Source organism: Salvelinus sp. IW2-2015, linkage group LG31, assembly GCF_002910315.2.
Source record: "Salvelinus sp. IW2-2015 linkage group LG31, ASM291031v2, whole genome shotgun sequence".
Lineage (NCBI taxonomy): Eukaryota > Metazoa > Chordata > Actinopteri > Salmoniformes > Salmonidae > Salvelinus > Salvelinus sp. IW2-2015.
Genome location: NC_036870.1, coordinates 23093424 through 23165512, shown reverse-complemented (window position 1 = coordinate 23165512; position 72089 = coordinate 23093424).

Here is a 72089-nt window from a genome sequence, read left to right as displayed (position 1 = left end):
AGATTAAGACAATGAGCGAGCTAAAACGGACGTAACGTTAGTCAATATAACTATTTGTTTAGCACACGTCCTGGTTCTTCATGGATAGCTCCTCTGTCTCGGTGGCCATCTTCCAGAGATAGTATTTTCCCCTGTTCTGCCGGTTCCATACTCTCTCTTATAGGGGAAGGAGAATATCTCAAAGAAGTCAGAAATAGCATTAGAAATATTCACTTACCTTTGATGATCTTCATCAGAATGCACTCCCAGGAATCCCAGTTCCACAATAAATGTTTGTTTTGTTCGATGTAGTCCATCATTTATGTCCAAATACCTTCATTTTGTTTGCGCGTTCAGTCCAGTAATCCACATTCATGACGTGCAGGTCAGACGAAAAGTCAAACAATTCCATTACAGTTTGTAGAAACATGTCAAACGATGTATAGAATCAATCTTTAGGATGTTTTTAACATAAATCTTCAATAATGTTTCAACCGGAGAATTCCTTTGTCTTCAGAAATGCGATGGAAAGCAGGTCGCTCTCACGTGAGCACGCTTGTTCAGCTCGTGCCAGACACCTGACTCAAAGAGCTCTCCTTGCCTAATTCTTCACAGTAGAAGCATCAAACATGGTTCTAAAGACTATTGACATCTAGTGGAAGCCTTAAGTAGTGCAACATGACCAATATCCCACTGTATATTGGATAGGCAAACCTACAAACCTCAGATTTCCCACATCCTGGTTGGATTTCTTCTCAGGTTTTTGCCTGCCATATGAGTTCTTTTATACTCACAGGCATCATTCAAACAGTTTTTGAAACTTCAGAGTGTTATCTATCCATATCTACTAATAATATGCATATCTTAGCCTCTGAGCCTGAGTAGCAGGCAGTTTACTCTGGGCACCTTTTCATCCAAGCTACTCAATACTGCCACCCAGCCAAAATAAGTTAATCCAGTGGCCTATCGACTTCGTCTTCCCCGGTCCATGAGGGTTCATTCTACCTTCCACATCTCCAGACTCAAGCCTGTGGTGTTCAGTCCTCTGGTTCCGGCCACTCGACCTCCACCTCCACCACTCATGATAGCGGGACAGCCAGCCTACACAGTGCGACACATCCTCTCCAGTCGCCAGTTCCGACGTTAGACTCAGTATCTTGTGGACTGGGAAGGTTACGGTCCTGAGGAGCTATCTCTCGTTCTGGCTCGGGACATTCTGGACCCCGGACTCATTCGGAATATCCGTCGCCATTCAGCTACCCCTTGTGGAATGTCAGGAGCCGTTCCTTGGGGGGGTGGGGGGGGGGTCTTGTAACAGTTATTTGATTGTTATTTCTTTAGGTTACCGCTGGAGGGCACCCTTTCCTTGTTTTGTAGTTTCCAGGTTACCCTGATTATGACTTATAGGATTCACCTGTGTTTAATTACCTTCTCTGTTCACCTGGTTGGCTTGTTATTTAGTTTCCTCAGTTCGCCTGTATCTTTGCTTAGGTCTCATGTTTTATTAGTGTGCTCTTGTGCAGTTGCCTTGTTTCTGTTAAGACTCTAAGTAAAAGTTCTGGATTTACCCTTACATCTGCTAGCTGTGTTTCTCTGCGCCTGGGTTCAAATTCGTACTAGCATTATTTTGGAGCTGCCTTACTCAAGAAAACAAAAAAGAGACCATGTTTGTATGCGGCTTTATTAACTCAATTATACATATTTTTTTACATTGTTTGCAAACTTATATGTTACACGTATTAATGCAAAAAAGACATGCAAAACCGGCAAGCCCAAAAAAACGCCTGTCCTGAGTGACGGGTCGCCACTGCTCTTTAATGATTAGTAAATATGCATATAACTCCAGTATATCATTCATCACTGGAGGCAGGCTCAGCAGTATGACAAGACAGTAATGACTCATTAGGCTGTATTAGATCTTTCCTTGATGTGATTTAGGCAGAGTGCTGCTGAATGAGGCCTGATAAAACGCAGAGTCAGAATAGTCCTTATCAGTGCTTCTATTTAATAAGTGAGGCACACACAGAGACCCAGAAACAGAAGCATGCTCATACAATCCCATGCACACACACACACACACACGCATGTATGCACACTTAAATTCAAAGTTTGGAACAGCTAGATGGAGAGAGAGACAGACAGAGAGAGAGAGATCATCTCCAACAGTCTCTAAATCATTCTCTCCACAGACCTATGATGTGTAGGACGATATGGCTGACCCTGTCAAACAACACATTTCACTGCACCAGTGATGTATTTATATATATATATATATATATATATATATATATATATATAGTACCAGTGAAAAGTTTGGATATACCTAGTTATTCAAGGGTTATTCTTTATTATTGTTATTTTCTAAATTCTACATCAAGTGTTCAGAGGAGACTGCATGAATCAGGCCTTCATGGTCGAATTACTGCAAGAAACCACTACTAACAGACACCAATAAAAAGAAGAGACATGAGCAATGGACATTAGAGCGGTGGAAATCTGTCCTTTAGTCTGATGAGTCCAAATTTGCGATTTTTGGTTCCAACCGCCGTGTTTTGTGAGATGCAGAGTAGGTGAACAGATGATCTCTGCTTGTGTGATTCCCACTGTGAAGCATGGAGGAGGTGTGATGGAGTGGGGGTGCTTTGTCAGGGATTTATTTAGAATGCAAGGCACACTTAACCAGCATGGCTACCACAACACTCTGCAGCAATACTCCATCACATCTGGTTTGCGCTTAGTGGGATTATCATTTGTTTTTCAACAGGACAATGACCCAACATACCTCCAGGCTGTGTAAGGTCTATTTGACCAAGAAGGAGTGATGGAGTGCTGCATCAGATGACCTGGCCTCCACAATCACCCGACCTCAACCCAATGGAGATGTTTGGGGATGAGTTGGACCGAAGAGTGAGGGAAAAGCAGCCAACAAGTGCTCAGCATATGTGGGAACTCCTTCAAGACTGTTGTAAAAGCATTCCGGTGACGCTGGTAGAGAGAATGCCAAGAGTGTGCAAAGGGTGGCTACTTTGAAGACTCTCAAATATGAAATATATTTTGATTTGTTTATCACTTTTTTGGTTCCAACATGATTCCATATGTGTTATTTCATAGTTTCAACATTTTCACAGTTATTCTACAATGTACAAATTAGTAAACTTAAAGAAAAACATTGAATAAATAGTTGTGTCCAAACTGTTGACCGTTACTAAAGTCGGAGGTTTACATACACTTAGGTTGGAGTCATTAAACTCATTTTTCAACCACTCAACACATTTCTTGTTAACAAACTATAGTTTTGGCAAGGCGGTTAGGAAATCTACTTTGTGCATGACACAAGACATTTTTCCAACAATTGTTTACAGACAGATTATTTCACTTATAAATCACTGTATCGCAATTCCAGTGGGTCAGAGGGTCAGAGGTTTACGTGTGCCTTTAAACAGTTTGGAAAATCCAGGAAAATGATGTCATGGCTTTAGAAGCTTCTGATAGGCTAATTGACATAATTTGTGTCAATTGGAGGTGTATATGTGGATGTATTTCAAGGCTTACCTTCAAATACAGTGCTTCTTTGCTTGACATTATGGGAAAATCAAAAGAAATAACCCAAGACCTGAGAAAAAAATTGTAGACCTCCACAAGTCTGGTTCATCCTTGGGGGCAATTTCTATACGCCTGAAGGTACCTTGATCATCTGTACAATCAATACGCAAGTAGAAACACCATGGGACCCCGCAACCGTCATACCGCTCAGGAAGGAGACGCGTTCTGTCTCCTAGATATGAACGTACTTTGGTGCAAGAAGTGCAAATCAATCCCAAAACAACAGCAAAGGACCTTGTGAAGATGCTGGAGGAAAAAGGTATGAAAGTATCTACATCCACAGTAAAACAAGTCCTATAACGACATAACCTGAAAGGCCGCTCAGCATGGAAGAAGCCAGTGCTACAAAACCGCAATAAAAAAGCCAGACTGCGGTTTGCAACTGCACATGGGGACTAAGATTGTACTTTTGGAGAAATGTCCTCTGGTCTGATTAAACAAAAATAGAACTGTTCAGCCATAATGATCATCATTATGTTTGGAGGAAAAAGGGGGACGCTTGCAAGCTGAAGAACACCATCCCAACCGTGAAGCACAGGGTGGCAGCATCATGCTGTGGGGGTGCTTTGCTGCAGGAGGGCCTGGCGCACTTCACAAAATAAAGGGCATCATGAGGAAGGAAAAGTATGTGGATATATTGAACCAATATCTCAAGACACCAGTCAGGAAGTTAAAGCTTGGTCTTAAATGAGTCTTCCCAACATACTTCCAAAGTTGTGGCAAAGCACAACAAAGTCAAGTTATTGGAGTGGCCATCACAAAGCCCTGACCTCAATCCCATAGAACATTTGTGGGCAGAACTAAAAAAGCATGTGTGAGCAAGGAGGCCTACAAACCTGACTCAGTTACACCAGCTCTGTCAGGAGGAATGGGCCAAAATTCACCCAACTTATTGTAGGAAGCTTGTGGAAGGCTACTCGAAACATTTGACCCAAGTTAAACAGTTTAAAGGCAATGCTACCAAATACTAATTGAGTGTATGCAAACGTCTTACCCACTGGGAATGTGATGAAAGAAATAAAAGCTGCAATAAATAATTTTCTCTACTATTATTCTGACATTTCACATTATTAAAATAAAGTGGTGATCCTATCTGACCTAAGACAGGGAATTCTTACTAGGATTAAATGTCAGGAGTTGTGAAAAACTCAGTTAAATGTATTTGGCTAAGGTGTATGTAAACTTCCGACTTCAACTGTATGTACAGTACTTTTTTTATTCAGTTTCCGTCCTTCCCTAGGGGAACTGCTGGGATTGGTGTATGTTTTGCCATTCACACTGAACCAGTTTTCCATGTAAATAAACTAATCTTACTGTAGTGTAATGGGTAACCATTACAGTTAGTTCCTGTTGGGAGGATCACCGCCATCAAAAGTAATAGCGGCATTAAACATTCATGACATTGAGAAGAATAAGAGAAAGAAGAAATTTAAGAAACAGAGAAAAGAAGGGGGGACATGAATTTAACTCCTGTTGAGAAATATGTGAGATAACATTCTGAGTTTTAGTAAAAGTGATGATTCTTTTTTGAAAGGTGTCTCTCTCTCTCTCTCTCTCTCTGTCACTGCAAGGTGTTTCAAAGACAACCTTTCATTGCCTCTGTTCGGGAAAAATAATACAAAAAACTCCTGAATTGGCAATCTTTACTTCGCGAAGTCTGCAGTGAAACCTATTTCTCTTTGTGTTTAATCCTTTTTTCTCTATTCTCCTTTTTTCTTTCTATCATTTTTTTTCTCTGGCTCGGATTCAAAAGAAAGCTGTCTGAGAATCTACTGTATGAACAGTCAGCAATATCCATTGTTATCTGGCTTCATGAGGAGTTTAAAGTTAGAGGTCATGCATTGGCTCCCCTGTCTACGCACATACGATGCGCGGAGGGGGGAAGAAGGGTTCAGAGGTCAATGTAGTCATGTCATTCAGAGGAAAACAAACGTTTTTTGCTGTGTTATTCTGCAGGTAGATGAGGAGAGTAAATGGGGTTTCTCACTCGTTTCTCAGTTTGAATACTTTTCATTATGGAAAAGCCTCCTTGGGCCTCGTATCTTCAAGTTCATTCTTTACTCCTCAACTTCCTTTTGTTCTCCTGCCTTATTCACAAATGGTCCAGTGGGAACATCAGGAATAGATTGGTGAATGAAAAATAAATATTGCTTTGTTCCATGTGCGGTTTAACGGTTAATTTAGCAGCTTCAACATAGTTGCTGGTCGTGTCTGAAATCTACTACTTACTAAAACTACATAATGTGTAGTAATCAAACGACATACTATTTAGAATGTACTGTTTAGTATTAACGAATGCAGCAAGCAACCAATATCAACATACTAGGCTCACCCATCCTGAGAATACCTCTTCTAATGCTCAGCAGCGTTGATTCCCTCCATTCATTCAATTTGGTAAAGACTGTCCTCTTATATGATCATCAAGTTCCAACTTTCAACTTTTATTMGATGTCTGTACGGGATACGCATGGTATACATCGTCTAACAAAATGCTTACTTGCAGGTTCCTTCTTGACAATGCAACAACAGTAATAAATAATACAAAATAAGAATACTGATAAATAACAATCAGCTGATTATCAGATGCTGTCAAACACACGTGAGTCTGGAAAGATCATTCTCTTCTTCAAAAGTGTGCAGCCAATTCTTGAAAAGTCAGAATGAGTATACATTCCTGGCATATAAAGCATACTCAATTTAGTGTATAATGGGTTCAACAGTATATGTTTAACAGAAAAGTCCAGCGTCCGATTTACCCCTTTATCTCTCCAATTGGTAGTTACAGTCTTGTCCCATCGCTGCAACTCCCGTACGGACTTGGGAGAGGCGAAGGTTGAGAGCCGTGTGTCCTCCGAAACACAACCCAGCCAAGCCACACTGCCCGATCAACCCGGAAGCCAGCTGCACCCCTAACAACGCTTGGCCAATTGTGCACCACCCCATCGGTCTCCCGGTCACAGCCGGCTGAGACAAAGCCTGGACTCAAACCAGGATCTCTAGTGGCACAGCTAGCACTGCGATGCAGCGCATTAGACCACTGCGCCACGCGGGAGGCCCACTGACAACATTTAAATCCCAGGTGGATTCCTATAGTATTCTATAGCACCATTCACAGACAACATTTCAATACCAGGTAGATTCTTACAGTACTTCTATTGCACCATTCACTGACAACATTTCAATCCCAGGTAGATTCCTATAGTACCTCTATAGCAACACTCACTGACAACATTTAATTTCCAGGTAGATTCCTACAATACTTCTATAGCAGCTTTCACTGACAACCTTTCAATCCCAGGTGGATCTTTGTCAGCAATTTCTATAAATTCTCCCAGCAAAGCAGCTGTTTCATGGGCATAGATAATTGATGTCCTTCTCTACTTGAGGTTCAGAGAGGCTGACTGACAGACATATTAGGCAGCAGCATAAAAGTGAAAAGTTCATAGATGGTGGGAGACATGAGCAAGTTTTTTCCTGTTGAGGCTGGCCTGTATACGCTGTGTGAATTGAGTCACCACATTTAAACATGAATCCCTGAAAACTGTCACAACGGTGATCGAAAAAGCCACATTTTACTAAACTGCATGCAGAGACAGAGACCGACTGAGTCGTAGGCAGAAAAGGAGCACTTTAAGGTACTACAAAACATAGCAACCTGCTCAAAGAGAGCAATTTACCTTTGGTATACTGTAATACAATTACAGAATAGGTAATGCAATCGCTCTGGCTAGCTGGGTGGGTGGGTAATGGCAGGGAATGACAGTGGTTAATGTGAAGAGAGTGATGGGCATTACACACACATACAAACACACTGACACATGAATGCACACTGCAGGATTGCATGCATGAAAACACACACACATGGTTGAATAGGTTACTTTCTGAATGTAATCTGTTACAGTTACTACATACCTCTCCAAAATTGTAATCAGTAATGTAACTTTTGGATTACCCAAACTCAGGAACGTAATCTGATTACTTTTGGATTACTCTCTCTTCAGGGAGCATTAGAAGAAGGCGTAGACAATCCATCAAACGCATTTGGTGTGTCTTCATAGTGGTCTCTGACTTGTGGTCAGACTCGCTCAGGTGGAACAAACTTAAACTTTCAGATCATCTTGTATTGTTGTTAAAGATTCACCTAGCGACCTAGCTTTGTATAGACCTTGAGATTCAGGTACTGACCATTTCAGAGATGAACTGTCACTGTAGATGCTGTGCACGCCTGAGGGTTGACTATCATTGTGTGATAAGGGTTCGATAGGTTCACAACTCAGGTCATAGAATGATGGGAAAAATGCAGATTTTTTTTATTTAATCCATTTTAGAATAAGACTGTAACGTAACAAAATGTGGAAAATAAATGATAATGGCGCCGGAGGAGATGGCTGCCGTTTAACGGACTCCTAACCAATTGTGATAATTTGTGTGTTTTTTCGAGTTATTTGTAACTTATTTTGCACATAATGTTTCTGCCACTGTCTCTTATGACTGAAAAGAGCTTCTGGATATCAAAACAGCGATTACTCACCTTGAACAGGACAAACTTTTTTTTAATGAGTCGTAGGCAAAGGATTTACTCCAGATACCCGACCTATCCCAAATCCCTGTAATTCACATAAATAGAAGACGCAGATACAGGGTACGCAGGTCCGGGTGCCTTGTAAGAATTAGTTGGCAAGTGGGTAATCCGCCTCTACCTTCCATCCTATTGGCCGACGTGCAATATTTGGAGAATTAACTGGATGAGCTCCGTTCAAGACTATCCTACCAATGGGACATTAAAAACTGTTTATCTTATGTTTTCCTGAGTCGTGGCCGAATGACGACATGGATAATATACTGTTGGCTGGTTTTTCCGTGCATCGGCAAGACAGAACAGCTGCCTCCGGTAAGACAAGGTGTGGCGGTCTGTGTCTWTTTGTAAATAACAGCTGGTGTGCAAAATCAAATTTTAAGAAAGTCTCGAGGTTTTGATTGCTTGAGGTAGAATATCTCATGATAAACTGTAGACCACACTATTTACCAAGAGTTTTTTCATCTATACTGTTCGTAGTTGTCTATTTACCACCACAAACCGATGCTGGCACTATGACCACACTCAACGAGCTGTAAAAAGCCAAAAGCAAATAAGAAAATGCTCATCCAGAGGTGGTGCTCCTACTGGACAGGGACTTTAATGCAGGTAAACTTAAATCCGTTTGACCTCATTTCTACCAGCATGTTCCACGTGCAACAAGAGGGCAAAAAAACTCTATACCACCTGTACTCCACACACAGACACACGTACAAAGCTATCTCTTGCCCTCCATCTGACAACTCTGGCCATAATTCTATCATCCTTATTCCTGCTTACAAGCAAAAACTAAAGCAGGAAGTACCAGTGACTCGCTAAATACAGAAGTGGTCAGAGGACGCAAATGCTAAGCTACAGGACTGTTTGAGACAAGCAACACTGAAGCATGCATGAGAGCACCAGCTTTTCCAGACAACTGTGTGATCACTCTAGCCGTAGACACATTCCAATTTGCATACCGCCCCAACAGATCCACAGATGATGCAATCTCTGTTGCACTCAACACAGCCCTTTCCCACCTGGACAAAAGGAACACCTAAGTGATAAGGCTGTTCATTGACGACAGCTCAGGGTTCAACACCATAGTGCCCTCAAACTCATCACTAAGCTAAGAACGCGGGGACTAAACACCTCCCTCTGAAACTGAATCCTGGACTTCCTGATGGGCAACCCCAGGTGGTAAGGGTAGGCAACAACACATCAGCCACACTGATTCTTAATACCAGGGCCTCTCAGTGGTGTGTGCGTTGTTCCCTCCTGTACTCCCTGTTCACCCATGTCTGCGTGGCCAAGCACGAATCCAATCCCGTCATTAAGTTTGCCGAAAACACATTGGTGGTAGGCCTGATCACCGACAACGATGAGGCAGCCTATAGGGAGGTGATCAGAGACGTGGCAGTGTGGTGGCAGGACAACAACCTCTCTCTCAACCTGATCAAGACAAAGGAGATGATCGTATCCTACAGGAAAAGGAGGGCTTAGCAGGCCCCCATTCTCATCAACTGGGCTGTAGTGTAGCAGGTTGACAACCTCAAGTTCCTTGGTCTCCACATCACCAGCAAACTATCATGGTCCAAACACACCAAGACAGTTGTCAAGAGGGCATGACAATGCCTATTCCCCCTCAGGGGACTGAAAATATTTGGCCTCCAACCGCAAGGCACTACAGAGGGTAGTGTGTACTGCCCAGTACATCACTGGGGCCAAGCTTCCTGCCATCCAGTGCTTCTATACCAGGAGGTGTCAGAGGAAAGCCTTAAAAATTGCCAAAGACTCCTGCAGCCCTAGTCATAGACTGTTGCCTTTGTTACCCCACGGCAAGCGGTACCGGATCGCTTGCCATGCGGTCCATAAGGTCTAGGTCCAAAAGGTTTCTGAACAGCTTCTACCCCCAAGCATTAAGACTGCTGAACAGCTAATCAAATGGGTGCCCGGACTATTTGCATTGACCCCACCCCACATTTTTTTATGCTGCTGCTACTCGCTGTTTATTATCTATTATCTATGCATAGTCACTTTACCCCTACCTACATGTACATATTACCTCAATTACCTCGACTAACCTGTACCTCTGCACATTGACTCGGTACTGGTACCCCCTGCATATAGCCTCGTTACTGTTATTTTGTTGTTGCTATTTTATTTTTTACTTCAGTTTATTAAGTAAATATTTTTTCTAAACTCTTATTTTTCTTAAATGTGCATGGTTGGTTAAGTTAAGGGCTTATAAGTAAGCATTTCACGGTAAGGTCTCCACCTGCTGTATTCGGCGCATGTGACAAATAATTGTTTTATTTATTTGATTTGATTTGAAAAGTCAAGGGATCTGAATACTTTCCGAATGCACTGTAGTCTATGCTGTTTTTTGYCGTTGACACTGGTCAAGGGCTATAGGTTATCAATAAACGTCACAAGGATGTCTGAACGTTCAATTTGCCTGATTGGGCCCAAGAAAACTGTGTGCGTTTTTGAAGAGATAGCCCCAAAAAATGTAAGCACCAAGGTTTCTGGCTGTATGCTTTACATTTGTGGACAAATGACCAAGGTTATCCACAATCTGAGCTCTAGCAAGGTGGGGGCCAAATACAACAACCTCTGATTTTTATCATCGAGCTGGAGAAAATTCTGACATCCAACTTTTGATGTCAGCAAGACCCTTGTGAAGGGTAGCTATGCTGATAGTTTTGTATCATTCCTGACTTGTACTTTGGTTGGAGACCAGCACACATACATTACCCTTTGTGTATGTCATGGAATATTCAAATTAGGAACATGGTAGTCATTTTAGGATCACTCTCATACCTGGTACATTACTTCACAATGTCTAACCTTCAGGATTTACAGGTCATGGACAAATCTTTTTCAGTGACAAAGAGGGTTTTAATGCCATTCAAGTCCTACGTAAAAAGGGTATGCTGTTATTTGAATATCTATGAAATCTCCCTTCCACACCACGCCCACCCACCCTGCTGTCCTCTCTCTGCTCTCTCGTCTCTCCTCTCTCTTCTCTCTCTCTCTCCTCTCAATTTTCTGACAGGGTGTGTTTGTATGATTACAGGTAGATCATCATTTTCTCACCCCCTCTAAGTTGATAACCACATTCCCTACAGTGGACCTAGCCCTGAACTATTATCAATTACTCACACCCAGTTTGTCAGCACAATTAATGAAACACTGTGTGGTGTGTGTGTGTGTGTGTGTGTGTGTGTGTGTGTGTGGTGTGTGTGTGTGTGTGTGGTGTGTGTTGTGTGTGTGTGTGTGTGTGTGTGTGTGTGTGTGTGTGTGTGTGTGTGTGTCGTGTGTGTTGTGTGGTGTGTGCTGTGTGTGTGTGTGTGTGTGTGTATGCATTCCATTGCGTGCGTGCCGTGGGTAGTGTACTGACCCATCTCCTCAAAAATACCTCCCAGATCCTTGTATTCCTTCATCGAAAGACCACTATGCGGCAATCAAACACACATACGCACATACGCACACACACAGAGGGAAGGATCTGAGGCATGTGAATGAAAAAGGATGGGGATTAAGTTAATGTCCTGTGGCATTTGCAACGCGTAAATGTAATATTCCTAGCTTTGACCTTTCTCTTTTCTCGAGAAGAAATATGAAAGTGGCCCATCATTCCCACCCTACACAACATAGGGAGATGAAACACACACACACACACACGCGCATACACACTCACACACGCACGCACACACTCACACACTCAGAGAATACCATGTAAATGAATTTGTGTGACCTAGCCATGTCCAAAGCAGAATTACAGAGAGTGCCTTCATTACTTACACCGCAGTAGGGGCACGTAGCCTCGAGGATAGATACCAGAGCAAACAAGGTGAAAAAATATGTTGCTGTGCCCTTGAGCAAGGCACTTTACCCATTATTGCTCCAAGGGAGCTGCACAATGGACCGTGCTCCCTGCGTGTGTCTCGGGGGTGCTGTACAATGGGCCGTGCTCCCTGCGGGTGTCTCAGGGGAGCTGTACATTGGACCGTGCTCCCTGCGGGTGTCTCAGAGGAGCTGTACAATGGACCGTGCTCCCTGCGGGTGTCTCAGGGGTGCTGTACATGGTGGTGGCAGCATCATGCTGTAGGGATGTTTTTCAGCGGCAGGGACCGGGAGACTAGTCAGGAAGAAGGGAAAGATGAACCGAGAAAAATACAGAAAGATCCTTGATGAAAACCTGCTCCAGAGCGCTCAGGACCTCAGACTGGGACGAAGGTTCACCTTCCAACAGGACAATGACCCCAAGCACACAGCAAAGACAACACAGGAGTGGCTTCAGGACAAGTATCTGAATGTCTTTGAGTGTCCCAGCCAGAGCCAGGACTTGAACCCAATCTAACATCTCTGGAGAGACCTGAAAATAGTTATGCATCCAACCTGACAGAGCTTGAGAGGATCTACGGAGTAGAATGGGAGAAACTACTCAAATACAGGTGTACCAAGCTTTTAGCGTCATACCCAAGAAGACTTGAGGCTGTCAAATGATACATGTGTTTTTCAATATACTGTAGGTTTCAACATAGATTGTGTGTGTTTGTGTGTATTTTATATGTCCTTAATCCTTTGTCAACTTAAGTGACCATCCGTCCACCCCTTTCCCACTCATCACAGTGACCGTCCATCCACCCCTCTCCCACTCATCGCAGTGCCAGCGTGATTACCTTCTATCTACCTATACATCAAAGGCCGGACTACCGCATTTGGGGCCACCGTGCACCTACCTCTGTATTTTATAGATGGAAACAGCTAACTTCCTGCATTTAAACACATTTTGCCATTGGGCAGAGAGAAAAATGTGCAGTTTTATAATGCTATTCTACACATATTGCCATGGGGTAGAGAAAAACAAGTGCAGTTTTAAAATGCTGTTCTACACATTTTGCAATGGCGCAGAGAGAAAAATGTGCAGTTTTATAATGCTATTCTACACATTGTGTCACGCATGACGTGTACATATGCTATCTGGAGGGCCCCCGGCTTCCAGGGGGTTGGGGGCATCGGTACACGGTAATCCGGCCCTGTATCCATCCCACTCCATCCCTCGTCCAATCATTCATGCATCTGTCTTATCACCACATGCTAGAGGCAGACCCTCTCCAAAATGAACCTGGGGCTTTCCCACCCGGACAGATATGCATAAACAAAAAATGTTACCGGTGCACCGGTGTCGAGGTAATTGAGCTAACATGTACATGTAGGTAGAGCTATTAAAGTGACTATTCGTAGATAATAACAGAGAGTAGCAGCAGCGTAGAAGTTCAGGGGGGGGAAATGCAAATAGTCAGGTAGCCATTTGATAAGATGTTCAGGAGTCTTATGACTTGGGGGTAGAAGCTGTATAGACAACTCTTGGACCTAGACTTGGCACTCCGGTACCGCTTGACATGCGGTAGCAGAGAGAACAGTCTATGACTAGGGTGGCTGGAGTCTTTGACAGTTTTTAGGGCCATCTTCTGACACTGCCTATTCCTATTATCCGTAGCTGATAAAGCGCAAGAGGAGGTAGAGAGAGGTGACACTCTATCAGGGTCCGTGCTGTGTGTGTAGTCTACTGTGAGTGTGAGTGAGTGACATGGGAGCAGGGAGGACAGAGGGAGAGAGGAGAGACAGCAACAAACCAACCCAACTAGCACTATAGTAGCTGCCATAGCTAGGTTATTTTTCATCTGATATGATTACGTAGTACCTGTCTTGACAGCATCATAGTTAAGCTAGCTAGCTAGGCTTATTGAGGCTGCATGCACGTTCTTGTCCTACACAGTTACAACCCACTGGGCACAGCCGTCAATTCATCATCTATTCCACGTTGGTTCAACGTACTTTCATTGAAATGACGTGGAAACAATGTCGACCAGTGTGTGCCTAGTGGGAAATAGCAACAACTCCCATTCAGACTATTAAGTAGCAGCCTACCATTTGGTTCTTGGTCATTGTAGCCTATCACTCCCCCATATGTTAGATAACATAAATAGCCTCATCACTCCCCCATAATGTTTTAGATAGAATAAATAGCCCTATCACGTTCCCCATATGTTAGATAACATAAATAGCCTATCACTCCCCCATATGTTAGATTACATAAATAGCCTATCACGTCCCCCATAATGTTAGATAACATAAATAGCCTATCACTCCCCTATATGTTAGATAACATAAATAGCCTATCACTCCCCCATATGTTAGATAACGTAAATAGCTTGTCACTCCCCCATGTGTTGATAACATAAATAACCTATCACTCCCATGATTTAGATAGGCTATATATGTTATCACTCCCCCATATGTTAAGATATACAGTGCTTGTCACTCGCCCATATGTTAGAATCAGTAAATAGCCTTGTCACTCCCCATATGGTTAGATATACGTAAATAGCTTGTCACTCCCCATATTGTTAGTATAACGTAAATAGCTTTGTTCACTCCCATATGTTTGATAACATAAATCCACCTACCACTCCAATATATGTTAGATGACAATAAATAAGTTTCCCTACTGCCCCTTTTTTCGTAACCGCGAATTTTCAGAAAATGGTGTAAACCTTAAAGAGTTTTTATAATTTAGAAAACATTTTTAAAAAGTCCAATTTACGGGTAGATGAATACAGTGATTTAGATAGAGTGCTTCTGGGTTGGGAAAGGGACTGAATGAACAAAAAGTACCTTTTAAAAGGTGAGGGAAGGAGGATGGAAGAGAAACAGGAAGTGTCATGTGAATCCTGATCAAACTTGATCAAAGTGGCATTATACATCACAGCTGCTAAAGCCCCTTCTCTTCTCCTTGGCACTTCTGGGTCCAGAGAGCATTAAGGTGTGTGTGTGTGTGTGTGTGGTGTGTGTGTGTGGTGTGGTGTGGTGTATGTGTGTGTGTGTGTGTGTTGTGTGTGTGTGTGTGTGCTGTGTGTGTGTGTGTGTGTGTTGTGTGTGTGTGTGTGTGTGTGTGTGTGTGTGTAGCGGCATTTGCGTGCGTGCGTTGCGTGCAGTGCGTGCGTGCGTGCGTGCGTGCGTGCGTGCGTGCTGCTGCGTGTTGGTGTATGTATGTGCATCCATGTGTGTGGGTTGGGTGGGCTGGGTGGATGGGTATGTGTGTGTGTGTGTGTGCCCGATGTGCCAGCATCCGTGTTTTGCGCGTGTGTGTGTGTGTGTAATGGCATGTGCATTGTTGTAAGTTACTTCATTTAAAATATTGGCATTCTGGCCAGAGAGCAGAAGCACTACGATTGTAGTTTTTGCATAATGTGTAACTTTACTAATTTATATTTTGACATACTTTACATTTACGTCCACTACATTCCAAAAGAAAATATGTTACTTTTTAACTCCATGCATTTCTATTAATAATGTATCTTTACTTTCACTCAAGTATGATGATTGAGTGGCTTCTTCCACCAACTGTGCTGTGTTGTCCCTCTATGAGCCCCATGAATTTGTCTTTCCTGTATTATGTAAGCCTTTGCTACACCTGAGCTTTCCCCTTACTCTATTCTCCTGTGATTGGCTGCAAGATGTCCGTATGGAAATGTGATGGTCGACTTGCAAATATCACAACCATATTTGGTAAGCAAAATTTCCTCTCCTCTCTTTCAAGTCACTGCTCACCGTCGTAGAAATGCATCAGCCCAAGAAGGAGCAGTGTATAGAACAGTGTCTCAACCAGCATGAGTAAACAGCCTATGAAAATCAGACAAATAGACATCATTTTTGCTGCTGAGGTCTACAAACGACCCTGTTAATATGGTATACTCAGCACACAGAGAAACAGTTGAATGTAATACCTATCCACAGTTTAGACAATGACGCTCACACACAGAGAGAACATGCTTGATGTGATACCTATCCACAATTAGACATATGGACGCTCACACACAGAGAAACAGCTTGATGTATACCTATCCACAATTAGACATATGGACGCTCACAGACAGCAAAAATATGTCATTTCCTAGACGATCTGTTAAGTCATGTAAAACAAAAACATCAATAATTTACAAATGTACAAGCTCACGTTTTTCTAAACTTATTGTTTTTTTAGGTAGCTGAGTTGTTGACCCCAGAGGTCAAACACTTGTCCTTTCTGCTCTCTGAGAATTTATAATGAGAAATATATAATTCATTATTGTTCTGTGATTGCTGCTCTAATTCTTTATCCAGAGGTGTTGGAAACAGTGTTGGAATATTCAACACCCACAATTGTAACTAGAACAATGACCTCTCCCCAGGCGTGTATGTGTGTGTGTGTGTGCGTGTGTGTGCGCGCATGTGTGTGTGTGTGCATGTGAGTGAGTGAGAGATTTAGAGAGAGAGAGAGTGTGTGTGTGCGCGCGCATGTGTGTGTGTGTATGTGTGTGTGTGTATGCGTGTGCGTGTGTAGCATGCGTGAGTGATTGAGTGAGTGAGAGAGTGTGAGGATGAGTGTGAGAGAGAGAGTGTGTATGTGAGTGTGAATGTGCTTTTTTGTTTTTCGATTTTGTATTTTTCTGTGTAATCTTTCCTCTCTTTCCCATATACACCCTTTGAACCCCAATGTGTATTTCTTTGTTTCTGCTTGGTTGATTTCAATGCACAGGGCAACAACAACAAATAATTATCATGACAAAGACCAAAATGCAAGCAAGGACAACAATAACAAAATTATTGCACAGTCCCAACATTCTGTCTGCYTAAGGGAACTTAGAGCTAGGAGTGACCAAAAGTAAAGTAACAGGAGTGTTCTAGGCCTGGGGCTAGCGGCCTAAAACAGCCCTAGGGAAGAGGAGCTAGTGTGCACTCTCAGCAAGTCCTCCAGAGCTAGTGTATAACCACAGGCCTCACATTAGTGTTAATGAATAAGAAATCACACACAAATTCACCTCTCAGCCAGAGATTTACATCCAGACTGAGTCAGCAAGAATATTATTTATTCTCCCTTCTCTCTGGAAACTAACAAACACACTCTTAGTTAGATACAGCAACAAAGACAAGTACAAGATAATGATTATACATATTGAAAGATGCTAATACAGCAATCACAGATGCTCTCTGTATCTTAACTGTCTGTCTTCTCTCAATATTAATGGGGGAAGGGACAGGAATAAGAGGGCTTGGGTATTAGAAGTAATAAAACAGAAAATACTTAATGTAGTTTTTCTACAGGAGACACATGGTGATGAGGCTAATGAGGTTGACTGGGGTATGTGGTGGGAGGGGCAGCATATACTCAGTCATGGTACTAATTTCAGTGCTGGGGTGGCAATTTTGTTTTCCTCAGGCTTAGGGGTGACTGTGGTATCTACAACAGAGATTGTCAAGGGTCTGGTTTTATTGGTCAAGAAAGTGACCAAGTGGATGTTATGTTTTTTTTATTTGTTTTTTTTATTTGTTTTGTTTTTATGTTTATGCTCCTAATGAGGGTATAGAGCGTATTGCTGTATTTGATCAAATAAAGGAAACCTTAAGACAGTGTGACCAAGAGGGGTGTGTGGTTTTAGGGCGGGACTGGAACTGTACAGTAGATTTTACTGTTGATCGCACTGCTTCAAGAACCTCACCTGCGGTCAGCCACTTGGCTGTCTGGCCTATTAACTGAGTTAGAGCTTTCTGATGTGTGGAGAGTAAGGAATGCAAAAGTTAGGCAGTACAAATAGCTAAACGTTAATGAAGGTTGTGTCAGTGCAGCAAGGTTAGACAGGTTGTATGTATCTGATCACTACTTAGTAGGGTGTTGGAAGGTTAGACAGGGTATGTATCTGATCACTACTAGTAGGGTTGGAAGGTTAGACAGGTTGTATGTATTTCGAGGTGATCGGTACTACACTGTAGTAGGTTGGAAGGTGTGATATTACTCCTGTGGGTTTCTCTGATCACCCATATTGTTAATGTTGATATTCACTTGTCCACAAAGGTATCACTTTACTGGTAATTTTAATGTTTAAGTTGTTAATGATGTCATTTTTGGAGGGTGTAATGGAGAAAGTGTGTGCAGACTGTCAAGTGGAAATGGGTGCTACCCACAATTGTATTTAGGGAAAGGTACTGGTAGCTAATAACTTGCTGCCTCTACCCTGTGGCAGAGACTAATGATTTTACAGTCTGATACAAGAGCTTCAGAGGACCCTTGTCAATTCTTCTGGTCTGGACAACACTGGATTAAAGCTGCAGCCCTGTACCTGCCACTGCACGAGGTGGGCAAGGCCTGGGGACATTTCTTCCAGGATCATGGCTTTCTGGCTTCAAGCAGCCCAAACAGCCCAAAGAATGTTGTACAGTGACGGTTCTAGCTGGGTCGACACAGCCTATACATTGATGAGGACAAGCACATTTTTCCCTTAAAGCTGGAGGGGGTGATTTGCCTGGCCTGACTCCATCTTATGAGTCTGTATGCAGGCTTGGAGAGTTCTTGTCAAGGCCCGTAAGGCCGGCACGCTACGAGGGATGTGGCTTTTTGAAGAGCCTCTTTTTCACAAACTGCCTATTAAAAGATGACAGCTTACCTCCAATGGTGGATAATACATGGAGCCATAGCCACCAATATGCATCTGATACACCTGGATCCGACAGTTGGTGAAGGGTGTCCATTCTGTGCTGAGTCCTGAAACTCTGTCCCATGTTTTTTACAGTGTCCCAGGTTGGTCGGATGATTGACCTGAAAACTTCTTGGTTCTCAAGCTTTGGAGAGGTTTTCTCTTCCCATCTGTTTATATTTGGGCAAAAGTTATTTATTTTATTTCACCTTATTAACCAGGTAGACTATTTGAGAACAAGTTCTCATTTACAACTGCGACCTGGCCAAGATAAAGCAAAGCAGTGCGACAGAAACAACAACACAGAGTTACATGGAATAAACAAGCGTACAGTCATTAACGCAATAGAAAAAAGAAAGTCTATATACAGTGTGTGCAAATGGCGTGAGGAGGTATTGCAATAAATAGGCCATAGTAGCAAAGTAATTACAATTTAGCAGATTAACACTGGTGATAGATGAGCAAATGATGATGAGCAGATGATGGTGTGTAAGTAGTGATACTGGTGTGCAAAAGAGCAGCAAAGTAAAAAAAAAAATATGGGGATGAGGTAGGTAGATTGGGTGGGCTATTTACAGATGGACTATGTACAGCTGCAGCGTTCAGTTAGCTGCTCAGATAGCTGATGTTTAAAGTTAGTGAGAGAAATGTAAGTCTCCAGCTTCATTTATTTTTGCAATTTGTTCCAGTCACTGGCAGCAGAGAACTGGAAGGAAAGGTGACCAAAGAGGGTGTTGGCTTTGGGGATGACCAGTGAGATTTACCTGCTGGAGCGCATGCTACGGGTGGGTGTTGTTATCGTGACCAGTGAGCTGAGATAAGGCGGAGCTTTACCTAGCATAGACTTGTAGATGACCTGGAGCCAGTGGGTCTGGCGACGAATATGTAGCAAGGGTCAGCCGACTAGAGCATACAGGTCGCAGTGGTGGGTGGTATAAGGCGCTTTGGTGACAAAACAGATGGCACTGTGGTAGACTGCATCCAATTTGCTAAGTAGAGTATTGGAAGCTATTTTGTAGATGACATCGCCGATGTCGAGGATCAGTAGGATAGTCAGTTTTACTAGGGTAAGTTTGGTGGCGTGAGTGAAGGAGGCTTTGTTGCGAAATAGGAAGCCGGTTCTAGATTTGATTTTGGATTGGAGATGTTTGATATGAGTCTGGAAGGAGAGTTTACAGTCTAGCCAGACACCTAGGTATTTGTAGTTGTTCACGTATTCTAGGTCAGAAACTATGCACTTTTATGTTTACATACCCTACATTACTCATCTCATATGTATATACTGTACTCGATACCATCTACTGCATCTTGCCTATGCCGTTCTGTACCATCACTCATTCATATATCTTTATGTACATATTATTTATCCCTTTACACTTGTGTGTATAAGGTAGTAGTTGTGGAATTGTTAGGTTAGATTACTCGTTAGTTATTACTGCATTGTCGGAACTAGAAGCACAAGCATTTCGCTACACTCGCATTAACATCTGCTAACCATGTGTATGTGACAAATACATTTTGATTTGATTTGATTTTAGTTCAACTGTCCAGAGTAGTGATGCTAGTCGGGCCGGTGGGTGCGGGCAGTGAACTGATGAAAAGCATGCATTTGGTTTTGCTTGCGTTTCAGAGATGTTGGAGGCCTTGGAAACGGAAGGAGTGTTGTTTGGCATTGAAGCTCGTTTGGAGGTTAGTTAACACAGTGTCCAAGGAAGGGCCAGACATATACAGAATGGTGTTGTCAGCGTAGAGGTGGATCAGCAAGAGCGACATCGTTGATATATACAGAGAAAATAGTCGGCCCGAGAATTGAACCCTGTGGTACCCCCATAGACTGCCAGAGGTCCGGACAACAGGCCCTCCGATTTTACACACTGAAATCTATCTGCGAAGTAGTTGGTGAACCAGGCGAGGCAGTCATTTGAGAAACCAAGGCTATTGAGTCTGCCAATAAGAATACGGTGATTGACAGAGTCGAAAGCCTTGGCCAGGTCGATGAAGACGGCTGCACAGTACAGTCTTTTATCAATGGTGATTATGATATCGTTTAGTACCTTGAGCGTGGCTGAAGTCCACCCGTGACCAGCTCGGAAACCGGATTGCACCGCGGAGAAGGTACGGTGGGATTTGAAATGGTCAGTGATCTGTTCATTAACCTCTCTAGGGTATGTGGGACGGTAGCGTCTCACCTCTTCAACAGCCAGTGAAACTGCAGGGCGCCAAATTCAAAACAACAGAAATCCCATCATTAAAATTCCTCAAACATACATGTATTTTACACCATTTTAAAGATACACTTGTTGTAAATCCAGCCACAGTGTCCGATTTCAAAAAGTTTTTGCGACGAAAGAAAACCAAACGATTATGTTAGGTCAGAGCCAAGTCACAGAAAAACACAGCCATTTTTCCAGCCAAAGAGAGGAGTCACAAAAAGCAGAAATATAGATAAAATGAATCACTAACCTTTGATGATCTTCATCAGATGACACTCATTGGACTTCATGTTACACAATACATGTATGTTTTGTTCGGTAAAGTTCATATTTATATCCAAAAATCTGAGTTTACATTGGCGCGTTATGTTCAGTAGTTCCAAAACATCTGGTGATTTTGCAGAGAGCCACATTAATTTACAGAAATAGTCATCATAAATGTCAATGAAAATACAAGTGTTATACATGGAATTTTAGATCCACTTCTTCTTAATGCAACCGCTGTGTCAGATTTAAAAAAAACTTTGCAGAGAAAGCAAACCATGCAATAATCTGAGTACTGCGCTCAGACGACAAATCAACCCAAAGAGATATCCGCCATGTTGGAGTCAACAAACGTCGGAAATAGCATTATAAGTATTCACTTACCTTTATGATCTTCATCAGAATGCACTCCCAGGCATCTCAGTTCCACAATAAATGTTTGTTTTGTTCGATAATGTCCATCATTTATGTCTAAATTCCTCTGTGTCGTTCGCGCGTTCAGTACACAATATAAACTCATGACGCGCGGGCAGGTCAGGGCAAAGTTCAGACGGAAAGTCATATTACAGTCCGTAGAAACATGTCAAACGAAGTATAGAATCAATCTTTAGGATGTTTTTAACATAAATCTTCAATAATGTTCCAACCGGAGAATTCCTTTGTCTTCAGAAATGCGATGGAACTCAAGCTAACTCTCACATGAATGTGCATGGTCAGCGCATGGTCAGCTCATGCAGACCTTACTCAATCCCCTCTCATTCACTTCACAGTAGAAGCATCATACAAGGTTCTAATGACTGTTGACATCTAGTGGAAGCCGTAGGAAGTGCAACAGGACCCATTGTCCACTGTATCTCGGATAAGCAAAGAGTTGAAAAACGAAAAACCTCAGATTTTCCACATCCTGGTTGGATTTTTCTCCGGTTTTTGCCTGCCATATGAGTTCTGTTATACTCACCCACATCATTCAAACAGTTTTAGAAACTTCAGAGTGTTTTCTATCCAAATTGACTAATAATATGCATATCCTAGCATCTGGGCCTGAGTAGCAGGCAGTTTACTCTGGGCACGCTTTTCATCCGGACGTGAAAATACTGCCCCCTACCCCAAAGAAGTTAACTTGGCTTTCAAAGATTTTAGAAAGGCAGGGCAGGATGGATATAGGTCTGTAACAGTTTGGGTCTAGAGTGTCACCCCCTTTGAAGAGGGGGATGACCGCAGCAGCTTTCCAATCTTTAGGGTTCTCTGACAAAATGAAAGAGAGGTTGAACAGACTGGTAATAGGGGTTGCAACAATGGCAGCGGATCATTTTAGAAAGAGAGGGTCCAGATTGTCTAGCCCAGCTGATTTGTATGGGTCCAGGTTTTGCAGCTCTTTCAGAACATCTGCGATCTGGATTTGGGTGAAGGAGAAGCTGGAGAGGCTCAGGCAAGTAGCTGCGAGGGGTGCGGAGCTGTTGGCCGTGGTTGGGGTAGCCAAAAGGAAAGCATGGCCAAAGTACAGGTATAGTCGAAGGGGTATAGTTATTTTGCTTAATTTTGTGTTAGGGGCAGCTAAATTAGCAATATGGAAGACCCGAAAGAACAGTGTTCGGGGACAGCCTATTACAAACTTGTTAACAATATTGATCTGTTTAAGAGTATATGGGGTATTCAGAGTCTGTTGTGTTTAGTTATTGTGTTGTGGGTTCCCAGACCAAATAAAGATTATTTAAAACTCAAACTCTCTCTCTCTCTCTCTCTCTCTTTCTCTCTCTCCTCTCTCTTTCTCTAATGGTCTCACTCTCTCTCGCTGTCTTTCTCTCATAATGGGCTCTCTCATTCTCTCTCTCTCTCCTCTCCTTCTCTCTCTCTCTATAATAGGTTCTCTCTCTGTAATGGGCTCGCTCTGTAATAGGATCTCTCTCTCTGTAATAGGCTCTCTCTCATTCTCTCTTTCTCCCTCTCTCTATAATAGGATATCTCTCTGTAATAGGCTCTCTCTCTCTCATTCACTCTCTCAATTCAATTGAAGGGGCATTATTGGCATGGGAAACATATGTTAACATTGCCAAAGCAAGTGAGGTAGATAAAATACAAAAGTGAAATAAACAATAAAAATGAACAGTAAACTTTACACTCACAGAAGTTTCAAAAGAATGAAGGCATTACAAATGTCATATTATGTATATATACAGTGTTGGAACGATATATAAATGGTTAAAGTATAAAAGGGAAAATAAATAAGCATAAATATGGGTTGTATTTACAATGGTGTTTGTTCTTCACTGGTTGACCTTTTCTTGTGGCAACAGGTCACAAATCTTGCTGCAGTGATGGCACAATGTGGTATTTCACCCAGAAGATATGGGAGTTTCTCAAAATCGGGATTGTTTTTGAATTCTTTGTGGATCTGTGTAATCTGAGGGAAATATGTGTCTCTAATATGGTCATATATTGGGTAGGAGGTTAAGAAGTGCAGCTCAGTTTCCACCTCATTTTGAGGGCAGTGTGCACATAGCCTGTCTTCTCTTGAGAGCTAGGTGTGCCTACGTCGGCCTTTCTCAATAGCAAGGCTATGCTCACTGAGTCTGTACATAATCAAATATTTCCTTAAGTTTGGGTCAGTCACAGTGGTCAGGTATTCTGCCACTGTGTACTCTCTATTTAGGGCTTAACCTCTACCGCTTCTCTCTCCGGGATCCGGGATCCTCCTCATCAAAAAAGCTGACTAGCATAGCCTAGCCTAACAGGACAGGGATATCATATAATAGTCCAATACAGCAAATGAAAGATAAACATCTTGTGAATCCAGCCATCATTTCCGATTTTTAAAATGTTTTACAGCGAAAACACAATATGTATTTATATTAGCTCACCACAATAGCCAAACACACAACGCCATGTTTTCACCATGTTTCCACCGCATAGGTAGCTTTCACAAAACCCACAAATAGAGATAAAATTAATCACTAACCTTGAACAACTTCATCAGATGACAGTCTTATAACATCATGTTATACAATACATTTATGTTTTGTTCGAAAATGTGCATATTTAGAGCTGCAAATCGTGGTTTTACATTGTGAATACGTAGCCACAATGCACCAAAATGTTCGGAGATATTTTGGACAGTCACCTAATCTAACCAAAGAACTCATCATAAACTTTACTAAAAACTACATGTTGTACAGCAAATGAAAGATACACTGGTTCTTAATGCAACCGCTGTGTTATATTTTTAAAAATAACTTTAGGACAACATACAGCATGCAATATTGTGAGACAGCGCCCTACAATTCTCCGCCTTGTTGGAGCTAACATAAAACACAAAAATACGAAATAACATCATAAATATTCTCTTACTTTTGATGATCTTCCATCAGAATGTTGTGCAAGGAGTCCTAGTTCCAGAATAAATCGTTGTTTGGTTTTAGAATGTCCATTTCTTCTGTCGAATTAGCAACTTTGGCTAGCCATGTGGAGCTCACGTTTCCAAGAAATCGTTAAGACTGGAATGAAAAATTCCAAAATTCCCCAAAAAACGCAAATAAACTGGTCAAACTCGGTTGAAAATCCTACTTTATGATGTTTTTCTCATATGTATCCAATAAAATCAGAGCCGGAGCTTTTCGTCGTGTAATACATAGCGCATTTCAAAAGACAATGTGGAGTTCCCTTGTGCGCCGTTGAAAACTGACAAAAGAGCGGGCCTGTCCCTCCAAAAGCTCTCATTCGGCCTCACATCAAGCTAGACACCCCATCCAACCTTCTACTGCCTGTTGACATCTAGTGGAAGGCGTATGAAGTGCATACAGATCCATAAATATAAGCCAGTTGAATAGGCAGGCCCTGACACAGAGCCCCATTTTCAGAATTTTCACTTCCTGTCTGGAAGTTTGCTGCCAAATGAGTTCTGTTTTACTCACAGATAAATTCAAACAGTTTTAGAAACTTCAGAGTGTTTTCTATCCAATAGTAATAATAATATGCATATTGTATGATCTAGAACAGAGTACGAGGCTGTTTAATTTGGGCACGATTTTTTCCCAAAGTGAAAACAGCGCCCCCTATTAAGAAGAAGTTAACCTCTTGACGCTAGGGGTCAGATTATTTATATTTTTTWAAATAACGTTCCAAAGGTAAACTGACTATTTCTCAGGTCCAGATCGTAGAATATGCATATAATTTACAGATTAGGATAGAAAACACTCCAAAGTTTCCAAAGTCAAAATATTGTCTGTGAGTATAACAAAACTGATTCTGCAGGCAAAAACCTGAGAAAATCTAACCCGGAAGTGATTGTAGTTTTTTTAATCTGTTTCCTGGCCYGTCTTTCTTCCATTTAAAGGGGTATCAACCAGTTTCCTTTTCCAATGTCTTCCTCGGGCTGTGACCAGGCTTTAGACATAGTTTCAGAATTTTATTTTGAAAAAAGATTTTTCAAAAGTAGTCAGGTGTCCTCTGAATAGTTCCTGCGCGCAAGAGGGTAGCTCTCCATTTTCTTTTTCTCTCTTATTGAATAGGTTACGGTCCGGTTGAAATATTATCGATTATGTTTGTTAAAAACAACCTGAGGATTGACTATAAAAAACATTTGACATGTTTCTACGACCATTACGGATACTTTTTGGAATTCGTTCGAACGGAACGAGGCTTTGAATTTCTGAACATAACGCGCAACCCAAATGGCGTTTTTTTGTTATAAAAGTAATATTTATCGAACAAAAAGAACATTTGTTGTGTAACTGGGAGTCTCGTGAGTGCAAACATCCAAAGATTATCAAAGGTAAGCGATTAATTTTATTGCTTTTCTGACTTTCGTGACCCAAAGCTAACCAAGCTAATATAAGGCTAACTGTTCTAGCATTGATTGATATACTCACAAAAGCTTAGATTGCTTTCGTTGCAAAGCATATTTTCAAAATCTAAAAACGATAGGTGGATTAACAACAAGCTAAGCTGTGTTTGGTATATTTCACTTGTGATTGCATGATTATAAATATTTTTTGTAATATTTTTGAATCTGATACGTTTGGGAATTTTCTTCTGCCTTTCAGCACCGGACGAGGCTGTAGTTTTCTGAACATAACGCGCAACCCAAATGGCATTTTTTTGTTAGAAAAGTAATATTTATCGAACTAAAATAACATTTATTGTGTAACTGGGAGTCTGTGAGTGCAAACATCCGAAGATTATCAAGGTAAGCGATTAATTGTATTGCTTTTCTGACTTTCGTGACAATTTAATTTGGGGCTAGCTGTTCTAGCATTGATTGATACACTCACAAAAGCTTGGATTTCCTTCTCTGTAAAGCATATTTTCAAATCTGACATGATAGGTGGATTAACAAACAGCTAAGCTGTGTTTTGGTATATTTCACTTGTGATTGCATGATTATAAATATTTTTAGTAATAATTTGCACCCTGCAATTCAGCGGTTGTTTAGGAAAATGATCCCGTAAAAGGGATCCGTAGCGCAGAGAAGTTAATAGCATTCTAGTTTGCTCTGTTTTTTGTTAATTCTTTCCAATGTGTCAGTAATTATCTTTTGTTTTCTCATGATTTGGTTGTGTCTAATTGTGCTGATGTCCTGGGGCTCTGTGGGGTGTGTTTGTGTTTGTGAGCAAAGCCCCGGACCAGCTTGCTAGGGGACTCTTCTCCAGGTTCATCTCTCTGTATGTGATGGCATTCTTGTGGAAGGTTTGGGAATCGCTTCCTTTTAGGTGGTTTGTAGAGGTCTAATAGGTCTAACGCCTATTTTCTGGATTTTGATCATTAGCGGATATCGGCCTAATTCTGCTCTGCATGCATTATTTGGTGTTCTACGTTGTACACGGAGGTCATTTTGCAGAGTCTCAATTTGGTGTTTGTCCCTTTTGTGAATTCTTGGTTGGTGAGGGGCAATGAAAGGGCAATGAGTTCTATAACTGATTCAAGTATTTTTTTTAATAAAAAAATATATATATATTTTAAATTTTATCCATTTTCTCCCCAATTTTCGTGGTATCCAATCGCTAGTAATTACTATCTTGTCTCATCGCTACAACTCCCGTACGGGCTCGGGAGAGACGAAGGTCGAAAGCCATGCGTCCTCCGAAGCACCACCCAACCAAGCCGCACTGCTTCTTAACACAGCGCACCTACAACCCGGAAGCCAGCCGCACCAATGTGTCGGAGGAAACACCGTGTACCTGGCCCCCTTGGTTAGCGCGCACTGCGCCCGGCTCGCCACAGGAGTCGCTGGATACCACAAAATAACACACACCAGAGACTCTGGTGGCGCAGCTAGCACTGCGGTGCAGTGCCCTAGACCACTGCGCCACCCGGGAGGCCTTATTCAAGTATTTTTAGCCAGATCCTAATTGGTATGTTGAGATTTATGTTCCTTTTGAATGCATAGAATGCCCTTCTGGCCTTGTCTCTGAGATCGTTCACAGCTTTGTGGAAGTTACCTGTGTCGCTGATGTTCAGGTCAAGGTATGTATAGTTTCTTATGTGCTCTAGGGCAACGGTGTCTAGATGGAATTTGTATTTGTGGTCCTGGCGACTGTACCTTTTTTGGGACACCATTATTTTGGACTTACTGAGATTTACTGTCAGGGGCCAGGTCTGGCAGAATCTGTGCAGAAAATCTAGGTGCTGCTGTCGGCCCTCCTTGGTTGGTGACAGAAGCACCAGATCATCAGCAAACAGTCGACATTTGACTTCAGATTCTAGTAGGGTGAGGCTGGGTGCTGTAGACTTTTCTAGTGCCTGCGCCAATTCGTTGATATATATGTTGAAGAGGGCGGGGCTTAGGCTGCATCCCTGTCTCACCCCACGGCCCTGTGGGAAGAAATGTGTGTCAATTAGGGTGTGCAGGGTGAATACGTGGTCTGTCGTACGGTAATTTGGTAAATAGCAAATTTGACATTTGCTCAGTACATTGTTTCCACTGAGGAAATGTACGAGTCTGCTGTTAATAATAATGCATAAGATTTTCCCAAGGTTGCTGTTGACGCATATCCCACGGTAGTTATTGGGGTCAAATTTGTCTCCACTTTTGTGGATTGGGGTGATCAGTCCTTGGTTCCAAATATTGGAGAAGATGCCAGAGCTAAGGATGATGTTAAAGAGTTTTAGTATAGCCAATTGGAATTTGTCATCTGTATATTTTATCATTTAATTGAGGATACCATCAACACCACATGCATTTTTGGGTTGGAGGGTTTTAATTTTGTCCTGTAGCTTATACAAGGTAATTGTAGAATCGAGTGGGTTCTGGTAGTCTTTAATAGTTGATTCATTCTAAGATATGTATTTGATCATGTATATGTTTTTGCTGTTTGTTCTTTGTTATAGATCCAAAAAGATTGGAGTGGTGGTTTACCCATATACGGTATCTCCATTTTGGATAGATCATTCTTCATGTTGTTTTTTGTTTAGTGTTTTCCAATTTTCCCAGAAGTGGTTATTAAAGTCTATGGATTCTTCAATTACATTGAGCTGATTTCTGACAAGCTGTTCCTTCTATTTCTGTTATGTATTTCTGTATTGTTTTAGTGATTCACCATAGTGAAGGCGTAGACTCAGGTTTTCCGGGTCTCAATGTTTTTGGTTGGACAAGTTTCTCAATTTCTTTCTTAGATTTTTGCATTCTTCATCAAACGATTTGTCATTCTTGTTCATTTTCTTCGGTTTTCTATTTGAGATTTTAAGATTTGATAAGGAAGCTGAGAGGTCAAATATACTGTTAAGATATTCTACTGCCAAGTTTCCACCTTCACTATTACAGTGGAACGTTTTACCCAGGAAGTTGTCTAAAAGGAATTKAATTTGTTGTTGCCTAATTGTTTTTTGGTAGGTTTCCAAACTGCATTCCTTCCATCTATAGCATTTCTTAATGTTACTCAGTTCCTTTGGCTTTGATGCCTCATGATTGAGTATTGCTCTGTTCAAGCAGACTGTGATTTTGCTGTGGTCTGATAGGAGTGTCAGTGCGCTGACTGTGAACGCTCTGAGAGACTCTGGGTTGAGGTCAGTGATAAAGTAGTCTACAGGACTACTGCCAAGAGATGAGCTATAGGTTTACCTACCATAGGAGTCCCCTCGAAGATTACCATTGACTACGTACATACCCAGCGTGCGACAGAGCTGCAGGAGTTGTGACCCGTTATTGTTGGTTATGTTGTTATAGTTGTGCCTAGGGTGGCATATGGTGGAGGGAATGCTGTCACCTGCAGGCATGTGTTTGTCCCCCTGTGTGCTGAGGGTGTCAGGTTCTTGTCCGGTTCTGGCATTTAGGTCACCACAGACTAGTACATGTCCCTGTGCCTGGAAATGATTGATTTCCCCCTCCAGGATGGAGAAGCTGTCTTCATTAAGTATGGGGATTCTAGTGGGGGGATATAGGTAGTGCACAGGAGGACATTTTTCTCTGTTAAGATAATTTCCTTTTGAATTTCTAGCCAAACATAATATGTTCCTGTTTTGATTAATTTAATGGAGTGAATTAGGTCTGMTCTATACCAAATTAGCATACCCCCTGAGTCCCTTCCCTGTTTCACACCTGGTAGTTACGTGGTTGGGACTACCAGCTCTCTAACCTAGAGGGCAACCAGTGGGTCCGTCTCCTCTACACCAGGTTTCTTGCAGGAAGAAAATGTCTGTATTACCGATTTCTTTGGTGAAGTCCAGGTTCCTGCTCTTTAGGCTAAAGGCAGATGACCTCAGGCCTTGGATATTCCAGGATGAGATTGTGAAGGCTTTGTGTTCCATAAGGTGTTCCATTTTGTTGGTCGTCTGGTTTGGCCTCAGGCCAGTAAGTGTGAGCAGAGCCTACTGAGCATCTGGTATATGCCATTGGCTTGGGCTAGTGTAATAGTGGGGGTTGGGCCTGTTTGCCCCCTCACGGCCTGGGCGTATGTATGACTTCCATGTTGAGGCCCTTGTCATGACGTTGCCCTCTTTGGGTACAGCGAGCACCATCCCCGTCTCTGACTCCTACACTCAGGCTGCTGCGACCTCAGGTCGTAAATTCCTGGAGGAGATTATCTCCTCATGGCCACAGTATATAGAGAGAGGGAGTTTTCATACAGTGAATAATCCAGCTACGGACTGGTCCGTTTGGTACAATTTTGTGAAGATCATGGGAGACAATACGGCCACATTACCATAATGCTGTTTATACAATAGCCTCAGATATGAGGCTTACATCTAATTGTTGTACAGGAGGAATGAGAAAATATTAAACTATTTGTGAAATTATGGGATGCTATGTAATGATGTAATGTGAGAGAATTGTATTTCTGTGTAAAGTTTCACTTCAGTCATTGGCACGCCCCCATGAACACAGTTAGGACCTGGCATCATGAGACAGCCTTTTTCTGCTCTTCCAAATAAAACCCCAACCTTGAGAATTTCTTAGGAGACCATGTTTCTCTCAATTACGAGAGGACAAAGGTTGCAGACCAGCTTACCTCGATAACGAGAAGGCCAAGGTTTGAGACGATTGCTGAATCTTTTAACCATCTCACGTGGTTAACTGATTTTTGTCCTCTGACGTCCTTGGGTAGGCAGAGGCAGAGGGAGTCTGGAAGGGCATCAAGGAATCTTTGTGTTGTCTGAGAATTTATAGCACGACTTTTGATGCTCCTTGGTTGGGCTCTGAGCAGATTATTTGTTGCGATTGCAAACGTAATAAAATGGTGGTCCGATAGTCCAGGATTATGAGGAAAAACATTAAGATCTACAACGTTTATTCCATGTGACAAAACTACAGTGGGGCAAAAAAGTATTTAGTCAGCCACCAATTGTGCAAGTTCTTCCACTTAAAAGATGAGAGAGGCCTGTAATTTTCATCATAGGTACACTTCAACTATGACTGACAAAATGAGAAAAAAAATCCAGAAAATCACATTGTAGGATTTTTAATGAATTTATTTGCAAATTATGGTGGAAAATAAGTATTTGGTCAAATACAAAAGTTTATCTCAAAACCTTGTTATATACCTTTGTTGGCAATGACAGAGGTCAAACGTTTTCTGTAAGTCTTCACAAGGTTTTCACACACTGTTGCTGGTATTTTGGCCCATTCCTCCATGCAGATCTCCTCTAGAGCAGTGATGTTTTGGGGCTGTTGCTGGGCAACACGGACTTTCAACTCCCTCCAAAGATTTTCTATGGGGTTGAAATCTGGAGACTGGCTAGGCCACTCCAGGACCTTGAAATGCTTCTTACGAAGCCACTCCTTCATTGCCCGGGCAGTGTGTTTGGGATCATTGTCATGCTGAAAGACCCAGCCACGTTTCATCTTCAATGCCCTTGCTGATGGAAGGAGGTTTTCACTCAAAATCTCACGATACATGGCCCCATTCATTCTTTCCTTTACACGGATCAGTCGTCCTGGTCCCTTTGCAGAAAAACAGCCCCAAAGCATGATGTTTCCACCCCCATGCTTCACAGTAGGTATGGTGTTCTTTGGATGCAACTCAGCATTCTTTGTCCTCCAAACACGACGAGTTGAGTTTTTACCAAAAAGTTATATTTTGGTTTCATCTGACCATATGACATTCTCCCAATATTCTTCTGGATCATCCAAATGCTCTCTAGCAAACATCAAACGGGCCTGGACATGTACTGGCTTAAGCAGGGGGACACGTCTGGCACTGCAGGATTTGAGTCCCTGGCGGCGTAGTGTGTACTGATGGTAGGCTTTGTTACTTTGGTCCCAGCTCTCTGCAGGTCATTCACTAGGTCCCCCGTGTGGTTTGGGATTTTTGCTCACCGTTCTTGTGATCATTTTGACCCCACGGGGTGAGATCTTGCGAGGAGCCCCAGATCGAGGGAGATTATCAGTGGTCTTGTATGTCTTCCATTTCCTAATAATTGCTCCCACAGTTGATTTCTTCAAACCAAGCTGCTTACCTATTGCAGATTCAGTCTTCCCAGCCTGGTGCAGGTCTACAATTTTGTTTCTGGTGTCCTTTGACAGCTCTTTGGTCTTGGCCATAGTGGAGTTTGGACTGTGACTGTTGGAGGTTGTGGACAGGTGTCTTTTATACTGATAACAAGTTCAAACAGGTGCCATTAAAACCTGATGAGGACAGAGTGCGCTGTTTTCACTTTGGGGGAAAATCATGCCCAATTTAAACGGCCTCGTACTCAATTCTTGCTCGTACAATATGCATATTATTATTACTATTGGATAGAAAACAATCTCTAGTTTCTAAAACCGTTTGAATTTTGTCTGTGAGTAAAACAGAACTCATTTGGCAGCACACTTTCTGACCAGGAAGTGGAAAGTCTGAAAATGATGCTCTGTTCAAGGGCCTGCCTATAAATGGGCATGATACGTATGAGTATACATGCACGTCATACACCTTCCCCTAGATGTCAAGAGGAAGTGAGAGAAGAAATGAGTGATTATCTTGGTCTGAGGTGGAATAAATACTCTTGGAATGACGTGTCCCCATTTCCTGTTTTCTGGAAAGCGCGAAGATGAACCTGAAATTGCCTTCTGGAAAGCTGTCGTTATAGGCGAATACTATCTCCGGCTTTGATTTTATTTGAATACATGTCACAATATCATCGTAAAGTATGTTTCTTCAATATAGTTTTATTAGATTATTGAAATTTTTTCGGGACGTTAGGCGTGTTGCGTTGTCTGTGTTTGTTGACGATGGAGAGCTTCGCGCCACTTGGCCAGTGTGCTTGCTAATTCAAGAGGGAAAAACGATGTTCTAAATCCAAACAACGACTGTTCTGGACAAAGGACCCCTTGTACAACATTCTGATGGAAGATCACCAAAAGTAGGACCCATTTTGTGATGCTATTTCATATATCTGTCGAACTGTGTACTAGTAGGTTTGCGCCCAGGTTTTGGCCACTCTCTGCTATAACATAAGCCTTATGTCGTAATGAAGATATTTTTAGAATTCTAACACTGCGATTGCATTAACTTCTTGCAACTATAGGGGGTGCTGTTCCGCATTAGCATATTTGTGTCTCCAAATTAAACTGCCTCGTGCTAAATTCTTGATCGTACAATATGCATATTATTGTTATTATTGGATAGAAAACACCTTCTAGTTTCTATAGAAGTTGGAATTTTGTCTCTGAGTGGTACAGAACAATTTCTACAGCACTTTTCATGACAGGGTTCAGATTTCAGAAATTTTTACCTCTGATCTGGGGTCTGTTTATAAGGCCACAGTGAATGCTATGAAGAAACCGACACTGCCTACGTCTTCCTCTGGGTGTCTGTACGTCATCACGTTTTCAATGAAGTCGATGGGACGTTCACAGCCATTATAAATGACAAAAATGTACAGAGACCGTCCTTTCTCAACGTGCGCCTCAGCGTGAAGGCCATCGACCTGCCTCGTTCCAAATCGTTTTCTAACCAGCAATATTTCTCCGGTCATGTTTTCAGTCGTTATAGTTGTTAAAAACATCATAATGTAGTTAATTTGAGCCGTTTTATATCAATTTATATCCGTTTAGTGCGATTTTGAGGAATTTCTTTGTTGTGCGTTCTGAAAGTTTGGACACACGTTTTAGGGAGTCGGTCGTTGGTGGTGGACATTTCGAAGGACAGAGGACATCTATCGACCAAAAGACGTTTATAACATAGAAAGGATACATTGCCCAAGAATATGATGGAAGAACAGCTCAAAGTAAGCAATATTTAATATGATAAACCGTGTTTCTGTCGAAATTTATTTTAAACGCATAATTCGCCATTTTGTTTGGTATAGCTTCACTTGGCCAACCCTGTATTGAAAAGTAAGGATAATTTTAAAAATGTAAATCCGCGGTTGCATTAAGAACTAATTTGTCTTTCGATTGCTGTCAACCCTGTATTTTTTAGTCAAGTATATGATTAGCTTTCAATTAAACTAGATCACTCTGATAGATGACGTCAGACATATTGAGGCTTGATTTCCTAGTATTTTTATTGTGTAACCACGGTTTTGTATGGCTAAATATGCACCTTTTCGAACAAACTGTATATGTATATTGTAAAATGATGTTACAGGAGTGTCATCGGAAGAATTCTGAGAAGGTTAGTGAAAAAATTAATATATTTTGGCGTGATTACGTTATAGCGCTCTTTGGCTGGAATCGATGCTCTGGTAACGTTTGTTCATGTGGTATGCTAACTTATCGATTTATTGTGTTTTCGCTGAAAAACGCTTAGAAAATCTGAAATATGGTCTGAAATCACAAGAACTGGGTCTTTCCATTGCTATGCTTTGTCTATTTTTATGAAATGTTTTATGATGAGTAAATTGGTCATACACGTTGCTCTATCTAGTAATTCTAGTCGATTTGTGATGGTGGGTGCAATTGTAAACTGTGATTTCTACCTGAAATATGCACTTTTTTCTAACAAAAACTATCCTATACCATGAATATGTTATCAGACTGTCATCTGAAGAGGTTTTTTCTTGGTTAGTGGATATCAATATCTTAGTTGAGCCGAATTGGTGATAGCACCTGAAGGAGTAAGAAACTGATGGAGTTAGAATAGTGGTGTATTTTGCTAACGTTTTAGCTAATAGATTTACATATTTTGTCTTCCCTGTAAAACATTTTAAAAATCTGAAATGGTGGCTTTATTCACAAGATGTGTATCTTTCATCTGGTGTCTTGGACTGTGGATTTAATGATATTTAGATGCTACTATCTACTTCTGAAGCTATGCTAGCTATGCTAATCAGTGTGTGGGGGGTGGGGGGTGCTCCCGGATCCGGGTTTGATACTCGTGAAAGGTTAAGAACTAGTGTATCTATCATTTCCTATACAACATGTATTTTTTTGTAATGTTTATGAATAGCTATTTGGTCAGAATAGGTGAGAGTCTAATAGAAATATCCGCACATTCTGGGAAAAATATGCTACGTTAGCATAATGGATAACCACTGATTTCAGCTCTAAATATGCACATTTTCGAACAAAACATAAGTGTATGTATAACCTGATGTTATAGGACTGTCAACTGAGGAAGGTTTATGAAGGTTAGTGAAAATTAATATATTTTGCTGGTTTATTCGCTAACGCTAACGTGCCTATTGCTATCGCTAACGTGCCTTGATGAATGAATGCGGTTGTGTGGTAGGCTATTGTAGTAAGCTAATATAATGCTATATTGTGTTTTCGCTGTAAAACACTTAAAAAATCTTGGCTGGATTCACAAGATGTTTGTCTTTAATTTGCTGTACACCATGTATTTTTCAGAAATGTTTTATGATGAGTATTTAGGTATTTCACGTTGGTCTCTATAATTACTCTGGCTGCTTCGGTGCAATTTCTGACGGTAGCTGTGATGGTAGCAGCAATGTAAAACTGATTTATACCTCAAATATGCACATTTTTCGAACAAAACATCGATTTATTGTGTAACATGTTATAGGACTGTCATCTGATGAAGTTGTTTCTTGGTTAGTTTGGTTGGTTTCGTGCATGCTACCTGTGCTGTGAAAAATGTCTGTCCTTTTTTGTATTTGGTGGTGAGCTAACATAAATATATGTGGTGTTTTCGCTGTAAAACATTTTAAAAATCGGACATGTTGACTGGATTCACAAGATGTGTATCTTTCATTTGCTGTATTGGACTTGTTAATGTGTAAAAGTTAAATATTTCAAAAAAAAAAAATTTGAATTTCGCGCTCTGCCTTTTCAGTGGAATGTGGGAGGAGTTCCGCTAGTGGAACGCCGGGGCTAGAAAGGTTAACACAGGTAATGAGTGGAGGACAGAGGAGCCTCTTAAAGAAGAAGTTACAGGTCTGTGAGAGCCAGAAATCTTGCTTGTTTGTAGGTGACCAAATACTTATTTTCCACCATAATTTGCAAATAAATTCATAAAAAATCCTACAATGTGATTTTCTGGATTTTTTTTCTAATTTTGTCTGTCATAGTTGAAGTGTACCTGTGATGAAAATTACAGGCCTCTCTCATCTTTTTAAGTGGGAGAACATGCGCAATTGGTGACTGACTAAACACTTTTTTGCCCCACTGTAGGTCCAGGGTATTACTGTGGCAGTGAGTAGGTCCAGAGACATGTTGGACAAAACCCACTGAGTCGATGATGGCTCCGAAAGTATTTTGGAGTGGGTCTGTGGACTTCTCCATGTGAATATTAAAATCACCCAAAATTTGAATATTATCTGCTATGACTACAAGGTCCGATAGGAATTCAGGGAACTCAGTGAGGAACGCTGTATATGGCTCAGGAGGCCTGTAAACAGTAGCTATAAAAAGTGATYGAGTAGGCTGCATAGATTTCATGACTAGAAGCTCAAATGCGAAAACGTCATTTTTTTTATTTTATTGAAATTTGCTATCGTAAATGTTAGCAACACCTCCGCCTTTGCAGGATGCAGTGAAGAGTGGAGTGAACGACAGCATTCAGCACCCCAAATGGACATTATGAGTACCGTGTCATGCTGTTCGACTTACAAATGCCCCAGCCATTTTCTAGGGCCTGGTTAATGATGTGCTGCACGACTTCCTTCACCAGTTCAGGTTGTGTACCTGGATGACATCCTCATCTTCTCCAGGTCCATGGTTGAACACATCCAACATGTTCACCAGGTTCTTCAAAGACTCTTCACTCACCGCTTGTTTGTGAAGGCCGAAAAGTGTGAGTTTCACGTTCCTCAGATCTCCTTCCTGGGGTAAATTGAGTCTCAGGGCTGTGTACGGATGAACTCCCAAAAGGTAGAAGTGGTGGTCAACTGGCCGCGGCCCTGCACAGTCAAGCAAATACAGCATTTTGGGGTTTTTGCTCATTTCTACCGGAGATTTGTGAGACTTTAGTTCGGTGGCTGCGCCATTGACAGAGCTCACCAAGGGCTCGGCTGGGCATGTAAGCTGGACCCCTGCTGCTGAAAAGGCGTTCCAGGACCTGAAACGTAGATTTTTTTCTGCAGCTAGTTTAGGCGGATCCTTCTCTTCTCTTCGTGGTAGAGGTGGATGCCTTTGACGTTGGCGGGGGTGTGGTTCTGTCTCAGCGCTCGGCTAAAGACCAAAAGCTTCATCCCTGTGCCTTCTTCTCCAGGCGTCTCAATCCAGCAGAGAGGAACTATGATGTCGGCAATCGGGAGCTTGTAGCGGTCAAAATGGCTTTGGAGGAGTGGCGGCACTGGTTGGAGGCTTTAGAACATCCCTTCATGGTTTGGGCTGACCACAAGAACCTGGGCTACATTCAGGTGACTAAACGCCTCAATCCCTGACAGGCTCGTTGGGCTCGTTTTTTCATTCGGTTCAGATTCACGTTATCTTACCTTACTAAGAATGTGAAGCCGGATGACCATTCTCGCCAGTTCCCCAGCTCCAGTGAGGATCGGCCGCTTGGATCCATCATCCGCAGGTTGCACCCGGAACAAGACTCATCGTCAGCAGCATCTGGTTCTTCTTCATCTGGCGCCAACACCTTCTTAACCCTGGTCTCATCTCTCTATGGATTTCATCATGGGTCTTCCATCCTCAGAGGGCCACAATGTCATCCTGGTCATTGTGGACTGCTGTTCCAAGACGTCACATTTCATTCTAAGCTCCCATCTGCACCTGAAATGGCTGTGTTTTTCTGTGATTTGGCGGTGCCCTAACATAATCGTTTGTGGTGCTTTCGCTGTAAAGCCTTTTTGAAATCGGACACTGTGGTGGGATTAACAACAAGATTACCTTTAAAATTGTATAAGATACTTCTATGTTTGAGGAATTTTAATTATCATATTTCTGTTGTTTGAATTTGGCGCCTGTCACGTTCCTGACCGGTTTTCCTTTGTTTTGTATTTGTTTTAGTTGGTCAGGGCGTGAGTTGGGTGGGTTGGTCTAGGTTTGATTTTCTATGTTGGGATTTTGTGTTCGGCCTGGTATGATTCTCAATCAGAGACAGCTGTCAATCGTTGTCCCTGATTGAGAATCATACTTAGGCAGCCTGGGTTTCACCTGTGTTTTGTGGGTGTTTGTTCCTGTGTCAGTGTTTGGGCCACACAGGACTGTTTCAGGTTAGTCACGTTTGTTGGTTGTTGTATTTTGTAGTGTTTGTTGTTTTCCCATTAAAATATGAATACTTACCAATCCGCATCTTGGTCCGATCCATGCTCCTCCTCGTCTGAGGAGAACGACTACGACAGCCGTTACAGCGCCCTGCACTTTCACTGGCTGTTGTCATATCGATCCCGTTAAAGCCAAGCCCACTCAAAATCGGAAAAGTAAATCTGCTTCCACCTTGAACAGAAATGGCACATTACGTCGTTGCAAACGACCACTGCACTTTGTGGGGAATATGTCCACTAACCACGAATCTAAACGGCCATACCTGGAAACAGTCCTGGAGGACTGCTTAACCTCTCTTGGGCACGTGAGACGGTAGCGTCCCACCTCTTCAACAGCCAGTGAAACTGCTGGGCGCCAAATTCAAATACAGAAATAACTCATATAAAAATTAAGAAAACAAAAACATATTTTACATAGGTTTAAAGATTAACTTCTTGTGAATCCAACCACGGTGTCAGATTAAAAAAATGCTTTACGGTGAAAGCATACCTTACGATTATTTGAGAACATAGCCCAGCACACAAATCATTACAAACAGTAACCAGCCAAGTAGAAGAGTTACACAAGTCAGAAATAGAGATAAAAAGAATCCCTTACCTTTGATGATCTTCATATGGTTGCACTCAGCAGACATTAATTTACTCAATAATGTCCTGTTGTTCGATAAAGTCTCTTTATATCCAAAACGTTTTTGTTTGCGCGTTTTCTTCAGTAATCCACAGGCTCAAACGCAGTCAAAACAGGCAGACAAAAATCTAAATTGTATCCGTAAAGTTCATAGAAACAGTCAAACGATGTTTATATTCAATCCTCAGGTTGTTTTTAGCCTAAATAATCGATACTATTTCAACCGGACAATAACGTCGTCAATACAAAAGGTAAACAAGAAAGGCACTCTCTCGGTCGCGCACATGAAAAAGCTCTGTGACACTTTAGGGTCCACTCATTCAAACTGCTCTTACTTCCTAATTTTTCCGAATACATGCCTGAAACTATTTCTAAAGTCTGTTGACATCTAGTGGAAGGCATAGGAACTGCAATTTGAGTGCTAAGTCAATGGATACTGTAATGGCATTGAATAGAAAACTACAAAACCAACAAAAAAAAATACTTCCCGAATGGATTTTTCTCAGGTTTTCACCTGCCAAATCAGTTCTGTTATACTCACGACACTATTTTAACAGTTTTGGAAACTTTAGAGTGTTTTCTATCAACATCTACCAGTTATATGCATATCATATCTTCTGGGCCTGAGAAGCAGGCAGTTTAATTACAGAGAAAGGATTTATAGAATAGCATGTCATATCACTTAATCCGGCATAGCCAAAGACACGACACCCTAATTTGCGGGGGTGGGGTGCATGGGGTGGGCAGGAGGGGCATAGGTCTGATCTGAGGGGGCCAAAATGGGGTTTGGGCATGGTTGACTTGGGGGGGGGGGGGGTTGATTGGTTGGGGTGGGGGTGTGTATGTGGCTGGTGGTTGTTGTGGTCTGGATGTCAGTCCTTCAACGTGGGTCTTCTATAGGTCTGGGAGAGTGTCTCGCTGGTCTGGGCGGGGTGTCTATTGATCTGTTGCTCCTCTGTGAAGTGTTGGGGCTATGTTTGAGAGAAATGTTTTTTAGAGTCCGGGCGAAGGTCGGCACTGCTGCTTTGTATAGGTGGACCTGGTCATAGAGGCTGTTCAGGTCCAGGGTGGAGTGGTGGGCCAGGAAAACATTTGGTTTTGAGGCACAGTCATGGTAAATTCTTGCGTTTACCCGCTGCATGGTGGCAGGGTGGAATTCTTTTCGTGGTAGCAGGGTGGAGATAACTACTAGTGCATTGGGGAAAGTAGAAGAAGCTTTTTCAATCACTCCCTTCCGGGTCTGTGGCCACCCTTTCCTGCTGTGTTCTCAGGTCGTTTGTGCCTGTGTGTATTATTATTCTGTCCTCAGACAGAAGGTCTAGGGCGCGCTGGGTGTTGGACACCAGAGTTTAGACACACTGTGTTTGGGAAAATGTTTTTTTTCTTGTACATATTTCCCATTTGAGTCCATAAGGAGTACAATCTGTGTCTTGTGTATGTCCTCAGTGGGTGTGGGGGGTTGTCAGGAGGGCTATCAGGGAGGCCCAGAGGGGGTAAGAGCCCCTGGGATTGGGGTTCTTCATTTGTCTGTTCTGCTGTGATGTCGACGCTATGGTCAGGGTCTGGTGTGGACTGTTCTCCTGTGGTGTTGAGACTTTTGTTGGGAGCTGGGGTGGGCTGTTCTGCCAGTTTCTCTGGGGCTGTTCTGCTGACTTCTCTCTTCGCAATCCCCCTCAACCTCTCCTCTAGCAGTCTGATCCTCTCCTCTAATGCTCTGTTCTTCTCCTGCTCTTGCTTTTTATATTTTTGAAGTTGTCTCACCACGGTCCAGAGTGCAGATATGTCTCTCTCCACCTCCAGCTCTCCGGGTCTGGTTATTAAGGGGGTGTTGTTTGACTGGACTGTTGTCTGGGTCTGTGCTGACTGGAGTTTAATCACCTGCTGTTCCAGCTCCACCTGCCTTACCTCCAGCTGGGTAAATTCGTCCTTCATTTCAATGAGTGGGTATTACTCTGTGCTGGGAGGTTAACTTTCCACTTGGGGTTGCTCATCTGTGGGGTTATATAATGAAGAGGTCTGGTCTGACACGCTCGGGGTGGGGGTATCTTTTACAAGGGAGAGCTTCTCCTGCTTGGCTAATTTTTTATTAGGTGTAAGTCAAGCTGAAATGGTTTGGGGTTGCCCTGTACCATTACTGTTCCAGACTTATAGAGATTTATATTAGCTGACACAGAGTCCTCGTTGTCAAGTATCCTGAGTTTCTACCCCTCGTTAACACCCCCTCTCTTAACAAAGGGGTAGTGTGCTAATATAGCACTGTGCCATGCCAGAGGATGGTTAGTGTGGACAATGAGGTTGCTGATGTTCCCATTTTTGTAATAGTCAGCAAAAAGTGTCTCTTGATTTTCCATAAGGAGCTTCATTTTCTGATCTTTTCATGCATTTTCATTCTTTACATACACAGGGTACTGTATTTTAATTACCTCTGAACAGCGGGAGGTAGCTTCTAAGGCCTCTCCATTTGGTTGGAGTAGACTGTTCGACTCTCCTGCCATTGTTGGGCTAAAGGATTTTGACACCTCTCACTTGACACGTCAGTGCTAATTGAAGTTGAATCAAGCTTGGCAGCCTTAATTAGGCATTCAGTCCTTATAAAGTAATATTTTTAGTAATATTTTTCTTTTTGGCTTTTGGAAATAAAATATAGCTTCAGACTCAACATTGCTCACTCAGTTCCAGGTTGGATGGTGTTTTCAGGTTTCTGTTGTTTTCCAGATAATGTTCTGTATAGCATTGGAATAATAATCTTTGGTAGTTGCAAGGCCTTCCAGGTGATTCCGTAATTCCGTCCAAAATCAGGTTGAAGGTTTTGAGTTTTGATTTGGAGTGAAGGTTATGTTGTAGAGGGTAGCATCCTGTATATGTTCCTGCCAAAAAATCTAATTTTATCTAACTCTAAATCTATATTTTTTTAAGAAAATGCTGAAAAATGCAGGAGCTCATCTGACCTGATGACCTGATCTCTCTTTCTCTCCATATAACAGTCTCTCTCTCTCTCTCTCTCTCTCTCTGTCTCTCTCTCTATGATGGGCTCTCTCATTCTCTTTTTCTCTCTCTCTCTCTCTATAATAGTCTCTCTCTCTCTCTCTCTCTCTAATAGGCTCGCTCTCATTCTCTCTTTCTCTCTCTAGAATGAGGGAATGTGGATGTTGCGCCATTTGATGAAGGCTTTGGTTGTCGCAGCGACAGTGTAATTACAGGAATTGATTATAGAGCGTGGGGGGGGGGGGTTGTGCAGCACAATGGAAGTACATCTAAAACACACACTTCGACACACAAACCCTGCAGACACAATGGGAGTCCATCATTTACACAGTGTACTGCAGACACAATAGTAAAATGCTGCTCCAACTCAACCCAACCTAACCACCCCCACCACGTCAAAGAAGCCGGAACCCTCCCCATGTAATTGGAAGGAATGAATGGGAGGAATAGTCTAAATGAGCATATGGGGCGATTAGGGACCAGAGTTATTTGAAATGATAATGTGTCATATAAAACCATAGGCTCTAGCTGCAGTGAAAAGCATGACATAAATGCAAACAATATACCATCCAAATTTCGATACACAAACACATACCGCAGACACAATGGGCGTACATAATTTGCACAGTGTACTGCAGACGCTATAGCAATTACACTGCAAAAGGCTGCTCTAACTCCCCGTATTGAAGCCTAATACTATCAGATATGAAGGTAAGACCCAAGTGCAGACTGTGTTGAAGTAACAATGTTTATTGCAACAACAGGAGCAGACAAACGACAGGTCAAGGCAGGCAGGAGTCGATAATCCAGAGTAGCGGCAAAGGTACCGGGCGGCAGGCAGGCTCAGGGTCAGGGTAAGGCAGAGGTCGGTAATCCAGAGGGGGGCAAGATACAGGTCAGCAGGCAGGCTCAGGGTCAGGGGAAGGGTCAGGCAGAGTGGTCAGGCAGGCTTGCTCAGAGTCAGGACAGGCAAGGGTCAAAACCAGGAGGGCAAGAAAAAGAGAGACTGGAAAAAGCAGTAGCTGAGACACAAAAACTCTGGTTGACTTGACAAACAAGACGAACTGGCACAGACAGACAGAAAACACAGATATAAATACCCAGGGGATAAGTGGGGAAGATGGGTGACAGCTGGAGGGGGTGGAGACAAGCACAAGGACAGGGGAAACAGATCAGTGTGTGACAAATACAGTACATTAACATATATTTTTTAATACATAAATGTAAAATCTGTACTAATATTTGAAATAAATAAATATTAAATATTATATATATATATATGTGACTGTTTTTAAATATGTTTAAATATTATTTACAAATATGTAAATATATGTACATGTATTTATTATCCATATGTAATAGTATACATTTTACATACATGTGCTATTCATATATTTACATGTATTTGTTTCAAATGTATTTAACTGTATGCATGATTATTTATGGTCAATATATTTATATATGAATAAATCATACTGTATATATGTATATATGAGTAATACATAGTATATGATGATATATGTGCAATAATGTTTTTGAAATGCATGTAAAATGCAAAAGAAAAAAGGCACACAAGTTGAGAGAAAATCCACACAATAAAATATTAATAATAATAATAGTAATAATAAAAATAACAACAATACATGGGACTTATATAGCACTTTTCAAGGACCCAAAGTCGCTTTTCAAAAGAATGTAGGAGTCAAAACAAAACAACATCAGACTCAAAAACAACATGAGTAAAGAGAGGAGTGAGCTCAAGGATAAGAAAGAGTGTGACGTATGGGGAGGGTAAAGTTGGGGTTAGGATACGAACCAGGTATAGGATAAGGGGCAGAATTGGGGTTAGGATACGAATCCGGTTTAGGGACTTCCAGAGCCTAGGAGCAACCCTGGAAAAGGCCCTGCCATCAAAACTCAGGAGCTTCTACATGGGGATGACAAGGTGGCATGCTGTGGTGGAACAGAGTGTGCATGTGGGTTGGTACGGGAGAAGAAGGTCTGAGAGGTAAGGGGGGGACAAGGATGTGAAGGGCTTTGTAGGTCAGAAGGAGGAAATTGTATTCAATGTGTTGGGAGCCAGGGAGCAAGGGAGCCAGTGGCGTTCACTAATGACAGGGGTGACATGCTGCCATGACTTAGTGTGGGTGAGGAGTCAGGCTGCAGAGTTTTGAACCATTTGGAGCTCATGAAGGGAGTTTGAGTTGATGCCGGAGAGTAGTGAGTTGTAGTAATCAAGACAGAAGGAAATAAATGCATATATGAGGATTTCAGCGGCAGGACAGGAGAGGGAGGACCTGATTTTGGCGGAGGTGGAAGAATGAGGGAGATTGATCAGTCAGTGATGAGTGTATTTTGGTGATCTTGTCTTTGAAAATCTGAACGAAGGAGATGAAGAGTACAGTGGAGGAAGTAGAAAAGGAGTCATCACGGGGCTGAAGTAATTTGCTGACAGTGGAGAACTGAGTCCATGATTTATTATTGGAGCTGTTGATGATATTGGAGAAGTAGGTAGACCTGGCAGACCTGGCAGCACTGAGGGCCATCTCTGTGGGCAGGGGCGTCGTATGGGGGTTAAAAGTTAGGACGATTCTAAGGGCCTGTGACTGACAGGGGCCCTAAAAAAATATTAGAACATTAGGTAAAACATTTTCAATATTACATTATTAACCTATCATCATTAATCTAATATTTTATTTACAATGTACAAATAAAACTGACGGTTTCTTTTTCGTTTCTTTTCTTGTTTTTGGCAAAAAGTAAACATCCAGAGGGCCATTGTAAATCAAATAAAATGTTATTGGTCACAGACAAATGGTTAGCAGATGTTAATGCAAGTGTAGCAAAATGCTTGTGCTTCTAGTTCCGATGCAGTAATGCAGTGCAGTAATATCTAACAAGTAATCTAACATTTCCCCAACAACTACCTAATACACACAAATCTAAAGGGATGAATGAGAATATGTACATACAGTATAAGTATATGGATGAGCAATGGCTGAGCGGCATATGCAAGGTGCAGTAGATGGTACAAAATACAGTACAAACATGTGATATGAGTAATGTAAGATATGTAAACATTATTAACTTCTCTGGGATATGTGGGACGGTAGCGTCCCACTTGGCCAAAAGCCAGAAAAAATGTAGCGCGCCAAATTCAAATATATTACTATAAAAATCAATCTTTCATGAAATCACACATGAAAGACGCCAAATTAAAGCTACACGTGTTGTGAATCCAGCCAACATGTCTGATTTCAAAAAGGATTTAAGGCGAAAGCACCAAACGATTATGTTAGCTCAGTACATAGCCACAGAAAAACACAGCCATTTTCCCAGCAAAAAATAGTAGTCACAAAAAGCAGAAATAGAGATAAAATGATTCACTACCCTTTGATGATCTTCATCAGATGACACTCAAAGGACATCATGTTACAGAATACATTTATGTTTTGTTCGATAATGTGCATATTTATATCCACARATCTCGGTTTACATTGGCGCCATGTTCAGAAATGCCTCCAAAATATCCGGAGAAATTGCAGAGAGCCACGTCAAATAACAGAAATACTCATCATAAACTTTGATGAAAGATACATGTTTTACATATAATTAAAGATACACTTGTTCTTAATGCAACCGCTGTGTCAGATTTCAAAAAAACTTTACRTAAAAAGCACACCAGGCAATAATCTGAGACGGCGCTCAAACATAACAAAATTTCTCCGCCATGTTGGAGTCAACAGAAATACGAAATTACATCAGAAATATTCCCTTACCTTTGATCATCTTCATCAGAATGCACTCCCAGGAATCCTAGTTCCACAATAAATCATTTTTTTGTTCGATAATGTCCATTAATTATGTCTAAGTAGCTACTTTTGCTAGCAGGTTTATTGCACATGTCCAAACGCTCGCGCAAATGCAGGCGAAAACGGACGAAAACTTCAAAAAGTTATATAACAGGTCGAATAAACTGGTCAAACTAAGTAGAGAATCAATCTTCAGGATGTTGTTATCATGTATATCCAATAACGTTCCAACCGGAGCATTCCTTCATGTCTGTAGAAGTTATGGAACGCAAGGCGATATCATGAGGAACGCGCATGACCAGGAACTGGCAATCTGCCAGACCACTGACTCATTCCCCTCCCATCCGGCCCCACAACACAGCATAAGCTTCATTCCACGTTCTACAGACTGTTGACATCTAGTGAAAGGCATAGGAAGTGCAAACAGATCCATATCTTACAGGGAATTGAATCGGCGATGAGTTGAACATTGACCAGTCTCAGAATTCTCACTTCCTGTTTGGATTTTTTCTCAGGTTTTTGCCTGCCATATGAGTTCTGTTATCCTCACAGACATCATTCAAACAGTTTTAGAAACGTCAGAGTGTTTTATATCCAATAGTAATAATACTATGCATATATTAGCATCTGGGACAGAGTAGGAGGCAGTTCACTATGGGCACGCAATTCATCCAAAAGTGAAAATGCTGCCCCCTATCATAAAGAAGTTAAAGTGGCATTATTTAAAGTAGCATTGTTTAAAGTGACTAGTGATCCATTTATTAAAGTGCCCAGTGATTGGGTCTCAAGATTGGGTTTCCATTTTCCATTATCACTTTTACAGCTGCTTATGTTCTAGTTGGTATGTATACTTAGTTCAAAAATCTGCTGCTGATTTTATTATTTTGTTTGTTATAGCATTTTGTAGATGATAATGTTAATTCATTTTAAATGATGAGGTTATATATATAATAGGTCATTCATTAATTTTGAGAGAATTTTCCATTCAAAATGTTACCATTTAAAATGACATTCAGACTGTAAAAGATGGCCTTTAGCACATTTCTTATAGAGGGTATCAGTCTTGCATAAAATAGTGATTTCCACTGTATGCAGAATGTTGCATGCATGTCCGCACAGTGTTTTATTTTCACAGCTCACTGTCAGTAAATATCGTACAGTAAATATTGGACTACAAGAGAGTTGCAAGCCTGCAAAGGTAGAGTTATTTGAAGCTTTGAACGGGTCGATTGTGTTCTGGAAGTGTGTGGTTACAGCAATTGCGCTGGGTTGGTGTGGCCTGTGCTGGTGGGGCCCAATGTGATATCTTTTCATGGGACCCAAAATTCCTGGTGGCGCCCGTCAGTAAGTGGAGAGGTGAAGATTGTTGGCCTCACGGTACGTTTCGGCCAGAAATGATGCCTCCTCTTGACAACTCTTTGCTGCAAAAAATTGAGCATGAAGCTATTCAAGTGAGTAAATACATTTTGAAAATAGCTAGCTACAGCAGACCACCGTGTGTAGGCTAATGACCTGCTTGTTAGCTAGTTGGCTAGCCAACTTTACATACAATAGCTAAGTGAAATATCATCAGCTAGTTCACTTTATACTAGCTTGTTATCTTGATGTAGGCCTATTTATCATTGTAAGTTAAAAACTCATAATCCAAATGTATTTGTAGAAAACAGCCATGGAAGAGGGTGAAAGGATGTTCTGCTCCAGCTGTCAGAAAAGGGAGTAGGTTTACTCGTTAGACAGGGCAGGTTGTGGGAGGACATTATGAACATATTCTCCAGTTTTAGTCCCTAGAGAGGAAAACTATGAAAAAAGACAGAGATAATAGTCAGGGCTGTCTAATTGTAATACAATGAAGCCTGTTACTTTGTGATGCCTGTCCTCAGATATGGAGAGCTGCGGAAGCCTGTCTGCAGATGAAGAGGTCCCATGTGAATGTCCCAAGAGACTGCTGGCACATCCTTGTATGCCATGGGTTGTATACCATAGGGTATAGCTGAAGTTAAAAAGCATTAAATAAATACAAAGGATTATATGTGTCATACTTGTCAACAAACTCGTAGTCAACTCAACTCATTTCTATAGAGATACAGTATCTGAGCCTTTTGACTGGAATGTTGACAATACTTAATCTAAGCAAACACTGTGCTCTCTTGTCTGTTGGCTTAGACGAAAAAAGTTTAGGTCAGAAGAGAGAAAGAAACATGGAGGAAAATCTAAATGGCTGCCACATAGTCTCTCCATTAACTCAACAATGACAAAGCTGTAATGTAACTTTTTATCAGTGCTATACTAACCTTTATGGATGATTACCTCATCTTTCAGCAACAAAAAAACACCTATCTTTTCACAATCCAAAACCCTGTCTTTGACACAGAGCAAATGCAATGTTTTATCATGGTCCAAATCTGCGAGTTAGTTCGCCACAACACCTTATCTTTTTTTGTCTCCTCAATGACTAAACAGAAATGTACCATTTTATCAATGCTGTAAACACACACAGTGCTGGTGGATTGCAGAGGAGAGGATGGATGTTGCATATAAATCCACAGAAGGTTTGTGTCAGTGTGGAAAGAATTCCAGACTGTCTTCAATCCACAGTCCCCAAGAATATAGATAAAGTATCTTCAAAGTAATGACTCAGAACGTTGTTTCTGATATAAAAAGGTTCTTATAGGGAATTAAATCATTCATGTTACAATTTAAAACTATAGGTTGAGTAAAACAATAAAGGAAAGGTAGTTAGTGCAGGCATTGCTAATAACTTGCTGGATTCACAGGCGGGGTTACATGATGTCAATGATGACAATTTGTATGTCGCTCTGGATAAGAGCGTCTGCTAAATGACTTAAATGTAAATGTAAATGTTGCGGAAATTATGCGTGATGATCAATGGGGCAGAAGGTCTGTTATGTTTCGCAACGGTCAGATAGCTAGCAACAATGACAAGAAGCTGCCCTGTGGAGCATAGTAGGTGGCTTGTTTTAGCTAGTTTGATCTTATTTTTGACACTATGTCTTGTTTTGAGGTGTTTTGACTGATGTCACGTCTATGCTAATATGGCAAAAATTAGCTCATTGTGTAAATGTATTTATGCTTTCAATAATCATTTGGAGACAACTCCGGGATGCTGGCCTTCCAGGCAGAGTTTCAAAGAAAAAGCCATATCTCAGATTGGCCAATAAAAAGAAAAGATTAAGATGGGCAAAAGAACACAGACACTGGACAGAGGAACTCTGCCAGCATCCCGGAGACGCCTCTTCACTGCTGATGTTGAGACTGATGTTTTGCGGGTACTATTTAATGAAGCTGCCAGTTGAGGACTTGTGAGGATTCTCTTTCTCAAACTAGACACTCTAATGTACATGTCCTCTTGATCAGTTGTGCACCGGGGCCACCCACTCCTCTTTCTATTCTGGATACGGCCAGTTTGCGCTGTTCTGTGAAGGGAGTAGTACACAGCGTTGTACGAGATCTTCAGTTTCTTGACAATTTCTTGCATGGAATAGCCTTCATTTCTCAGAACAAGAATAGACTGACGAGTTTCAGAAGAAAGTTATTTGTTTCTGGCCATTTTGAGCCTATAATCGAATCCACAAATACTGAAGCTCCAGATACACAACTAGTCTAAAGAAGGCCAGTTTTATTGCTTCTTTAATCAGAACAACAGTTTTCAGCTGTGCTAACATAATTGCAAAAGGGTTTTCTAATGATCAATTCGCCTTTTAAAATGATAAACTTGGATTAGCAAACACAACGTGCCATTGGAACACAGAAATGATGGTTGCTGATAATGTTCCTCTGTACGCCTATGTTGATATTCCATTAAAACATCTGCCGTTTCCAGCAACAATAGTCATTTACAACATTAATATCTACACTGTATTTTTGATCAATTTGATGTTATTTTAATGGACAGAAAATGTGCTTTTCTTTCAAAAACAAGGACATTTCTAAGTGACCCCAAAATTTTGAACAGTAGTGTAGGTTTCGCGGAAAGAGATCAGGATGCCTTGTGAGGATCAGTTGATGAGTGGCTAATCTGCCCTTGCCATCCGTTCTGCTAGATAACATTCAATCATTGGAAAATAAATGGGACGTACTGAAAGCACGTTTAACCTACCAATGGGACATTAACTTCTTATGGCTGGGGGCAGTATTGAGTAGCTTGGATGAATAAGGTGCCCAGAGTAAACTGCCTGCTACTCATGCCCAGTTGCTAATATATGCATAGTATTAGTAGATGTGGATAGAAAAAACTCTGAAGTTTCAAAAACTGTTTGAATGAAGTCTGTGAGTATAACAGAACTCATATGGCAGGCAAAAACCTGAGAAAAAATCCAACCAGGAAGTGGGAAATCTGAGGTTTGTAGGTTTTCAACTCTTTGCCTATCGAAGATACAGTGGGATATTGGTCATATTGCACTTCCTAAGGCTTCCACTAGATGTCAACAGTCTTTAGAAACTTGCTTGATGCTTCTACTGTGAAGGAGGGGGGAATGAGGGCTCTTTGAGTCAGGGCTGTGGCAGAGTGCCATTAGCTGACCAGGCGCGTTCACGTGAGAGAGTTAGCTTGCGTTCCATTGCATTTCTGAAGACAAAGGAATTCTCTGGTTGGAACAATATTGAAGATTTATGTTAAAAACATCCTAAAGATTGATTCTATACTTCGTTTGACATGTTTTTACGAACTGTAATATGACTTTTCGTCTGAACTTTCGCATAGACTTGCCCGCGCGTCGTGAGTTTGGATTGTGTACTGAATGCGCAAACGAAAAGGCGGTATTTGGACATAAATGATGGACTTTATGGAACAAATCAAACATTTATTGTGGAACTGGGATTCCTGGGAGTGCATTCTGATGAAGATCATCAAAGGTAAGTGAATACCTTACCTCCCGGGTGGCGCAGTGGTCTAGGGCACTGCATCGCAGTGCTAGCTGCGCCACCAGAGTCTCTGGGTTCACGCCCAGGCTGGGCTGGGTTCGCGCCCAGGCTCTGTCGCAGCCGGCCGCAACCGGGAGRTCCGTGGGGCGACGCACAATTGGCATAGCGTCGTCTGGATTAGGGAGGGTTTGGCCGGTAGGGAGGGTTTGGCCGGTAGGGATATCCTTGTCTCAGTATGTAAAAAATGTAATAAAATGTATGCACTCTACTGTAAGTCGCTCTGGATAAGAGCATCTGCTAAATGACTAAAATGTAATGTAATGTAATATTTATAATGCTATTCTGACATCTGTTGACTCCACAACATGGCGGATATCTTCATGGCTTGTTTGGGCTCTGAGCGCTGTACTCAGATTATAGCATGATGTGCTTTTTCCGTAAAGTTTTTTTGAAATCTGACACAGTGGTTGCATTAACATTTCTCGCCCCGGGGTTTAGCTAGCGGGACACCCACAACATTCCGCTGCCTTCGCAGTGCACGAAATTCAAAAATATTTTTTCGAAATATTTAACAAGTCCAATACAGCAAATGAAAGATAAACATCTTGTGAATCCAGCCAACATGTCCGATTTTTAAAATGTTTTACAGCGAAAACACAATATATATTTATGTTAGCTCACCACAATAGCCAAACACACAACGCCATGTTTTCACCGCAAACATAGCTTTCACAAAACCCACAAATAGAGATACAATTAATCACTAACCTTTGAACAACTTCATCAGATGACAGTCTTATAACATCATGTTATACAATACATTTATGTTTTGTTCRAAAATGTGCATATTTATAGCTACAAATCCTGGTTTTACATTGTGAATAYGGCGCCAWAATGCACCAAATTGTCCGGAGAWATTTTGGACAGTCACGTAATCTAACCAAAAAACTAATCATAAACTTTGCTAAAAAATACATGTTGTACAGCAAATGAAAGATACACTGGTTCTTAAATGGCAGTAAAACTAAATGCATGCTCTTAAAATAATTGCTGCCCGCACCTGCCCGCCTGCCTAGCATCACTTCTCTGGACGGTTCTGACTTAGAATATGTGGACAACTACAAATACCTAGGTGTCTGGTTAGACTGTAAACTGTCCTTTCAGACTCACATTAAGCATCTCCAATCCAAAATTAAATCTAGAATCGGCTTCCTAATTCGCAACAAAGCCTCCTTCACTCATGCTGCCAAAAATACCCTCGTAAAACTGACTATCCTACCGATCCTTGACTTCGGCGATGTCATTTACAAAATAGCCTCAAACACTCTACTCAGCAAATTGGATGTAGTCTATCACAGTGCCATCCGTTTTGTTACCAAAGCCCCATATACTACCCACCACTGCGACCTGTATGCTCCCGTTGGCTGGCCCTGTATGCTCCCGTTGGCTGGCTACATATTCATCTCCAAACTCACTGGCTCCAGGTCGTCTATAAGTCTTTGCTAGGTAAAGCCCCGCCTTATCTCAGCTCACTGGTCTCCACAGCAACATCAACACGTAGCACGCACTCCAGCAGGTATATTTCACTGGTCACCACCAAAGCCATCTCCTACTTTGGCCGCCTTTCCTTCCAGTTCTCTGCTGCCAATGACTGGAACAAATTGCAAAAATCACTGAAGCTGGAGACTTATATCTCCCTCACTAACTTTAAGCATGAGCTGTCAGAGCAGCTCACAGATCACTGCACCTGCAACTCCCTCATTCCCATATTGTTATTTCTTTTTTTGCTCCTTTGCACCCCAGTATCTCTACTTGCATATCATCATCTGCCCATCTATCACTCCAGTGTTAATGCTAAATTGTAATTATTTTACCACTATGGCCTATTTATTGCCTTACCTCCCTAACCTTACTACATTTGCACACACTGTACATAGATTTTTCTATTGTGTTTTTGACTGTACATTTGTTTATCCCATGTGTAATTCTGTGTTGTTGTTTTTGTCGAACTGCTTTGCTTTATCTTGGCCAGGTCGCAGTTGGAAATGTGAACTTGTTCTCAACTGGCCTACATGGTTAAATAAAGGTGAAGTAAAAAAATAAAAATAAAAAATAAAATAAACTCTCTGAAACAACATGACAAGCATTTAGACATGCACACACACAGAAACACACACCAAAATCCCCAGTAGGTTGTCAAATGTACGCATATACTGTCACACACATAGGCTGACAAATGAAAACACACCACACACAAACACACATAGATGAAAATGTACGCTTAAACAAGTATAAGCTAAAGAATAGAATTATTATAAAAGAGACAAAATTCACAAATTCAACTATACAACGGCAGAGTCACGTGTAAAACTAATAATAACTCAATAATCCATACTTTCTGGGAATTCTATAAAGTCCGGAAGTTGTGGGCAGAGCTGGCAAGTTGGTTGTCAGAAGTATTACAATGTAAAATTTGAATCCATCTGTCTGCATATTTCAAAAATGGCATAAAGGGTAGTGAGATACCCGATGGTTTGGACAATTCTCTTCTCATCACTCATCTTGACAAAACGTATACTAAAAACGTGGAAATCAATCAATCCGCAATCATTAACACAATACAAAAATCTATTTATTATTTAAATATTGAAAGTGCGGTTACAAAGAGATACAAAAAGGTGCAGTTTCAGTCAGTTTAGTGGAAAGTGATGATGTGGAGATGGGGGGTGTGCTAGTGGGTCTGGGCAGGTGTGACGTAGTTGATGTTTGCGTGATGTTGTCGGCGCACTGGTCTAAGGCACTGCATCTCAGTGCTAGAGGCGTCTCGACAGACCCTGGTTCGATCCCGGGCTGTTTCACAACCATCCGTGATTGGTAATCCCATAGGGTGGCGCACAATTGGCCCAGCGTCGTCCGGGCCAATCACAACAACTTTCTATCCATCAGTTACCCCCCTGCCCAGCTACCTTACTGAATGATGTATGTACTCCAAACTCCAATGGACCTGTTTCTTCCAGAAGAAAAATCCTTCTATCTTCATTATAGACAGGCAGGCTAAAACACTGTTTTAATGGCAGTATTTATTGTCTGTCTTCTACCCTGTTGTTTACTGCTAGGTGAGGACTGAATTTAAACATGAACACACACACACAGACACACACACAGTAACACTAACATACACAGAACGGTGCATGTAACCAGTCTCACACACACGCACGCACACAACAAACACATGCAAAAATAACACATGACACACACACACACACACACACACACACACACACACACACACACACACACACACACACACAAACTGTGTCCCCCCATGCGAAGGATATTTAACAAATAAAGCCCTGAGACAGATGGGATATGTATAGCTAATAGATAGAGGTGATTTGTAACTGTTAACCTTTACTGCAGTGGGATAAATCAGGGTCACACAGAGTGTTTCTTTGTAGTCGTAGACACATCTATAGTACTTTGAAGCAAAAGTATAAACCTCACACACATGGTTATTTATTGTATAAAAAAAGAAGACACCTGTACCATGTCAGATATAGAGTTGAAATGTATTCCATTTTGAGTTTGCATCCCAATTTTACACTTTATATACATCACAGAAGACTGAATAATAACAAAACCATTTTGCATAGAAACACCGGAATTTCGGCATAAAAAAATTATGTTTATTAACAGTTAAATTTAAAAAAATATATGAATAACATTCTACCCATTTGATTGCAGGAAAGGAAAGGGGTACGCTTGCTATGTGCTTCCCGTGCACAGATCTATGTGACCAGTGGCGCTTCTAGCTTGTATGGCTCCCTGAGCGAACCACCCCTTTAGCGTGCCCCTACCCACCAACACAAAAAAAGCACCATTCTGCACTAACTGTAATTTTTATACAGACATTTGGAACAACACAAATATATAATCATAACATTTAAAACTACAATAAAACTCATAAATATCAAAAAGAAGTAACAAAGACAAATAGAAACAAATTTGTGTTGATTTGGCACTGGAGCATCAATACATTACCCATCCCACAACACTGTCAACCAAGAGTCAAGACCAAACCAATTCATGTTGGTGGTGTGCAGACTGGTTTCATATTATTCTTAACGATTTCGCACAAACCAGAAAAAATGCAACAATATGTCTGTGAAACTATATATTCACAGGATTATGAATAAATTGTGGTTTATTTGGTAGCATCTCGTAGTGTGACTGATTTTACTAATTGCATTAGTACTGTACAAAGTTAGAGGTGCGCTATTTGATAGATTCCCCCGCTCCCCCCACCTCGGGCTTCCAGTGGGGAGACCTGAGGTCAACCTACCCCCGCCCCCCTCCCCATCTCGTACTTCTGAGTGGGAGACCTTCCCAGGCAGTAGCCTGTCTAGCTCACAAATTAGAATCAGGGTGCCCACTCTGACAAGGTTAATTGCCCCACAGTCCCACACGGTGACATGATATCATTAACTTGATGTGCAAATGAGCCATAGAAAACCGATCGCGCAAATGTCGCCATTCCAAAAAGAATTGTGCGGGCGCCCCGTGCAAAGCAAGGTAGCCTTTTTAGCATCCCACAACTCCCCCATTTGAAATAATGATTTATAAATAATTAGCCCTAGCCAATATTGTTATTGCCTATTTGCCAGTGTAACCTACAACATTATCCCAATTTCATATGCTGCTTCAATATTTCAGCTAAAAATAGAATATCATCATATCACAGAGAAAAGGCGCTTGACAACCAGCTGTTTTTACCATGCAGCAATAGTTAGCAATTACTCAACAAAATACATTTTGGGGGGGATTCTAATGAGGCTACAATGTTATTTGGTTTATTGTTTGAACAGTCGCTGAGATTATATTTGGTTATCAATGCAAAATAGGCTACTTTGATGCATAGCCCATAGATCCGATTAAGGAACGTAGCGACAACACTGGCCCCCCACGGCTCCACAAGGAATGATACAGCACGTCTCCATTTTCAGGCAGCACAAAATACAGTGCCTTCAGAAAGTAGTCATACACCTTGACTTATTCCACATTTTGTTGTGTTACAGCCTGAATTCAAAATGGATTAGATATTATTTTTCTTATCCATTTACACACAATACCCCATAATGAAAAATTGAAAGCATGTTTTTAGAAATTGTTGGAAATGTATTGAAAACGAAATACAGAAATATCTAATTTACATAAGTATTCACACCCCTGAGTCAATAGATTTTAGAATCACCATTGGCAGCGATTACAGCTGTAAGTCTTTCTGGGTAAGTCTCTAAGAGCTTTGCACACCTGGATTTGCACATTTTTTATTTTTTTATTTTTCAAGCTCTGTCAAGTTGGTTGTTGATCATTGCTAGACAGCCATGTTCAAGTCTTGTCAAAGATTATCAAGACAATTTAAGTCAACACTGTAACTAGGCCACTCAGGACCATTCAATTTCATCTTGGTAAGTAACTATATTTTGCCATGTGTTTTAGGTATTGTCTCACAGTGCTGAAAGGTGAACGTCTCACAGTGTCTGTTGGAAACCGACTGAACCCGGTTTTCCTCTAGGATTTCGCCTGTGCTTAGCTCTATTCCGTTTCTTTTTATCCCTAAAAACTCCCTGGTCCTTGCCGATGACAAGAATACCCATAGCATGATGCAGCCACCACCATGCTTGAAAATATGAAGAGTTTTACTCAGACATGTGTTGTATTTGCCCCAAATATAACGTTTTGTATTCAGGACATAAAGCTAATTTCTTTGCCACATTTTTTGGCAATTTTACTCTAGTGCATTATTGCAAACAGGATGCTTTGGAATATTTTTTTATTCTCTACAGGCTTCCTTATTTTAATTTTGTTATTTAGTATGACATTGTTTGTATTGTGGAGTAACTACAATGTTGTTGATCCATCCTCAGTTTTCTCCTGTCACAGCCAGTTTTCTCCTGTCTCCTGTCCTGTAACCCTGTGGGACTAGGCTAGGCTATGCTAGTCAGCGTTTTTGATGACAGTTATCCCGGATCCGGGATGGGTGGTCCAGAGAGGTTTTAAACTCTGTAATTGTTTTAAAGTCACCATTGGTCTCATGTTGAAATCCCTGAGCTTTTTCCTTCCTCTCCGGCAAATGAGAAGGATGCCTGTATCTTTGTAGTGACTGGGTGTATTGATAAACCATCGAAGGTGTAATTAGTAACTTCACCATGCTCAAAGTTGAATCCAGGTGAAAGCTATGATCTCTTATTCTTGCACACAGTGAGTCCATGCAACTTATTATGTGACTTTTTGACCACATTTTTGTTCCTGAACTTATTTATGCTTGCCATATCAAAGGGTTGCATACTTATTGACTCAAGACATTTCAGCTTTGAATTTTTCATTAATTTGTAAACATTTCTAAAAACATGATTCCACTTTGACATTATGGGGTATTGTTTGTATGCCAGTGACACAAAATACCAATTTAATATTTTTTTAAAATCAGGTGGTGACACAACAAAATATGGAAAAAGTCAAGAGGTGTGAAAACTTTCTGAAGGCACTGCACGTTGAATGGCGGAACGTATAACAAGGAGCCGCACTTTTGTGACAAAAAACGAGATTGCAACACTGCACTACGCTCTATATCTACTGTCTCCTGAGAGTGTGTAGACCCCTTCAGACACCAGGAGAGGGATGTGACTTAWGTTCTGATAGTGGCTCTCTTTAGATCATGGGTTGGAACCTAAATTATTTTCTAATTGTTTCTTAACAGAAACATTATTTTTTTGTTCTGTTCCATTGTTCCTAACACGCTTCAGGTAAGACCCAGATTCAGACAACGTCGAAGTAACAACAGTTTATTAATCGAACTGGGGCAGGCAAAAGGCACGTCAAAGGCAGGCAGAGGTCAGTAATCCAGATAGGTGGGGCAAAGGTACAGGACGGCAGGCAGGCTCAGGGTCAGGGCAAACAAAGGTCAGTAATCCAGAAAGGTGGACCAAAGGAACAGGACGGCAGGCAGGCTCAGGGTCAGGGCAAACAAAGGTCAGTAATCCAGAAAGGTGGACCAAAGGAACAGGACGGCAGGCAGGGTCAGGGCAGGCAGGATGGTCAACACCAGGAAAACTAGGAAACAGGAACAATCGAAAGACAGGAGCAGAGGGGAAAACGCTGGTAGGAATGAACGAACTGGCAACAGACAAACAGAGAACACAGGTATAAATACACTGGGGATAATGAGGAAGATGGGTGACAACTGGAGGGAGGTGGAGACAATCACAAAGACAGTTGAAACAGATCAGGGTGTGACAGTTCTGACCAGTAAAAAAAAGTTATAAAGTTATTTTTATTATTAGTTTCTGTTCCCTTTTAAACTTCTGAAACATATATATATTCACTTTGATGCTTGACATTAAATTACTAATGTTAGCTAACTTGCCTCGCTTTATCAAAAGATAGCTACCAACTTAACCAACAATAACGTTATCTAATGTCGTTAGCTAAGTTATACCAGAGAGGTCATTAAATTACAGTATCTCTGGTTATACTCACCACCAACGGTCATTGCACACCACGCTAGAGTTAGTCTGTCGTCCTTTGAACACATTGGGGGCGATGAAGAAATGGAGCCTCATTCAATGAAGGGAAACRAAGTGGGAGGAGGGGCGATTTGCTCGTGGGCATGGCAAAAAGGGGCATGATTTGTTGACATAATTGTAATCCAAACCCAACCTTCATTTACTCGTTGTAAATCAAGTTCCAAACTACGTTTTAGATGAGACTGACTTCATGACCCAAATTATCCTATTTACACTTCGTAGTCAGTTTTGACACTAGAATAAATGTTTCTGACTCATATCGATGCCACAAAGGCCATTTCCAAATTGATTAGTTGCTTTTTAGGGGCAGTCACTCTTTAATAGGGAGTTAAGGCACATTCAGTAGTCTATGTCCTGTACATCTCTATTAAAGAAGACATCTGTACATTCATATTCAGGGGTGGTTAAAGAGTGCAGAGACACTGGGTTTTAATCATGGGCAACGCTAAGGAAAAGCAGCAATTAGGTGCAGACCACACACATGCCTGTAATTAATGTCTTAATGCATCAGGAAGTTTAAAATATTATCCCAAAACTATTACTTGAAGAAAAGATCAGTGCATGTATTATTGCAAGCCTATAGATTCTTAATAATATTTTTATGAATTACCACATGTTATAGCAGTGTAAGTATAGGTGTAGAGAACAGAAAGCTGTGTATAGAGTATACAAAAAAATGTCCATGACATAGACTGACCAGGTGAATCCAGGTGAAAGCTATGATCTCTTGTTGATGTCACTTGTTAAATCCACTTCRATCAGTGAAAATGAAGGGGAGGAGACAGGTTGAAGAAGGATTTTTAAGCCATGAGACAATTAAGACATGGATTGTGTATGTGTGCCATTCATAGGGTGAATGGGCAAGACAAAATATTGAAGTGCCTTTGAACAGGGTATGGTAGTAGTTGCCAGGGGCATCGGTTTGAGTGTGTCAAGAACTGCACCTGTATGCATGTGGTTCTGAGTGGAACGCTTTCAACACCTTGTAGTCTATGCCTTGACGAATTAAATATGTTTTCAGGGCAAAAGGGGGTGCAACTCAATAGTAGTGTTTTATACACTCAGTGAATAAGTCTTAGATTAACTCAAAGTCTCAGATGCCGCTAAGAGTTATCTTTCATAAATAAGAAGAGAGTAAAGGTGAAAAGAAAACACATTGTGGCCATTTTAACAGACTGGGCTGAAACCAACTCCTCTCTAGACACACGCAACCCCATATTAACATTGACCAGGGCTAACATAATGACTGCTTTAGACTTCATACAAAGCAACATATAATGCTTAGAAAGACAGAGAATACAAGTATTTCAACTATACACCATACCGCAATTGAAGACAAATTGGCATCACATGGAGCAATGAGACATTAACTAGAGAGCAAATATTGATTTGAGTGTGTGGAAATTCGACTGAACACTTTCAAATTGACCTCCATGACCTTTGACATCTGAGCCTGTGATGCGTGCCTGCACTGACCCTAATAAAGTCTCTCCCATTGAACCATGGGAAAACCACATCATAAACTGTCATTGATCCCATGCTTTTTAAGGCCAATGAATTATGGTATATGTGCTGCTGTGTGTTTATGAATGTCTCATTTGGTTTAGAGACAGTAATGGCATCATGCTGTACCATATAGGTCTTACTCCTACTAGTGGAATGCATCACCATCATAGCAGCTATAGGCATGTATCATAGCAAATGTACAAGAGTATACAGTCGGAAGTTTACATACACTTAGGTTGGAGTCAATTAAACTCGTTTTTCAACCACTCCACAACTTTTTGTCATCAAACTATAGTTTGGCAAGTTGGTTAGGACATCTACTTTGTGCATGACACAAGTCACTTTTCCAACAATTGTTTACAGACAGATTATTTCACTGTATCACAATTCCAGTGGGTCAGAAGTTTACTGAGTTGACTATGCCATTAAACAGCTTGGAAAAATCCAGAAAAATAGGTAATGGCTAAATAAGCTTCTGATAGGCCAAATCACATAATTTGAGTCAATAGGAGGCGTACCTGTGGATGTATTTCAAGGCCTAACTTCAAACTCAGTGCCTCTTTGCTTGACATCATGGGAAAATTTAAAAAAATCAGCCAAGACCTCAGAAAAAACATTGTAGAACTCAACAAGTCTGGTTCATCCTTGGGAGCAATTTCCAAACGTCTGAAGGTACCACGTTCATCTGTACAAACAATAGTACGCAAGTATAAACACCATGGGAACATGCAGCCGTCATACTGCTCAGGAAGGAGACGTGTTCTGTCTCCTAGAGATGAATGTACTTTGGTGAGAAAGGTGCAAATCAATCCCAGAACAACAGCAAAGGACCTTGTGAAGATGCTGGAGGAAACAGGTACAAAAGTATCTAGATCCACAGTAAAACGAGTCCTATATCGACATAACCTGAAAGGCCGCTCAGCAAGGAAGAAGCCACTGCTCCAAAACTGCCATAAAAAAGCCAGACTACGGTTTGCAACTGCACATGAGGACAAAGATCGTACTTTTTGGAGAAATGTCCTCTGGTCTGATGAAACAAAAATAGAACTGTTTGGCCATAATGACATTCGATATGTTTGGAGGGAAAGGCTGACGCTTGCAAGCCGAAGAACACCATCCCAACCGTGAAGCATGGGTGTGGCAACATCATGTTGTGGGGGTGCTTTGCTGCAGGAGGGACTGGAGCACTTCACAAAATAGATGGCACCATGAGGATGGGAAAGTATGTGTATATATTGAAGCAACATCTCAAGACATCAGTCAGGAGGTTAAAGTTTGGTCGCAAATGGGTCTGGGCCATCACAAAGCCCTGACCTCAATCCTATAGAACATTTGTGTGCAGAACTGAAAAAGCATGTGCGGGCAAGGAGGCCTACAAACCTGACTCAGTTACACCAGCTCTGTCAGGAGGAATGGGCCAAAATTCACTCAACTTATTGTGGGAAGCTTGTGGAAGGCTACCCGAAACGTTTGTCCCAAGATCAACATTTTAGAAGCAATGCTACCAAATACTAATTGAGTGTATGTAAACGTCTGACCCACTGGGAATGTGATGAAAGAAATATAAGCTGAAATAAATAATTCTCCCTACTATTATTCTGACATTTCACATTCTTAAAATAAAGTGGTGATCCTAACTGACTTAAGACAGTGAATTCTTACTAGGATTAAATGTCAGGAATTAAACTGAGTTGAAATGTATTTGGCTAAGGTGTATGTAAACTTCCGACTTCAACTGTACATTTGGTTGCTATCAAAACATAGTTTAGTGGAGACCTATAGCAACCATGGACATTTCTACAGTTTTTCCTCTTAAATAATCTCCATCGATAGTCATAAAGATACAATATACACTCGTAGATGTTAATCACAAACACACGCATACACAATTTCAATTTCAAGAGAGAGAGAGAGAGAGAGAGAGATCCACTGGCCCTCATGCTCATTACCTGATGATGTAAAGCTGAGATACGGATCATTCACTCTCCTCGGGCCGACAAAAAAGGAAAGTCAGTGTTTTTTTTTTGTGTCCCTTTTCTTTTTTCATTTATTCTCTTTTGTTGTTTTCTGCTGTTGTTTCCCGGCCCCATCTCCTCTGTGTGTTGAGATGCTGTGCACAGTGGTGGCTGTGACTTTGATGGACTGTCCATGTCTTTTCACTTTCTATCACTCTCTCTCTCTTTCTTTTTTGGGGGGTGTTATTTTCCTCTATCTGCCCTCCTCTGAAGCCCTCCCTCCTTTTGGACAATCCTTCTCACACCCTGCCACTCCTTTTCATTTTTTATTTTCTCTATCTCGCTATTTCCTCCACTCTTTCTCAGACATCTCTTCCAGTATGAGTCAGGATATAGATAAGTTGTAAGGAAAATAGTTTATTGATTCAGAATAATGTGATTTACTTACAGAACTCTGTGTCTATTCAAGCAGTTGCTTTGTTGTTTAATGGGAGTTAATGATACATCTCACAAAAAACACCTGAATGATAAAGTGATTTCCTCATTCAAAATAAATACATGATAACCCGTAATATGTCTGTGCTTTTGTGCTTCCCCTGTTCTGTGTGTGTCTGTGAATGCACAGTATTTGTGTGTCCATGTTTAGGAAGACATGTGTTTATGTGTGCCTTGACATATGTGTTTTACACCGTTTACTATTCCGTTAGTCCATATTATGGGGTGTATGTCAACTTGTGCTTTTTTACGTGAAGATGTAGACAGGAATCCAAAGAAACGTGGAAATACTTACTATGACAGTTGCAAACGGAGAGACAAGTAGACAGACCGATGGACACAGAAGTAGACAGAAAAAACAGACAGGTCGACACACCTTGGGGATTGTGGCCGTTGTTAGTGACAATTGGAGAGAAAGTGTTACACGGAGTGGAACAGGGGAACCCAGGAGCAGACTCAAACGAGGAGTCTGGGATGAAGTAACCAAGGTATTTATTAAAACACAGCGGGGAGATAGAGAGCAAGTCAGGGGAAGCTTGGGCGGGTTGCTGGAAACCAAGGGTGGAGGCTGGAACGAGGGGGGTTGAAACAGGGTAAGAACGTCCGAAGGGGAATCCAAGGGAGTAGTAGAGTGGGGAATCCAGGACAGAGTAGCAGGATGACGAGACGTGGGACTGGAGACAGGGACCAGAGTCAGAGCAGGCAGAACTGTAGCGGAGAGGAAAAACTGCATCAGGCAAGAAACAGGATAACAGGATCTGAATAGTAAACAAACGGCTAGAAACATAGACTGACTGAGCAGAGATTACTATCTGCAGCGTGGAAGTGGCAGGGCTGAGTATTTGTAGAGGTCTTGATTATGGAACAGGTTGCAGCTGGTGGGGATCTGATCTGACTCCAGCACACCTGTCTCTTGCCCAGACAATCACATACACACAGAGAGAGAGGGAGAGGGAGAGAGTACTGGGGAGTGCGGCAGATCAAGGAGTCACAGGATGAGCAGTAGGGGCAATGCAGAGAGAATGTGACAGAAAGGACGGATTTAAGTAAATTGTGGTATCCTTCTGAGATATAATGATATACTGATGGTAGAGAAAAAATATGGGGAAATAGTTAGAATAGAGTGAGAAAGAATGTAGAACTGATTAACTTCTCTAGGGTACGTGAGACAGTAGCGTCCCACTCTTCAACAGCCAGTGAAACTGCAGGGCGCCAAATTCAGCAGAAATCCATAATTAACATTCCTCAAACATACATGTATTTTACACCATTTAAAGATACACTTGTTGTACATCCAGCCACAGTGTCCGATTTCAAAAGGCTTTACGACGAAAGCACACCAAACGATTATGTTCGGTCAGTACCTAGTCACAGAAAACACAGCCATTTTTCCAGCCAAAGACACGATTCACAAAAAGCAGAAATATAGATACAATTAATCACTAACCTTTGATTATCTTCATCAGATGACACTCATAGGACTTCATGTTACACAATACATGTATGTTTTGTTCGGTAAAGTTCATATTATATCCAAAAATCGGAGTTTACATTGGCGCGTTACGTTCTCAAGTTCCAAAACATCCTTTGATTTGCAGAGAGCCACATCAATTTACAGGAATACTCATAATAAACATTGCTAAAAGATACAACTGTTATGCATGGAATTTTAGATGCACTTCTTCTTAACCTTTACTTAACACCCATCCCGGATCCGGAGCATCCTCATCAGTAAAAGCTGACTAGCATAGCCAAGCATAGCGCCACAAGTAAAAATAGCATATAATATCATGAAATCACAAGTCCAATACAGCAAAATGAAAGATAAACATCTTGTGAATCCAGCCATCATTTCCGATTTTGAAAATGTTTTACAGCGAAAACACAAATGTATTTCTATAGCTAACCACAATAGCCAAAGACTCAACCGCATATTTTCACCATGTTTCTACCGCATAGGTAGCTATCACAAAACCGACCAAATAGAGATATAATTAGTCACTAACCAAGAAACAACTTCATCAGATGACAGTCTTATAACATGTTATACAATAAATTAATGTTTTGTTCGAAAATGTGCATTATTTGAGGTATAAATCATAGTTTTACATTGCAGCTACCATCAAAAATATCACCAAAGCACCAGAATAATTACAGAGAGCAACGTCAAATACATAAATACTCATCATAAACATTTATGAAAAAAACTATGGTGTACAGCAAATGAAAGATAAACATCTTGTGAATCCAGCCAATATTTCCAATTTTTTAAGTGTTTTACAGCAAAAACACAATATTGCATTATATTAGCTTACCACAATAGCAAACACACAACCGCATTTATTCACCGCATAGATAGCATTCGCAAAAAACAGCAAAAGATATAAAATTAATCACTAACCTTGACCAACTTCATCAGATGACAGTCTTATAACATCAGGTTATACAATACACTTATGTTTTGTTCGAAAATGTGCATATTTAGAGCTGCAAACCGTGGTTATACATTGTGAATATGTAGCATCATTCACCAGAATGTCCGGAGCTAGTTTGGACACTCACCTAATCTGACCAAAGAACTCATCATAAACTTTACATAAAAATACTTGTTGTATGGCAAATGAAAATACACTGTTCTTAATGCAACCGCATGTTAGATTTTTTAAAATAACTTTACCATAACAAACAGCTTGCGTTATTGCGAGACACGGCCCGCCAAAACGGCAGAGAATAGGACTCAACATTTTACACAGAAATACGAAATAACATCATAAATTGTTCTTACTTTTGTTGAGCTTCCATCAGAATCTTGTACAAGGAGTCCTAGGTCGAGAATAAATCGTTGTTTGGTTTTAGAATGTCCTTTTCTCCTGTCGAATTCGTGGCACAATGCTAGCCAATGTTGATGACGTTCCCAGTTTCTCTCGACGCAAAGAACGGAAAACTCCAAAAGTCCAAATAAACGTTGAATAAACTGATAGAACTCGGTTGAAAAAACCTGCTTTAAGATGTTATTATCACATGTATCAAATAAAATCAGAGCCGGAGATATTAGCCGTTGTATACCGAACGCTTATCATAGACAATATGAGGTGCTTCCCGCCCTTGGTAGAAAAGGAAATTCTGGACACGTCATTCCAAGAGCTCTTGTTCGACCTCAGATCAAGCTAGACACCCCATTCCACTTCCATTGCCTGACATCTAGTGGAAGGCGTATGAAGTGCATGAATATCGATAAATATTAGCAATTGAATAGGCAGGCCCTGAAACAGAGCCTCGTTTTCAGATTTTTCACTTCCTGTCTGGAAGTTTGCTGCAAAATGAGTTCTGTTTTACTCACAGATATAATTCAAACAGTTTTAGAAACTTGAGAGTGTTTCTATCCAATAGATACTAATATGCATATTGTACGATCTAGAATAGAGTACGAGGCAGTTTAATTTGGGCACGATTTTTCCAAAGTGAAAAACAGCTCCCCCCTACTGACAAGAAGTTTTAAGTTAAAAATACTTTATAGTACTATTTCAAATCCAATTTTATGGTCACATACACATGGTTAGCAGATGTTAATGCGAGTGTAGCGAAATGCTTGTGCTCTAGTACCAACCATGCAGTAATATCTAACAAGTAATCTAACAATTTCACCACAATTACCTTATAATCACAAGTGTAAAGGAATGAATAAGAATATGTACATATAAATATATGGATGAGCGATGGCCGAACGGCATAGGCAAGATGCAATATATTGGTATAGAGACCAGTATATACATATAGATGAGTAATGTAGGGCATGTAAACGACAACAGCCAGTGAAATTGCAGGGCGCCAAATTCAAACAACAGAAATCCCATAATTAAAAATCTCAAACATACAAGTATTATCCACCATTTTAAAGATACACTTTTTGTAAATCCACCACAGTGTCCGATTTCAAAAAGGCTTTACTGCGAAGCACAACCTCAATTATGTTAGACAGCACCTAGTCACTGGAAAATCATACAGACATTTTCCAGCCAAATAGAGGAGTCACAAAAAGCAGAAATAGAGATAAAATTAATCACTAACCTTTGATGATCTTCATCAGATGGCACTCATAGGACTTAATGTTACACAATACATGTATGTTTTGTTCGATAAAGTTCATATTTATATCCACAAATCTCAGTTTACATTGCGCGTTATGGTCAGAAATGCATTGTTTCAACAAACATCCGGTGGATTTTGCAGAGAGCCACATCAATTAAGAAAATACTCATCATAAACATTGATAAACGAATACAAGTGTTAAACATACGAATAAAAGATAAACTTCTCCTTAATGCAACCGCTTGTCAGATTTCAAAAAGTTTTACGGAGAAACACCGCTTTGCGATTATGTTTAGGGTCTGCACCTAGCCACAGAAACCCATACAGCCATTTTCCAGCAAGGAGAGTGTAACAAAAGTCAGAAATAGCATAAAATGAAATCACTTACTTTGACGATCTTCATCTGGTGGCACTCCCAGATCTCCATGTTAGACAATAAATGTTTGTTGTTTGTTCGATAATGTCCCTCTTTATGACCAAATACTCCTTTTTGTTTGCGCGTTTTGTCCAGTAATCCGAAGTCAGACGAAAAGTTTTTAAAAGTACAATAAAAGTTAGTAGAAACATGCCAAACGATGTTTAAAATCATCTCCGGTTGTTTTGTCATAAATAATCAATAATATTTCAAACCGGACAAAAGCTCTCGTCAATAGGAAAGGTGAAACAAGAAAGGAGCGTTCCCGATCAGGCGCATGGCTGATAAATGGAATTTCCACTGGCCACTGATTGAAAGTGCTGTAATCTCCCAATTTCAGGGTAAAAGCCTGAAACAATGCCTAAAGACTGGCCACATGTAGAGGAAGCCACAGAGCTCGTGAACTGGGTCCTAAGTCTTTGTATGGTGGATAGGCTTTCAATGGAAAAACAGCCTTTCAAAATAATAGTACTTCCTGGTTGGATTTTCCTCTGTTTTTCGCCTGCCATATCAGTTCTGAAATACTCACAGACATTATTTTAACAGTTTTGGAAACTTTAGAGTGTTTTCTACTAATTATATGGACATCCTATCTTCTGGGCCTGAGTAGCAGGCAGTTTAATTTGGGCACGCTTTTCATCCAAAATTCCGAATGCTGCCCCCTACCCTAGTGAAGTTAATGACGAGTTTGGAGGGTACTATGGTGTTAAATGCTGAGCTGTAGCTGATGAACAGCATTCTTACATAGGTATTCCTCTTGTCCAGATGGGTAAGGGCAGTGTGCAGTGTGATTGCGATTGCGTCATCTGTAGACCTTTTGGGGCGGTAAGCAAATTGGAGTGGGTCTAGGGTGTCAGGTAGGGTGGAGGTGATTGATTGAATATGTCCGTAAACACACCAGCCAGCTGGTCTGCGCATGCTCTGAGGACGTGGCTGGGGATGCCGTTTGGGCCGCAAGCCTTGCGAGGGTTAACACGTTTAAATGTTTTACTCACGTTGGCTGCGTTGAAGGAGAGCCTGCAGGTTTTGGTAGCGGGTCGTGTCGGTGGAACTGTATTGTCCTCAAAGCGAGCAAAGAAGCTGTTAATTTGTCTGAGAGCAGGACATCGGGGTCCGCGACAGGGCTGGTTTTCATTTTGTAGTCTGTGATTGACTGTAAACCCTGCCACATACCTCTCGTGTCTGAGCCGTTGAATTGCGACTCTACTTTGTCTCTCTACTGACGCTTAGCTTGTTTGATTGCCTTGCGGAGGGAATAGCTACACTGTTTGTATTCGTTCATGTTTCCGGTCGCCTTGCCCTGATTAAAAGCAGTGGTTCGCGCTTTCAGTTTTGCACAAATGCTGCCATCAATCCACGGTTTCTGGTTGGGGAAGGTTTTAATAGTCGCCGTGGGTACAACATCACCGAGCACTTGTTAATAAACTCGCTCACCGAATCAGCGTATACATCAATGTTGTTGTTCAACGCTATCCGGAACATATCCCAGTCCATGTGATCGAAGCAATCTTGAAGCGTGGAATCAGATTGGTTGGACCAGTGTTAAACAGACTTAAGCACGGGCGTTTCCTGTTTAAGTTTCTGTGTATAGGCTGGGAGCAACAAAATGGAGTCATGGTCAGATTTGACGAAAGGAGGGCGAGGGAGGGCTTTGTATGCGTCGCGGAAGTTAGAGTAGCAATGATCCAGGATTTTGCCAGCCCGGTGCATTCGTGCATTCGATATGTTGATCAAATTTAGGGAGCCTTGTTTTCAGATTAGCCTTGTTAAAATCCCCAGCTACAATAAATGCTGCCTCGGAATATGTGGTTTCCAGTTTACATTGAGTCTAATGAAGTTCTTTCAGGGCCATCGAGGTGTCTGATTGGGGCGGGATATGCGGTCGGCATTATCTACCAAGTAGATTTTATTGGTATCTGCACTTTACTTTACTATTTACATTTTTTCAACTTTTACTTTTACTTCACTACACTCCTAATGAGAATAAAGTACTTTTTACGCCATACATTTTCCCTGACACCCAAAAGTACTCGTTACATTTTGACAGGACAATGGTCCAATTCACACACTTATCAAGAGAACATCCCTGGTCATGCCTACTGCCTCAGATCTGGCGGACTCACTAAACACAAATGCTTTGTTTGTAAATGATATCAGAGTGTTGGAGTGTTCTCCTGGCTATCCATCAATAAAAAATGTAATTAAATTGTGCCGTCTGGTTTGCTTAATATAACGAAGTTGAAATGATTTATACTTTTACTTTTGTTACTTAAGTACATTTTAGCAATTCCATTTTCTTTTGATACTAAAGTATATTTAAAACCAAATACTTTTAGATTTTACTAAAGCAGTACTGGGTGACTTTCACTTTTACTTCAGTCATTTTCTATTAAGGTATCTTTACTTTTACTCAAGTATGACTATTGAGTACTTTTTCCTGCACTGGTATTTAGATATATGTATTTCAAATATAACTACAGATATTACATTTATGTATTTGAAATATGTGTTAATATATTGTTTTAGGTTTCAATATGGGGAGTTTGCAGAGAAATGCTATAGCGTATGCAGTACACTTTGCAAATGATGTACGCCCGTTGAGTCTGCGGTGTGTGTTTGTGTATCGGAATTTGGATGGTATATTGTTTGCATTTATGTCATGCTTTTCACTGCAGCTAGAGCCTATGGTTTTATATGACACATTATCATTTTCAAATAACTTCAATAACTCTGGTCCCTAATCCCCCCATATGCTCATTTAGACTATTCCTCCCATTCATTCCTTCCAATTACATGGTGATGGTTCCGGCTTCTTTGACGTGGTGGGGCGTGGGGGTGGTTAGGTTGGGTTGAGTTGGAGCAGCATTTTACTATTGTGTCTGCAGTACACTGTGTAAATGATGTACTACCGTTGTGTCTGCAGGGTTTGTGTATCGAAGTGTGTGTTTGAGATGTACTTCCATTGTACTGCAACCTCCCCCCTTATTATAATCAATTCCTATAATTACACTGTCGCTGTGACAACCAAAGCCTTAATCAAATACGCAACATCCGCATCCCCTCATTTTAGAGAGAGAAAGAGAGATATGGAGAGAGAGGCTACTATAAGAGAGAGAGACCTATAGAGAGAGAGAGAGAGAGAGAGAGGAAGAGAGAGAGAGAGACCATTATAATATATATATATATATATTATATATATATATATATATATATATATATATATAAAGAGAGAGAGAAGAGAGACAATTGAGTACTTTTTCCACCACTGATCATACGTGTGTGTCTCTCTCTTGTCAGAGACGAGGATGGTGTTAATTTCCATTCCCCTTGAATCTGAGACCAAGGTTGTAGTCAGTTTTAACGTAAAATCGGTTAATGGGTGGCATATGCAATGGGTGTGTTTGTGCTTATGTCCCATCTGTGGGAGAGATGAGTTGTATTGTTTGTTTTTTCACACTGTGTCATCATGCTGTTTACTACATTTACTTTCCTTATTGTTGTGGTTTATCATCTCAATGATCCCAAGGCTCCTAGGCTCTATTTACTATCCCTTGGGACCCCCCCATCTGCAAACTTACCCACAAAAACACAAACAATGAGAGAATCGGACAAAACAATAGCAATTACACATAAACAGGGCTGAAGTTGTTTGACCTTCAGATGGAATTGGAGGACTTTTCATGGCAAGTAGAAGAGTGACATTGAGATGTTGCTAAATCCTTGAGAAGAGCTAAATATGGAGTTAGGTTGAATGGGAAATAAAGTACACATAAATAGTTTCCATATTGAATTGTGTGTTCTGGATTCCCTGGGCCCTGAAGATGTGTTAAGCTCCCAGGGCTAATATCTAGGCTTTAGCTCAGTGGGGTAGTAGAGTCTTGTATCAAACATGCTCTCCTTTCAAAGCAATAATATCATCAGTGAACACTTGACGTTGCTTTAGAATTTACACATCTATGTAAATGTAGTTAGTGTTGATAGAATGAGTGTTTACGTTAGTCGCCGCCCATCATCTCGACTAGTGTTCAGAATTTGCCGCCATGTAATTCCCTCAACATCCCTTTTAATGTGCTTATTTGTCAATTACTTACCTGACCATATTTAGCTCTAGATAAATAAAGAAAACAGATCCGTCGACGTGCCCCTGGCGGCGCACTTGAACCTGGTTGCTCCTGTGGGTCGTTCTGGACAGGAGCCGGTTAGATGGCTGAATGTAATGTATAATGTTGAGCAGCCTTCACTGCAGAGTTAGATTGTATGTTTTAATATTTCCCCCCCCCCCCCCCCCTCCCACCAAAAAAACAGCAGAATACTGATGGCTAAATCCGTCCTACATTCACACATGACAAGAAACGACTAATTTCTGTGACCTTGAATATCATTGGCACAAGTGTGGTCTTTTATTTCCCATATCTCCTTGTAATTTATTGATTGTCAAGCCCACAAGTGCCCTGCACAATCTTATCCTGTTCTACTCATGACTTTCCTCTAACTTGTGTCATTATTGATTTTGATTAAGTTGTTCACATCAGAGGCCTAATTATAAACTATTTTAATTTGACTTTGTAATACTGTGACCACCCCCTGCTGAGTCTCCTGTTCACTCATTAAAATTAACATGAACACTATCACACAGACTGGATACGGTCACCAGCCTCACGTCTTTACACTGTGGGGCGTCTGGATGCACACATATACATGAATGCACGTGAGGGCACACACACACACACACACACTCTCCACATGATCACTCTCTCTCTCTCACACACACTCACACACACACACTTCTGTCATCTCCCCTACTGTCACAGACAAAGAGATATTAAAAACAGAAACTTCATCCCAGGGTTCACACAGCAAAAACACGTCAGCTGGAGCATTAAAGATACATTTCTCCGCTGCCCTATTTCACTATATGTCCATTAATATTGTCAGGTTTCAGGTAAGACCCAGATGCAGACTTTGTTGATGTAACAATGTTTATTACAGCAACAGGGTCAGGCAAACGACAGATCAAGGCAGGCAGGGGTCGATAAACCAGAGTAGTGGGCAACGGTACAGCACGGCAGGCAGACTCAGGGGCAGGCAGAGAGGTCAGGCAGATGGGCTCAGAGTCGGGACAGGCAAGGGTTAAAACCAAGAGGGCAAGAAAATGAGAGACTGGGGAAAAGCAGGAACTGAGACTAAACAAACATGTTAATTTGCTGCCGTCCCCATGGTCGCATTTCACACTTCGCGCCGCTGGTAGTATTACTTTTCATTACATTTCATTATAGTACAACGGTTTGATTTGTCTGATCTTAGCAATTCTCTTTTTTAGCTAGCTAACATAGCCGTCTTTGTATCAAAGATAATTGTGTAGTTTATCGTAATTATCGTAATTATCGTAATTCGTCGTCCTAACGTATGTCAAACACTGCTATCTGGCCAGCAGACTAGCCAGCTAGCCAACGTCCACCGTCTACCGATAGCAGCACTGTAGAAACTATTACATTCAACGGAGCGACTTGATTAGTGTAGTGTTAGCTAGCTACATAGTTGTCTTTGCTGTCTTCGTAATTTACCGAGGTTA